General features: G+C 42.5%; 1 protein-coding gene across 1 annotated transcript; it reads left to right on the top strand.

Moving 5' to 3' along the window:
• LOC110433314 lies at positions 34,074–53,121 on the top strand. Its single transcript, XM_021455152.1, has 6 exons — positions 34,074–34,193; positions 44,756–44,917; positions 47,342–47,425; positions 47,576–47,606; positions 52,636–52,707; positions 52,796–53,121. Exons 1-6 carry the CDS (start codon positions 34,128–34,130, stop codon positions 52,915–52,917), a joined length of 537 nt encoding a protein of 178 aa, XP_021310827.1. The 5' UTR covers positions 34,074–34,127; the 3' UTR covers positions 52,918–53,121.

Here is a 72,089-nt window from a genome sequence, read left to right as displayed (position 1 = left end):
TATATTTTTACCACTGGGAGAAAGGGTGCATCTGACTAACCAAATCTATTGCTACTATCCCTTTAGGCTACAAAGTATGTTTCTCGATGTGAGTGATGTATAGAGAAGACTGCAACCGTAGTCTCGTTCTAACCTTGGTAAGGATGATCTATTGTTCTATTGGGGAAGCTTACGAAATCTAGACACCACAAAGGATGTTCAACCCGCACCTATAAACCTACCCGTCCTGCTAACAAGATATGGGATACAAAGGTAACTCGGAAATGTCACGTTCCTCGCTACTACCACAGTCCAGCTAGTCAGGGGATATCTATGAGTACCCTAGCCTAAACACCACGTTTACGCTAGCAATGATTACTCTAATATTCAACCGGAAGAGGATTAAACTCATAAACCAAAGAACAATAAAACAAGAACTTACTAGAATTAGAAGTCGAATTACTGAAGAATCTTAGGAGCAAGCCTCGGGTTAGAAGACTTGATCCCGCAGGTACAACTCGGAGTAGACACCGACAGGCCGACCTTCCTCTGATCTACACCTCCACTCTATCTCTCTCAATCTAGTAGAAACTAGAAGATCTATTTCCACTTACATTGGTTGCTAAGCCTAAAAAGAAATTTTATTTAGAGAAGAGGTTTTCCTTCGAGGGCACCCCTCAACTCTATGATAACTTCTTGTCTCCTCCAGGGGCCAGGGGGTCTCCTTATATAGTCCTCCTCCTCTATGCGTTTTTGGGTCGGTAGGCGATGTGGTACTACGTTATCCTTGATCCTCTAGGTCGGTGGAACATCGTGTGCGAAGAGAGTCCCGAACGGAGTCCAGAGGTGGGCGGGCGCCCAGGTCCTCAGGGCGGGCGCCCTGGGCCTGGCTCCTTTCGGCCTCTGCTTTCTTCCCGTGGCTTCTGGAGTCTTCTAGATGGTAGAAAATTGCACGGTGCGCTGATATCTCTATGTAATCCCGACATGTGGGCCTTTCTTCCTTATTTCCTGATAACCCCCTGCAGAAATAGACAAACATCAAAACTCGTGAAATTCTGTCACATAAAACCTTAAGTCTGGGTGTTGGTTGCATTTGGATCCTTTTCTTTATTTATTTGATAATTATATTTGGTACTTAAGGACCGTCAACAACGATGACAGGTGCTCTGTAGTGGTGACTGGGACCGTAAAAGCTGTAGGAGCCTGCAGGGGTGGAGGCGTAGGGTCACCAGTCAGAGCACTATACGAGAAACTGATATGCTGGCCTGCTGACGAGTCCAACACTAGCTGTGACGCTATCACTAGCTACGGAGTAAAACCAGAGCGTAGAGGCGTGAACTGCGGTACCTGCTCAAAGCCAAACGAGATAGCACCCTGAGAGACCTGGTGCTGAGGCGTCGAGAAAGGCTGACTCTGAGCTGGGAGCTGTAGCGGAGGCTGACTCTGACTCTGCGGTGCTGGAGTGGGAGGCCTGACAGACGATGTGCCTGGAATCTGAATCTGTGGAATCTGAATCCCTGAGGCGGCCATAAGAGCGGCCATCATCACTGTCTGCTGAGCCTGGAACGCAAGCTGCTGCTCCTAGAAGGTCAGAAGCTATCTCTGAAGCTCGTCCTACCTAGCCTGCATGGCTGGATTGATGGCAGCCTGGTCCCTGTCTCTCCTCGCCTGCTCCTCAGCTGCCCGCCGCTGGTCGGCTCTCATCCCCTCTAGTATAGCAAGTAAGGCGGGGTCTGAAGCACTCGAGGAGCCTCCTGCCTCGTGGTCGTGTGTCCTCGGAGGAAGGTCTGGCACTAGAGGACGATAGTCATCGTCCGTGCTGTCTGAAGCAAAATCAAAACCCTCCTCAGCCTCTGCATCAGCAAACGCCCCAATGGCGATATCCTGCTCCTCCTCAGTCTCTGGGACTGCCCCTGAACTGCGAGTGTCCCTGGGAGAAGGTGGGGGCACCGGACCACGTGGTGCACTAGGAGGTGGTGGAGCTCGAAGGTCGTAGTGTGCTCTCAGCATCTGCCTAGGGTCATAGTGAGGAAAAACGGTGTCTGAATCTGACAACTCTCTCTGCAGGTGAGCTGGCAGGGGTACGGGCCTAGCACGAAGAATAAGCAAGGTGATCTAGTGTGCATACGGCAACTGACGCCGTCCCCTGAAGCTCTCTGAGATAGTATCCTCGATCTCTGAGACTATCAGATCCCACAAGTCAAACGGTGTCTGCGAGATGAGGTGGGCTACCAACCACTGTATCCTGGTGAAGCCGTCTCTGTAGCCTGTCCTGGGAAGGAGTGTCTTCCTCAACACAAAGTCAAGGATCCTGGCTGGGCGTGTCAAATCTCCCACGGTCCTGCTAGAGCTCTCTCCAAATGGCTGACGGAAACAGGGAGCTACAAAGTCAACCGGTGGTATCTCACCACCGTGAGGACGTCGAGGGGGCTTGAAGTTCCTGTAGCACAGCTAGTGAATCCTGGTGGGGTAGGCTCTCAAACCAAGGACCTCTCTGGCACTCTATGCTGTGACCCTGTAGTCTGTGCCTGCCAGTGCGTAGTGGATGTAGCTATGATCTGGAGAAACCCACACTGACGCATAGAACTCTCTGACCCACTGCTCATAGTAAGTACCAGGGAGAGCGAGCAACTCTGGGAGACTGTGGAGGTATGTGAAGTGCTGCCTAATGTCTGCACCAACCACGTTCCTTAGAATCTCAAGATCGACCACTCTGTGCTCCCTGAACTGAGCCTGTGAGCGAACTAGTGCCTCGTAGATGTCCTCCTGGACCACTGTGTAGAACCTGGCACTGGCTCGCGGATCCCTGATAGCTAGAAACCAGGTAGGAAACAGAACGAACCGCAGCTGCTGGATCTCCCGAGCTGAGACCTGAGTGAGGTCTCTGTGAATCCTCACTGGTGCCTGACGAGGAGCTGGAGTGGTGCGAGCAGCGGAGGTAGACTGACCCTGCGTACCAGTCTGAGGAGTGGCTTGAGTACGAGTGCGAGTCGACCTCCTAACGGGCTGCTCCTACTGCTGTGCCTCTGCCGGACCCTCTGCGTGGGCCTCTGCCTCTGTCTCTGTGTCTAGGTCCTCCTGAGCTGGATCTCTGACCGTAATCCTGACACGCTGACCTCCTAGTATGATGGTGCCAGGAGGTGATCCATGCATAGTCTCTGCCTCAAGAACGGCACGCCTCTAACGTGGCGTGAGATCGGCCCCAATCCTCAGGGCACCTGACCGTTCACCCCTGTCAGCTGCCTCTGCTGCTGCTGCAACTGCCTCTGCTATCTCTGCCTCTCTATCGCTAGCCTTCCTCTTCTTGGTGGCTAGCTTCTTGCCCTTGCCCTTCTCTGCCGCTGATAGGCGACGGGGAGGATCACCTCCACCATCACCTCCTGGAGAACCTCCTGAGCCAGCTGCCGGACCACTCATGTTCTTGCAACGAGCCATCGCAAGAATCACTGCCTGAACAACTGCTGACAACTGACAAACTGGCACGAGAGAGCGACGCGGATCCACTGACGAGACACGTTCCGGATGAAAGATTGCGATCGGAATCCGCCGGAGAACGCGAGTCAACTCCTCAAGGTACTGAGATGAGTAAACGAAGACAAACATTGTCAAAAAACAACATCTAACTCCGTTTAGGCAAAGAATCGAACACCTTGAAGGCGAGGATCAAAGGACTCACCCACACCCTTGAATCTCCGCGAGATTGGGTCCGCGCGAGCTGAGGAGGGAGAGGGAGAAGCCTGAGGCGGATCTGTCGCGAGGGAAGGGCCGAGGTCGCCGGAGATCCGAAGGAGCCCACGGGCGACGGCGGCTCGACGACTGGTTCTAGGGCACGCGCGCAACTAGGAGAAAACACGAGGAGAAAAGAAAACCATCCGTGAAACATCCCAGGGCGCGGGTTATATGCGCCCGCCGCGGGGTCACCGGACGCTCTTTATGTGGCACCGGACGCGTCCGGTGACCACCGGACTCATGCGCAGAGAGGTTTTCAAAACGGCGAACCACCGGACGCTGGCCTTAGCGTCCGGTGCCCTAGGGCACGCCTGGTGAGCACCGGACGCACCTCACCGGACGCTGCAGGTACACTGTTCCTGCGTCCGGTGAGTGCAATCCTGCATACTCACCGCACCGGACGCACCGAGACAGCGTCCGGTGCATCATCCGGTGCCCCTCTGAGTCCTTTTCCAACTTTGAACCTCGTCCGACTTTGACCCAACCAAGTTCCAACTTCAAAGACACACAAATAAAGACCAAGTGGAACTGGTATGAGTGACCTCTCTCAAACCCTCAATTTTTCACAAATATTTAGCCTTAGGCTTAGTAGTTTTTATGAAAATAGTCGCGAGAAATCACCAAGGAGCATCTTATGGCCATAAAGCTAGGGGTTTAAATCATGATGAGCTTTGAATGCTCCCCCTATCTATGGACGAACACAGCGGATGCTCAAAGAATAACCGAAAAGAAACGGTCAACTAACACGCATGCATATGATATGAGGTGAGATGCAATACTTGAAAGTAAACTAATGCTTGTCAAGTTTGATCCAAGGTTAAGCTTTTTCACACACGCAAGGGGGTTATCTTAACCATGTTAGACAAGTCCTACACATTTTTTTTTGTATTTTAGTTTTAGTATGCATGAAATGCAAAGCAAAAGCTATTTACAAGTTTCAACACACAACTTCATTTTTTAGTGAAGTCAGAGAGATCAAGCACATTAAGTTTATTTCTCAACATACAAAACCTAGCTTCATCTAGGGTTTTGTGAAGATATCCGCCAATTGATTTTCTATTCCCACATTCTCTAGTGATATGTCACCTTTAGCAACATGATCCCTAAGGAAGTGGTGGCGAATGTCAATATGTTTTGTGCGGGTGTGTTGAACCGGGTTATTGGCAAGTTTTACAGCACTTTCGTTGTCACACAACAAAGGAACTTTGTCTAGAACTACTTCATAGTCTAGCAAAGTTTGTTTCATGTAGAGTATTTGTGCACAACAAGCACCGGCAGCAATGTATTCCGCCTCGGCCGTTGACAAGGCAACACTATTTTGTTTCTTTGACATCCAAGAAACAAGTGAACTACCTAGGAAGTGGCACCCTCCGGATGTGCTTTTTCTATCAATGCGGCACCCAGCATAATCCGAATTAGAATAGCCTACAAGTTGGAATCTTGCACCTTTGGGATACCACAAACCTAGGCAAGGTGTGTATTTTAGATACCTAAGAATTCTCTTGACGACAATCAAGTGAGATTCCATAGGCATTGCTTGATATCTAGCACACATACACACACTAAACATGATATCGGGCCTAGATGCAGTGAGGTAGAGTAGACTTCCTATCATGGAGCGATAGAGAGTCTTGTCAATTGGGTTACCTCCCTCATCCAAGTCGAGATGCCCATTTGATGCCATGGGAGTCTTGATTGGCTTGCAATCCATCATCTTGAATCTCTTGAGAAGATCTTGAGTGTACTTCTCTTGAGAGATGAAGACTCCTTCCTTCATTTGCTTGACTTGAAATCCTAGGAAGAAGGATAGCTCACCAATCATGGACATCTCAAACTCCTTGGACATCAAATCACCAAATTCCTTGCAAAAATCTTCATTAGTAGAGCCAAAAATAATATCATCAACATAAACTTGGCAAATGAAGATTTCCCCATTCATTTTCTTGGTGAAGAGTGTTGTGTCAACTTTCCCAATCTTGAAGCCCTTCTCAATGAGGAAGTCCCTAAGCCTCTCATACCAAGCCCTAGGAGCTTGCTTGAGACCATAGAGAGCCTTGGACAACCGATAGACATGCTTGGGGTACCTAGGGTCTTCAAAACCGGGGGGTTGCTCAACATAGACAAGCTCATTAATATAGCCATTCAAAAAAGCACTTTTCACATCCATTTGAAATAACTTGATATCATGACTAGATGCATATGCAAGTAGGATACAGATTGCTTCAAGTCTTGCCACTGGTGCAAAAGTTTCACCGAAGTCAAGACCTTCCACTTGTGAAAAGCCTTTTGCCACGAGCCTTGCCTTGTTGCGCACCACTTTGCCTTGATCATCCTTCTTGTTTCGGAAGACCCACTTTGTTCCAATCACTCTTGCATCTTTGGGTCGCTCTTCAAGTGTCCATACTTGGTTGCGAGAGAAGTTGTTCAACTCCTCTTGCATGGCCATGATCCAATCCGCATCACGAAGAGCTTCCTCTATAGTCTTTGGTTCATCTTCAAGAGACACAAAAGCGTGATGTTCAATAAATAAAGCATGTCTAGAGCGTGTAGTTACACCACGTGATGGACTCCCGATGATGAGATCTTGAGAGTGATCTTGAGGGAGATGTGATGTTCTTCGTGGCGCCACTTTAGGGGTTGGTTGGGGAGCATCAACATCTTGTGATTGTGCCACCGCTTGCTCATGAGTGATTTGAGTGTCTTCATGAGCATCTCTCACATCCTTGTCTTCATCTTGTGGTACATGTGAGGTGGATGGTGGATCAATGACTTGCACATCATCATCTTCTTTAGGCTTGATGTCTCCTACCGACATGTTCTTCATGGCATCCCTCAATGGTTCACCACCTACATCATCAAGATTATCACTTGCTCCTTGGGAGCCATTAGTTTCATCAAATTCAACATCAAATGTTTCTTTAACCATGTTTGTGGCATGGTTAAAGACCCTATATGCTTTGGACTTTGATGAATAGCCAACCAAGTAGCCAATGTCACATCTTCTTTGGAACTTTCCCAAGTGTTGGCGCTTCTTGTAGATGTAGCATTTGCACCCAAACACTCTAAAGAATGAGACATCAGGCTTCTTCCCATTGAGCAACTCATATGGTGTCTTCTCTAGGAACTTGTGAGGAAAGAGCCAGTTTGATGCATAGCATGCGGTGTTGATTGCCTCGGCCCACATCTTCTCCGAAGTGTTGTACTCATCTAGCATTGTTCTTGCCAAGGTGATCAATGTCCGGTTCTTTCTTTCTACAACCCCATTTTGTTGTGGTGTGTATGTTGAGGAGAACTCATGTTTGATTCCCACTTCATCACAATGCTCTTCAATGTTGGTGTTGTCAAACTCTTTGCCATTGTCACTTCTAATTTTCTTGATCTTGACATCAAATTGATTTTGGGCATTCTTTGCAAACTTCTTGAATATTGATGCAACTTCGGCCTTGTCTTGCAAAAAGAATGTCCAGGTGTACCGCGAGAAATCATCAACTATGACCAAGCAATATTTGTTGCCTCCAAGACTAGCATATGTGGTTGGTCTAAATAGATCCATGTAAAGTAGCTCAAGCACTATTGAAGTAGAGAGATAGGCCTTTGTTGGATGAGTATTTGCAACTTGCTTGCCGGCTTGACATGCACTACAAAGCTTGTCCTTCTCAAAGGTCACATCCTTCAAGCCTCTATTCAATTCTTTCTTCATCAACTTCTTGAGTGTGCCCATTCCAACATGTGCTAATCTTCTTTGCCACAACCACCCAAGTGAAGTCTTGGTGAATAAGCAAGTCTTGACATCAACTTCATTGGATGAGAAATCAACTACATATAAGTTGTTGTGTCGGAAGCCTTTGAATACAACTTCATTGTCATCCTCCTTGTTCACTATTACTTCTTTCTTCTTGAATAGGCATTCAAATCCAAGATCACAAAGTTGTCCAACCGAGAGCAAGTTGAAACTCAATGATTGCACATAGAGCACATTGGTGATGGAGTTGTCAATTGATATAGCAACCTTTCCTAGTCCCTTGACCTTGCCTTTTGAATTGTCACCAAATGTGATCTTCTCTTGGTTGTCAACATCTTCATCAAGAGAGGTGAACATCCGGGGATCTCCGGTCATATGTTGAGTGCAACCACTATCAATTACCCAACGGTATCCACCAGTCTTGTAGTTCACCTACACACAAGAGATCAAGCTTGAGATTTAGGGACCCACATTTGCTTAGGGCCCTTGACCTTCTCTACTAGTTGCTTTGGCACCCAAATCTTCTTTGGCCTTTGCTTGTTGGGCAGCCCCATGAAGCTAACCTTGACCTTGCCGCTCTTGTCTTTCCTTACAATGTAGTGAGCATTGAAGGCAAATGGTCTTGCATGCTTGGGCAAGGGTGGTGGTAGTGGTGCCTTACACTCATGAGCAAAGTGTCCTTCTTGACCACACTCAAAGCATCTCTTTGGCTTTGGCTTGCTTGGTTGATCATGAGCGGCTAGTGACTTGATGAGCTTTGTTTGATGAGCCTTGTAGCCAATCCCACTCTTGTCCATCTTCATGACGGTGTTCATGAAAAGCTCACTTTGAAGGTCCTTCCCTTTTGTGAACTTTGCTAACCCCATGGTTAGATGTTCCTTCTCTTTCTTGAGCTTGCTATTCTCTTGAGTTAGCTTCTTGATGATTGGGTCATTGTTGCTTGCTAACTCATCCAAGATGAATGTCTCATCTTCTTCTTACTTGTCATACATCAAACCAAGCTTGAGATATTGGTTTTCTTCTTTGAGCAACTTGTTCTCATATGCAAGCTTCTTGTCTTGATCAAGTGAATCAATCACAATGGTCTTGTGCTTGGCTTGCTCTTGCAACTCTTTCTTGAGCATGACAATTTCATCCTTGAGCTTGATAGTGTCCTCATAGCTCTCGGCCACTACCACTTTCTTGCCCTTGCAATCAACACATTTGCTTGTGCTCTCGACAAGTAAGTCATCACAAGATGTGGCTACATCAAGCTTAGCAACATGGTTAGTAGCAACATGTGTTTCATCAATTGCAAGTTCATATGCTATCTCAAGGTTGTCATAGTTTGCTTTTAAAGTTGTTAGTTCTTCTTTCATTGCTCTATATCTAGTGATAAGCTCATCATGAACACTCTCAAGTTTATCATGTTTTTCTTTGAGCTCTTTTAAAGAGACTTTGCGCTCCTTGAGCTTAGTGGTCATGATCTCATTTTGGTCTCTAAGCTCATCACTAGAGTTAAGCTTTGCTAGAAGTGTTTCATTTTCAAGTTCAAGCTTTTGATTTTCACTTCTAGTCTTTCTTATGACTTTTGTGTATTTGTTTAGCAATTTTACAAGTTCATCATAAGAAGGTGATTCGTATTCACTATCACTTTCACTACTCTCATCCTCACTTTTTACCTTCCGGTCACCTTTAGCCATGAGACATAGGTGTGTAGAGGATGTAGATGGTGGTGAAGATGATGGTGATGGAGCATCGATGGCAATGGCGGCAACCTTCTCATCATCACTCTCATTACCGGAAGAGTCACCACTTGAGCTCTCAATGTCGGTGAGCCAATCACCAACAATGTAGGACTTGCCATTCTTCTTCTTGTAGTGCTCCTTCTTCTTGCCACCTTTCTTCTTGTATGGCTTCTTTTCATTCTTCTCATCATCACTTGAATCATCTTGCTCTTTGTTCTTCTTCTTGTATTTGTCTTTCTTGGGCTTTGGACATTGATGAGCAAGATGGCCAAGCTCACCACAATTGTAGCAATCCATCTCGGAGATGGGCTTTCTCTTGCTACTTGTGAAGAACTTCTTCTTCTTGGAGTCAAAGTTGACTCCATTCTTGTTGAGCTTCTTCAACATCTTGGTGGTTCTTCTCACCATGAGGGCAATAGATGCATCATCATCACTTGAAGTTGATGACTCAACTTCAATCTTCTTGGCTTTGCCCTTGTGAGAAGCTTTGAGGGCCAAGTCCTTCTTCTCCTTCTTGGCCGATGAGGAGCCATCTTGGGGGTTCATGCATATACATCTCATGAGCATTGATCTTCCCCAATATGGCAGTTGGTGTAGCGGTGGAGAGATCACCTTGATGAAGCACCGTTACTATGTGCCCATATTTCTCAATGGGAAGCACACATAGTATCTTCCTTGCGACATCCGCCGCACTCATTTGAGTGAGCCCAAGTCCATTAAGCTCCTCTACAATGACATTCAAGCGAGAATACATTTCATTAGCATTTTCTTTGGGAAGCATTTCAAATGTATTAAGCTTGTTCATCACTAAGTGATAGCGTTCCTCGCGTTCACTCTTTGATCCCTCATGGAGCGCACAAAGTTCCTTCCATAGAGCATGGGCGGTTTTGTGGCTCCGAACGCGGTTGAACACCTCTTTGCAAAGACCTCTAAAGATGTGGTTTTTGGCCTTTGCATTCCACTTCTCATTTTCTTGCTCTTGTGGAGTAATAGCGGTGTCTTTTTCCGGAGGGGTAAACCCTTCGGTCGCGGCTTTTAGGCACTTTACATCGCATGCCTCAAGGTATGACTCCATCCGTATTTTCCAATACGAGAAGTCATCCCCATCGAACATGGGTGGCGGTCCATCCCCGTTAGACATCTTTCTCTAGGCGGTGAAGCCTAAATAATGAGCACTAAGCTCTGATACCAATTGAAAAGATCAAGATGCCCAAGAGGGGGGGTGAATTGGGCTTCTCTAAAAATTTAAGCAACCTATAAGCTCCAATTCAACCCCTTGTGCCTAGTGTGACTAGAGAGCTACCGGATAAAAGTTTTGCAACCTAGTTCCAATCCTATTATAGCATGGCAATTCTAAGAATGTAAAAGCACAAAGTAAATGCTAGAATGTAAAGGAGTAGTGGAAGAAAGTGCTCGGCGATGTTTTGCCGAGGTATCGGAGAGTCGTCACTCTCCACTAGTCCTCGTTGGAGCACCCGCGCAAGAGTCTTGCTCCCCCTTGGTCCGCGCAAGGACCAAGTGCTCTCTACGGGCTGATTCTTTGACACTCCGTCGCGGTGAATCGCCCAAAACCGCTCACAAGCTTGACACGAGCCACCCACAAGAACTCCGGGCGGTCTTCGTGCCTCCAATCACCACCGAACCGTGTAGGTGATGGCGATCACCAAGAGTAACAAGCAAAGAACTCTCACTTGACCCAAACAAGGCTCTAGAGAGTGGTGGATGCACACTTGACTCATGGAATTCACTAGAGAAGGATTCTCTCAAGAAATCACTCAAATCTCAATCCTCTCTAGGCTCTTGCTAGTCTCTTGCTCCACAACAAGCTTCTCTGATGTTCAAATGGGCAAGAGAGGTCTCATGGACGAGGTGGAGGAGTATAAATACTCCCCACGAAGTCCAAAGGTCAGGCAACCATTTTCCACTAAAAATGGGGTCACCGGACGCTGTTAATGTTGCACCAGACGCTCTGCACCGAGCGTCCGGTGACACACAACAGCTAACTGTACCTGCGTCTGACAGGTCACCGGATGCTACCTCTTAGCGTCCGGTGGCACCGTCCGGTGCTCCGGGGAGTTTTACAAACTCCCTGAGTATGGGACCGGACGCTACCCGGTGCGTCCGGTGCTAGCGTCCGGTGCTCACGGGAAGTTTACAACCTCCCTGGGTGTGGGACCGGACGCTGCCCGGTGAGACCGGTGCCAGCGTCTGGTGCTTAACCCTAAGCACTGAAACCCTCCAACGGCTATGGACCTCACTGGACGCACTCACAGAGCGTCCGGTGCAGCGTCCGGTGCCTCTCTAGGCACCCTAACTTCATCGAAACGCGATCGCTCCAAAACGAAGTTGGTTCCTCTCGATCTAAGGACTATCTCTGAGCTGCCTAGTGCTAGGTTTACCAAGTGTGCACCACACCTAAACCTAAAGCCTTGCCTAAGTCAAGCTACTAGATCAAAGCCCCTCTTAATAGTACGGTCAAAGGAAAACAAAGTCCTAAACTACCCTAAGTGCCCTTCTTCACCAAATGGCACTTAGACTTAGTCTAGTCTTGACGATGTCCATCCATCCTTTGAAAACCGAAACGATTTCCACTATTAAGTAGGCCTTTATGTCCCTGTCCATCGAGTACCTATTACCATGACCTCACAAATGACTTTGCCTCTGCAAAACACACGTTAGTCATAGTAATCAACATTGTCATTAATCACCGAAATCACTAGGGGCCTAGATGCTCTTTCAGTAGGGATGAACCCTGTTGATTTGGAATCAAACGGGAGAACACAAGTGTTTGGACTAGAGGTTTTAAGTGATGCAGAACAGCAATTGATAGTGATAAGAGATAATTTGAGGGTGGCACAGTCTCGACATAAGAAGTTATGTTGACACTTGAGAAGAGAATTAGTTTTGAAGTGGGAAGCTATGTGTTTTTGGAAGTGTCACATATGAGAAGTGTGTGGAGGCTTAATATGAAAGAAAAGTTAGCACCAAGGTATGTGGGACCTTTCAATATGTTAAAAATACAGAACGAAGTGGCTTACCAAATAGAGCTGCCTGAAAGTTTAGGAGGAGTGTATGATGTCTTCTATGTGTCTCAACTTAAAAAGTACTCACGTATGCTATAAGAGCAGATATCGTTAGAAGAATTGACTGTTAAATTGGATTTCGCATATGAAGAGTACCCGGTAAGAATTTTGGAAACAACAGAAAGGGTTACTAGGAGTTGGATTTTTAGGAAGTACAAAGTCCAGTGGAATCTGTGCACCGAAGAGGAGGTTATTTGTAAAAGACAAGAGGATTTAAGAAAAACATACCCGCAGTGGTTTGAGTAAGCACCAACCGAATCTCGAGGACGAGATTCATTTTAAGGGGGTAGAATTGTAACACCTCAAAATTTACAAGTTTCAAAAATAGGATAAATTGTTTAATTGTGTATTTTTGTGCCCATGAAATATAGGAAAAATAATATTTTTCTTTAAATTAAAATTTACCATAGGAGCTAGCAACTTGCTTGAGCATGCATGTCTTTGCATTTGATTATTTGTGATGAGTGGATTTGACTAAAATTTAAAAGGAATTCAAATTTGGTTTTGAAAATGTTTTGAAATATGTTTTGTTTGAAAAGAAAAGGGAAACAGAAAAAAAGAGAAGAACTCTCCCCTCTGGTTTTAGCCCAAAGGCACAGACTCCACCCTCCCCCTGTTTTCCCCTCGTCCTAGAAGCCGCGTCCCAGTCACCCCCCGCGCCAGCATCCCTTCCCTCTCTTCTTTCACTGACGAGCGGGCCCCGCGACCTTAAGTCACTGCCAGGTGGAACCCACTGGTCAGCCGCGTCCCCTACCTCGTGACGCAGCCGGACTCCACCGTGAGATCGAACCCGCCGCGCGGATTTCTTGCGCTTGGCTTGAAGCGCACGGCTGGGAGCCCTCTTAAATAGTAGCCGCGACCTCGCCGAACTCCCCAACCCCAGTTTTGGCACAGACCCGAGCCCTAGCCGAGCTGCAGCCGCCGCCAAAACGAACGAGTTTGCTGCCGAGCTCAATTCTCCGCTACGTCGCGATTTTGCCCCCGTGAGCTCTGTGCCGAGCCTCGTTTCTTTCTTGCGATGTCGTCGAGACTCTTGGTTCGTGATTTCGTGCTTTCTGTGCACGGCTAATCCTCACCGAACCCCTTGCAGGGACCGCCGTCCGCCATCTTCCGTCGCGAGCGCGCCCCAATCCCTCCCCGACATCGGTTTTGCCCTAGGTGAGTTCGCCTCGAGCTCCACTATGCCCTAGTGCAATCGGTTTGTCTTCTAGTGCCCTAAAACGGCCGATTGGCCAACCCCGACCAAGTCCGGCCATGGCGCCGCCGTGATCCCCTTCCACTCCGGTCGGCTGTCCCTTCTCTCTCTCCCCGATCTATTCTGGACCGTCCAAATCTTGATCAACGGCTCAGATTAGAACTTACCCCTTCAGGGCAGTTTTTGCTAAAGAGACCCTGTACTTTTTAAATATATAACCCGCAGTCCAAAACGCATTTTCAAAAATACGTTTTCTGATTTTGAAGACGTAAACTCAGTAACTCAGTACTCAGATTCAAAATACGTTTTCAGAAAATTACAAGTTTGGCACTGGTTTTATATTGCTCATAAAATATTCGTTTTAACTCCGTTTTGATCCATTCAAATTGCGTTAGAATCGTATTCGCAAGATCTACATGTTAGTCTCACTGTTTGAAGGATGAAAAATTGAAAGAAGTAATTTTGATTACAAAGAAAAGATTTTAGGAAGCTTCAAAACTTGAGCTAAGAAACTTGTCACACCCATATTTTAAGAACAAAATAGGATGCATAAAAGACTCATATGTGTCCTAGAAACAGTCACACACATAAGTAGACAAATCTCAAATGTACCATTGCATTATTTATTACATAGCGGAATGATAATAAATCACATAGTCTTATACAATAATGATAATAGAATTAAGCAACGCTCTCGACGGAAGCACCACACAGGGACACTGCTGACTGGTTGACTCCAAGCTTAGTACTCATAACGGTAGTCCTCATTCCAAACATCATCACTTTCATAACCTGGGGTGTTGGGAAATTGCAAGAGTGAGCACATATCGTACTCAACAAGTATAACCAGGGGTTCATGAGGCTCAAATAGCTAACTCTGGTTTGACTGCAATTAGCTTTTAATAGTGGATAACATGTTTAATCATTAGATAACAAATATCAAGGTAGCATAATTAATCCCATAACCACATGATCAATGTATACAAGAATTAAGAATAACACATATAAACAACATAATAAACCATCATTTATCATCATTAATTATGTTCATCAGTATCCATCTATTCCGTCAGTTTTCCGGGCCGCCCGTATCCGTGGGCATGGCTAGTATACTAGATTTAACACTCTGCAGAGGTTGTACATCTTTACCCATGAGTCATGATTTACCCTTTCGCCCGAGGTAGCTAATCTCTTAACCCCCTTCCTAGGGAGGTCGGTAGGGATCACTATGAAGCCTTTCAAAAGTTCGTCTAACATGTTAGGGCCGTAAGGTTTCCTTGGCGAGCAGATATAGATACCCCTTCCGAATGGCACAATGACGCGCAGCCTATACACATAGGGACAGGAGCTCGCACTATACCCATGTCGGTTCAGCCCCTCTAGCGCCCTTTTGGGTAACCTCTAACAAGCTAGAAAAGGTCTTCATACGGAGCTAAAGCCAGAGCCATATAGCCCTCATGGTTGTACGAGTTGTCCCAGCTTTTGCCAAGGGATAAGTCCTTATGGAGGGTCAAGATCAATCTAGCAATAGCTAGAGTTTTTTCCACCTTTTATGTCCAAGTTGCTAGAAAGCTTATTTTATTGTTTATTGTGTATCCAAATATTCATGTCACAAGATCATGGATTAATATTCAAGCACCAGCAAGAACTACCCAAATTCATATCCAAATAGGTAACGAGGAATTCAAGATAACAATCATCTATGATTTTGCTAAGGTCATCAAGGTGGACACATGCATATGATCAATATTGTATTAATTGTGTATAGGTAACAAAGGTAGTCACAAGTTATACTTGCCCTGATCAAAGCTCTCCTGAGCCCTGCTGGTCTTCTAAGGCTTGATCTTGCTCACCAACGTACGGCTCGCCGTCTATTCCCAAACATCAATCAACAACACGCAATCCGTAGACAATCATGCACAAAGCAAACAAGCTATAATTAGAACATTACACCAACAGTGAGAAATCAAAGATAAAAGTTTATAAAATATTCTACGCAGCGCTACGATCACACAAACGTAAAGTTCACGAAAATCGAAATTAAAACATAGGAGTTTAGATAAATAATTAATTAAATACCACTACGAAATTAAAAAGTTTCAAAATAGTGAATTAATACTTCTAACATGTAGAGCTCGTAAATACGAATCTAACGAAATTTGAATGGACAAAAACGGAGTTAAAACGAATATTTTATGAGCAAAACAAATTCAATGGCAAAACTGTAATTTCTAGAAAGCGTATTTTGAACTTAGCCGGGCTATTTACGTTTTTATAACCGAGAAAGCGTATTTTAGGCATTACGTAATGGACTGCGGGTTACATATTAAAAGAACGTAGGGGTTCTTTAGCAAAATACCCCTCGAAGGGGTATCTTCTAATCTCCGCCCTTGATCTCCAATCCAACGGCTCGGGCGCTTCAGGGGAAGAGACAGGCAGCGGCCGGCCGCCGGAGCCCAGGCCCGGCTCGGTGACGCCATGGCCGGAGCCCTTGAAGCTCACCGGCGGCACTGATCTCACGTTTCCGGTCGCTAGGGAACAAAAGAAAAATGCCAGGCAGACGAGAAGCTTACCCCGAGCTCACCTACGTGCTTGGTTCGGCCACAGAGGGAGCGAGACGCTCGGTTCGCGGTGGGACAAAAAACGCGCGTCGGCGAGATTCAACCACGCGTGGCTAGGGAGGCTAGGGCTCTCGGGGCGCAAAGAAACAGCAAAGGAGGGTCACGGTGGAGTCTTAGAAGCTTTATAGGGTCTCGGGTAAGCGATTTGGCAAGGATATCGCGATTTCCCAGGGATTGGATACGGCGTGGAAGGAAGGAATCCATCTCGGTTACGAACGAGGAAGAAAGAGGGTGCTGCGCTGTGGGGTCGGGCTGTCAGCGGAAAAAAAGGAGCGGGCCCGGCTGTCAGCCAGCAGAAGGAGGAAGAGGTGCGGCGTGCGCGGCCTGTTCGGCTTGGGCCGCAGCTTGGGCCGGCTTGCTGAGCTGCGGTGGGGAAAAGAAAGCCAGGCTGGGCCTCGGCCACTAGCCCATGCCGAGGTCAGGGCTGTGTCTTATTTTATTTTTTTTCTTTTTTGTTTTCTTTTTCAAAACATTGTCCAAAAAGAATTTTGAAAGCAATTAATTTCTAATCAAAAGTCAACAGCCCAAAATTAAATATGCTCCAGCATGAATGCATAATCAAGGTTGCTAATTTTATGATAAATTTTATTTTCCACAAAAATTATTTAAGTGCTAAATTTAAATGCTCAAAAAAATATACTTAATTAAATCAAATTAAATCCTATTAATTGGAAATCAAATTTTGGGTGTTACAAGAAACAAGGAATTTGATTATAGAAGAATATAAAAGACATGTCGGATAAGGAAGATCGACCGACTAAACACATTTTAAAGACTTTGCTCACTCTCCACATACAAAGGATTCGCAACAAACAAACATCACATATAACATATGTACCAGCATGTATGCACAACAATATTGTTATACCCTATGATAAATTTTAATTCGATGAAAAAAATATTTTCCTGTGTTTTCATGAGCACAAAAATACATAATTAAATCATTTTAGCACTATTTCAAAAGGAGCAAATTTTTGGGTGTTACGTATACCCACAACTCGGTGTCTCTCAGGGTTAGATTCACCAAAGGTCACAACATGCAAAGGTATTAGGCCGAACTCAACCAAAAACTCTAGCCTCATAGATAAGGCTATTCATCTTTATATGTTGTGTTCCCCATCATCAATTTCTGACGTGCAACTAAAACTATCAGTTTCTCCTTCTATACTAGTTAGCTAGTTCTGTACTAGTTTCTTCCATTTCGTGGGTGTGCTTCCATTCAATGATAAGGACAATATGTGGGTGTCTTGTGTGCATGAGAGGAGCTGGGCCAACATATCTTTCTTTCATATCTGAGCTTAGTCTATTAACATTTATATTCATCTATCTTTGGCATTTGCGACACCATAAATCCAACATTTGAACTTTTCTAAAAATTACTATAATACTTCAAGGGCTAGTTTATTTATTTTATTATCTGATTTATACATATAATTAAGGTCATGCTTTTAGCTATACATTTTCCATCTTCTTCTTATTGTGTTCCTCTTCTTGCTAGTCTTCTTCCTCCCCACTTCAAGTAGACTCTTACTATAAATTTCCATGCCAGTGGTGGCCACATATTGGTTATTCAATAGGTCTAGTTTTTGCGATGAACGAAGAGGTCAAATTGGGGAGGTAAGCCAATGAATTAGAACATGATATAGAATAGTTAATTTATTTGTGTGTGTGCTAGAGCCCACAACATACAAAGGCCTCAAGTCTAACTCAACTAAAACACTAGCCTAATATGTGAGGGCTCATCAGACTTATATGTGTGTTTCCCCTTTATTAATTTCGAATAGGCGTTCCCTCTTGTATAAGATAGCTATGTACTAGTTTCTTCCATCTTGTGCGTGTGCTTCCATTCAGTGATAAGAACATCATGTGGGTGTCTTCTGTGCGTGAGAGGAGCTGGGCCAACATACCTTTATTTCATATCTGAGCTCAGTTTGTGAACATTTAAATTCATCTGCATCATAGGATCAATTTGCAAAGTGTGACAGCCTTTATCTTTTCCATATATAGGTCTGGGTTCATGTGAGCTCAGTTCATGGTTAATTTCGATCTTAGGCAGGGTAAAGAGGTTAATGGTTTCTTGAAGAGCAAACGAGCTGGACACATTATCATGCAATTTGGCATCACATCGAGTGCTCCAGTATTATATACTTAACAGCTGGAGAAGGTGTATAAAAAATTGCCAGCACCGAATCTTATATATATGTATACACCAATCTAGTTCGGGTGAAGGACAAAGCAGATTCTAGCACACACTGATGCAGCTATGTTGATAACAATCACACACACCAGCCTAGGATCGAATCCCACCTTCCATTTTATATTTCTACTGGATATCTTTAGTTCTTTATTTCTCGGTATGTGCTGTAGAGCAAAACTGTTTATCCATGCATGGACATGATAATGAGAGCATGACGGTAAGCAAGAGTAGATAAATGATGGAGCCACAATGTTGTTTTCTCAACAAATAATATATCATTAGGGACTGTTCCATGTTTGTGTAGAATATTATTTTTTGGGATAAATTTTAAACCTTAGAAATTTATTTATTTTGAGATCTAACTACCAAATAATACTGGTATAGTCATTGGAGTTTTTAAGTTGCCTGAACTAAAACCACTCATATCAAAAATAAGCATGCATAAATTAAAATATGTTTAAGTGATAGGTTCTACCACTTTTATTAGGCATACTGCTTATGATTTATGAATATCTAGCTATTAGTTCTAGAAATGATTAACAAAACTACATTGTAGTTATAGATTATTGCCTTAATTTAGCTATTTGCATTTTTTCAGTTTCTTTGTGTATGATACATTTTCCTTTATGATACCTAGTTACAGCAGAGGGTATTTTTATTCATATTATATGGTGTACTATATTTACTGTCAAAAAGTTACATCCAAGTAACAAATAATAGTTCCGAAAAATTAGATTTCATAAAAACATTTTGTAGTCACAAGTTCAGGTTCCTCTCAAACTGTCAAATATGATGTCATTAAATCATAGTTGACTAAATTATTCCTTAATCACGGAAACAAAGAATAACCCCATATTTCAATTTGACACATTCAGGAAGTAATCATTTTATTTTTGTTAACTAGATAAGGAGAGATAACAGAAACATCAGAAAATATCAAAACCATGGAAAATATTTCATATAAAATGCAAATGGACAATATCATGGAAAGATATAAAGTAGGAATGAGTCAATACTACATCAGCTCTTCCATTTGGCCTGATGTGTCGGAAAACCATCGAACCACTATTATATATGTTGGGTGCATCAAAATAGGCTTTGTGTGTGCATCACTAGTTCCCCCGAATTGGCTATATAGTCCAGGGATAATAATGACTCAAGCACCATAAACACTAGCATTTTGGTGGTGGATCCTGTTTGAGTTGTTTCGTATTGAAGCCTCCAAATCCTTATTCAGCGTGGTTACCAACGGTAGCATGGATAACTCCCTTTGGCCTTTACCTTGCATGTAGGTGTGGTATTCATGTTCTGTACAACACAAATAATAGTTACTCGACAACAAAACTTTATATAAACATTTTGTAGTGACAAGTTTAGGTTCCTCGGAATATCAAATATGATGATGTTGTTAAATCAGTGTTCACTAAATTATTTCATAAATGTGGAAGCAAATTATAGTAACCCCATATTCCATTTTGAGACATTCAGAAATAAATCATTTATTTTGTAAACTAGTAGATAAGGAGAGATGACATAAAACATCAAACAAATATCAAAACATGGAAATATTTCATTTATATATAATGGAACTCAATAATATCATGAAAAAACTATGGAAGGAATGAGTCATATTACTAAATCAGCTCTTCCATCTGGCCTGTAGCGGCGGAGAACCTTCCATCCACCATTATATGTTGGATGCAACAGAATCTTCTCCGTGTGCAAACCACAAGTTCGCTCTCCGATACGCAGTAGTCAAGGGCTCAATTATGAGTCATGCATCATTTGGATTTTGAGGAGCTCCTTTTCCCTAGGCACTTGCTGTATTCATGTTCTATACAACAAGACAAATGAGGTGGATAGAATAGAAACGAAAGGATGAATGAGTGTGATATATACTACACCATATAATATGAATAAAAAATACCCTTCTCAATATCATAAGGGAAAATGTATCATACACAAAGAAATAAATTGAAAAAAATATTATCAGAAATTATCTATAATCATTAATTAGTTCTAAAATTTAGAATATACATTTATAAACTGTAAGTAGTATGCCTAGTAAAACTGGTAGAAGCTCACTTATATAACATCAGGGATAGATAGTAGATGTCATTTTTAGAAACAAAAGGCTTATTTCATTTAATCATGCTTATTTCGGAAGAGAGTTAGTTTAGACAACTTAAAAGCTCAAGTGACTCAAATAGTATTATTAGGAATTACATAGAGTTGTACATCATAAACACTTGCATTTTGATATCATGAAAAAGACTAAGGAAGGAATGAGTCATTACTACAGCTCTTCCCTCAGATAGACTAAGGAAGGAAGGAATGAGGCCTGGTGTGGTGGAGAACCTTCCATCCACCGTTATATGTTGGATGCATGAAAATGGGTTTTGGTGTGCGGACCACTCGTTCCCTCAGATAGGCTATAGTCGAGGGCTCAATGATGAGTGGTGCATTATTTGCATTTTGAGAGCTCCTTTTCCCTTGGTAGTTCTGATATTCATGTTCTACACAATACAAGATAAATGAGGAGGATAGAATAGAAACAAAAGTGTGAATGGGTGTGATGTATACTACACCATATAATATAAATAAAATTACTGTTTATTGTATACCGGTATCATAAGGGAAAGTGTATCATAAACAAATAAATAGAAAAAATAAAAGACCAAATCAAGAAATTATCTATAATTATAATATAAATTAATTAATCAGTTCTAAAAGTTAGATTAGGCATTCATAAATCATAAACAGTATGCCTAGTAAAAGTGGTAGTACTTATATGACTTAAATAATATCAGGGATAGATAGTAGATGTCCAAGATGTATAAAGCACGCACGTCAAAAGTCCAAGACACAAGATAACTGTCTGTTTGCAAAAAAAAACATTGCCTAACTAAACAAACCTATGGTTCTTTTAAAATGAAGAAAGAGGAGCTTGTTAGATACATGTATTTATGTCTAAATATAATTGTCAATGAGCTTAACTCCATAGGTTTAACAAAGCTCGAAGATGCGGACACTGTAAGGTAGATCATCTTGGCGCTACCATAGGACAAATATGCACCAATTGTCACAATCCTCCACAACATGGAGGACTTGAGAACAATGAACCTGGTGCTTGTCATTGGCAGGTTAGTGGCATTTGAGATGTCATGGAAGATGGGTCAAGAAGAAGCCACTTCATCAAGCAAAATCATAGCTCTCACATTTGATGAGCACAATAAGATGAAGCGCAAAAGGCAAGTTGAGACAAGCTAGTTGATAAGATCATGAATTTGTATCTCTACCTCATTTAAACTCCTACATTTATGTTGTGTACTTAGGTTGTGTGCTCTACAATTCTAGTTTAGCTTGCTAGGCTAGCTGATAGAATTGGAACTAAGATTGCATAACTATTTTATGGTAGAGATAGCAACACACCTAGCAAAACCATAGCTACACATCTAGATAGTTCATTTTGTTGCATAGATTTTGACTATGTGGAAAGTAGATGCCACAATTCACAATATATTTTTAGAAAGCCTAATTCAATCGCTCCCCCAACCTAGTTGTGTCATGGTCCCTTGGATTCATCCATCATGGATTAGGTTTTTACCAAGAAGAACCCAAGACGCAGAGTGGAAGCCATAGGGATGGTGCCTCCAAGAAGGAAGTTGGTGCCTAAGGGCAAAATTAATAAGACTCTTACACACCATGCTTTTAGAATCCATTTATTTTGTAACCTCTATTTGGAAACAGAGATTCTACCATATTGGTCTAACCAATTTTCACACTCTGTCTTCTTATTCTTAACTGCACATATTTATCTTGTTTTCATCCACTCTCTTGACTAATCACTGTAAACCCTCGCTACTATGGTACATTCATGAGTATCTTGCCAAGCTATTTTATTATTACCATGAACAGACCATGCATTACATGTGAATATTTTGTCCAAATTTCCATTCTGCTAGTTTTATATATAAATTTGAAAACATGTAACAAAAAAATTGAGAATACAATAAATAAGTTGCTCTTTTAAAGGATTTTGAATAAGAGAATATTTTTAAATCCTATGTCCACTGTGCCTCTAGCCACTACCCTCAACCTCTAGCAGCCCACCTCCAATGCTCCCTCTATGCTCTCTCAGCTGCCATTGGTGTGCCTATGGCTAGTGCGATGTGCCCTTCTTCTCGCTTCATCGATGCCTTGCATGGACCTCTCTCTTGGTGCTCTATTAGAGCGAGAGCATGACTTTACTTTTGCGTAGCTTGTGAGGGATTGGACACATGACCTTACTCTTGCGTAGCTTGTGAGGGATAGAACATCTCCCTGGTAATAATTCCTCGATGCACAATCCCCCCTATTTGCCGAATGAATCCTTCTTCTTGGCTGTGGCTTTCCGAAGATTCATACTCCATCTGATTTAGGATTCAGTCACCATGGCTCTTCATTGCTGCCATGGAGGCACTCCTGGTTGTTTTCATGTAACTTTTCTGAAAGATTGTCATTTTCGGTTCTCAGTTGCCTCTAAATTAAAAATGTTGGTTTGCTAGTTGGATAGATATGATGGATCTTGGCCTCGGAGTATACCAAACCTAACAGCAGATCACAAGCAAGAATGGGAGGCCAGGAATGAAGGTGCATTGCCTGGTGCTCATGAGATGGGTTCTCCATGGACTCTAGCTCGGATCGACATCCATCCAAAATGCAACCAAAGAAGAACAAGAAAAAATACATTAATCGAGAGTTTGGAAAATGGAGGGTGCGCGGACCTACGAGCGGCGGCGTCATGCAGCGTGGGCTCGTCCATCGATGGGCGGGGCACCGCTGGACATAATCGTCGGCTGTTGCGGTAGCGCTGGCCGGCCATGGGCAATATTGCATTGGCCATGCGAGTCGACGGTGAGGAGAGGGAGAGGGAGAGGGAGAGGTGACCGAATCGAGGCCGGTGGCGTTGAAACGTATGATGTCTAAGCCTATAGTAACAATATGATGTCTAAGTCTATAGTAACAATATGATGTCTAAGCATGTAGGGTTTCGTCGGCGGTGGGGAGGAACGCAAGGAGGTGGGGAGAGGATAGAGGAGCAGTGAGAGCTATGCGATGGTAGCGGTGGAGAGCGACGTGCATGCAATTGGGGAACCAGGCGAGTTTGCCGTGGGGTCCTTGATGAACCCTAAAAATAAAATGTTAATCTAACTATATTACTTTAATTATTCATCCCAACTATACAACTCCTTGTGCAGTTTTGCATTTACCCTTTTACCCTTCATTCAAATGAAAAAAAACTACGACAAAGGAATTACCACACCTCGATTTGGGGTATAATCCCCTTAATTTCGGAGGCGATGGAAGGCGACGTGACATATATGGGCCCACTGACTATAGACACACCTATTGTCTCTCATCGTCTTACTCTCATTCGCCTCTCATGTTCTAGATCCAATGACCATAGACGCACCTATCGCCTCTCCAACCGTTGTAAAAATTTTCGTATCTGATTGCATAATAAATAATATGTACTTGAAAATATCAAAACATCTTATAATTTAGAATAGAGGGAGTATAAATGTATAAGACGTGAAGGGTCTAGTGATAAATAAAAAACATTAAAACAATGAAGTGTACAGAACATCTAGTCAACAATGCATGGAAGATAATATATGCTTGATAGTTTACAGTCCACACATTGATACACAGTTGGGTGCATACATACATGCAAAGTTTAAGTGAACATGCCACGTTATAATAATTACATAGACATCCTTGTATATACGGAGTATGTCACTCTTTGGTCCCTGCATATGAATTCGGAGAATAATAACAATAGTAATATATGTACGGTGGACTATATGGCACTTTACTATCTCTCTAATTTCAGCTTCATTTGCATGCAGCTTCCACCGAGCCTACAGCAACGTCTGGACCACCTCGACATCTTCAAGGTAATCTCTTGCTTCTTGGTTTCTCTTTTTTAAAAAATTTGGTATATAAATATAAATGGACACGAGCTTGGTTGTTGCTGTTGCCTCAAACGCTACTCTTTGTTTAATAATTATTTTATCATTATTTGCCACAATATGTGATGACAAATAAATAAAAACTTAAAATGATAAAGTGTACTGAACATACTAAACCATGCGTGGAACACATATGCTTCAGTTAGTACAGTGCGCCATTGTTACCTCGCTCTACTTGTGGACTTGTGCCACATAAAATCTTCATTTTTTTATTTTTTTGTGACGAAAGAAGAATTATATTAAATAATAGCTGGATACATAAGCATGTTACAAGCACTCTGGATTACATAAATATCTAGAAAATGATTTTTATCTAAATTGTACTCAGCTGTGTATAGCTCTAGATCTCAAAACCAATCAATTTTTGGAATTGCACTTTGGTAAATTCTTCAACATACATGCAAAGTTTAGAATCAACGCGCCATTTTACCTTTTTTTTAAGATCCGGTTACCCGGCATTATATATTGAGAATAGGCTCTAGCTTCCTCTGTATTTTTTGTTTTGGGCCTTGAAGGCCTTTGTATTCTTTATTCTTTGTACATATATCAATAAAATGAAAAAAAAATAGGTAGGGGACTTCCCTGCCGAATGCGTCAAAAAAAGTTTGCAACCTTACATGCGCGAGATGCGCTAACTCACTTGACAGACGGCCATGCGAGGGAATAATATAAGGAAAAAAACTAATTACTCATAATATTTGAGGCCATCCTCCGCTGTCTATAGATTCCTCTTCTCGCCGAGGACTAGTCTTCAAGCTCATCCTTTATTCTTGTCACCACCATGAGCTCTGTGCTCCTCCTGGAATTGAAGACTCTTGCATTTCGTTCCTTCCAAATATGCCAGGCAGTTAGGATTGCCAGCGAGTGTGCCTCCTTGTTGCCTCGTGCCGTTAGAAACAGAAACCAGTCCTCTAGATCAGTACTCCCTGACCATTGATCTGGCTCCAGGTTTACATGCAAGCTCCACAGAGCAACCATGCTCCATACCTTCCTCGCGTAAGAACATTCTGTAAATAGATGTGCAGCCGTCTCTAGATTTCTTTCGCAGAGTGCGCAAAAGTAGTTATTTTCCCATCCTCTTAACTGTAGCATGGCTGCCGTCCAGAGCCGGTCTTGCAACAGCAACCATATGAAGAATTTGCTGCGAGGAGTGGCCCAAACATTCCAAATTAGTTTTGGAAAATTTGAAGCTACATGACCGCTGAATTGAATTTCATACGCCGAGCGTGCTGAATATTGCCCTGAACTTTCCAGCGTCCAAATAATTTGGTCTCCCTGCTCACTGGTCAGGTCCAGATTAAGCAAATTTATGAGTTGGCTTAGCATGAAAATATATCTCAAAAGCTCTGCGTTCAGATCATGTGCCACATCGTTGATCCATTGCCCATCAGTCATCGCTTCCCGTACAGATCGGTTCTTTCTTCGGCTATGTTGGAACAGCAGTGGAAAGAGTGACGCCGGTGATCGGCCGTCAATCCAACTTGATGACCAAAAGGATGCTTTTCTCCCGTCGTGTACAGTCACTCTTGTCGCTGCCGTAAACAAGGCGATATCCGTTGCGTCCACAGGGATTTTCAGTCCAAGCCACGGTTTTGGTGTCTCGCACCAGGCCAGCCATACCGTAGCCGTAAGGCCCTACTGAATCTCTCCAGGTCCAATATACCCAGCCCACCCACTTGAATTGGTCTAGCCACATAAGGCCAACCAACCTTGCACTTTCCCCCTGTAATCTCTCCATCACCAGCCCATAGAAACCTTCGTCTAATTTTGTCCATCTCTTTAAGCAGTTTCTTTGGAGGCTTGATCGCCGTCAACATGTAAATGGGGATGCCAGTGAGGACTGATCGCACAAGCTCCCTTCTGCGTGCAGGATTTAACAATCGACCTTGCCATCCAGCTAGCCGTTTTCTCGCATTGTCTGATGTCCCCTGAAGATGTACAATCTATATACAGTCATCCTTGCATGCAGGTTCCTAGTCCATCCATATATATGAATTTAGGAGAATAGACTATGCCATCTGTTGGAGACTTGGTCACGCCTTCACCCCCAGCTGCGTCAAAAAGAGAGTTTGGCACCATCGCAGGAGCTAGAACCCCTGCGCCCCGGACCTTCGACGGAGAGGGACGAAGGTCCCGAGCAGACTTGACACTAATTCAGATTGTGTAGCAATTTGTGCATGCAGGGACCGGCCCGACGCGGAGGATCACAAAAGAAGAAGGGCGCATCCTTTGTCCTCTACACGACGAAGGATGTAACGAGTGCGACTAGGGGCGCATCCTTTGTCCTCTACACGACGAAGGATGTAACGAGTGCGACCAGGGGCGAGCCGAGGACCTTCGGCGCTCGCGTGGTGGAGGATCCGCGGCCCCTGGCGCAGGTCGGCCGAAGGTTTCAACTTCGGCAGGGTCAGGGCTCCGACAGGGAGATGTGTGAAGAGCTTGCGGTTCGAAATTACTCAAGTAGCCCTATGAACTGTAGACCGTAGTGATAGAATATGCCGGATTATTCTGCCACTGTCATGGGGCATTCTTGTAACAGACCTAGGTCGGGATCCACACCCTATATAAAGGGATGTAAATGCTCATGCAGGAGTTAGTTGAGATCATTTATTACTATACCATCTGTTCTAGGGCATCGAGCCCATTTGTCATCGCACTCAAGCCGCTCGCCGCAGCGAGCGGGCAGGCCAGTTCTACCGTTCTGTTTGGAGGTGCCCAAGCACATCCAACATTGGCGCCCACCGGGGTGCCGAAGGATCACCCGTGATGGCTGGCAAGAGAAGCAGCACCACGAGAAGTCTGGCAGAAGCGGCTAAAAGGGGAAGGCCAAGATGTGCGACTCGTAGTGCGTATGCGACAGCAGGGAATAAAGATGCGATGGATGAACAACAGGTGGTGAACTAGGTTCGACCGGCAGAGGAACAGTCAGAACCTACGGCAGTCTAGGAACTTCAACAATTGCAAGCTCAGCTGCAGAGCCTTCAGCATTAAAGGGACAGAGTCGCGGCGGCATACGCTGCGAGACAATAGGCGACGCTGGCCACCGTGCAGGCAGCAAAAATCAGACAATAGCTCTCCATCTTGCAGGCCAAAATCTAGAGCATGCAGCCTCCGCCACAGCCCGCGGTGCAGCCCGGCATCCCACTTCGGTGAACATGCAGCCCATGAGCTACGACGGCACAGTTCGAGGGTCCGTGGATCTAAAATCTCCATTCTCCAAAGGATTGCAAGCTTCGCCATGCCGGCATCTTACAAACTGATCACACTCCCCAAGTTCAGTAGTAAAACGGACCCGCGCCAGTTCTTGATGCGTTTCGAAGCAGCGATGGCTTCAATAGGGGGAAACGAGACTGTCCTGGCCAAGTCCTTCGTGATTGCGGCCGAAGGAGACGCCCTAGCTTGGTATTCAATGCTCAGACCGAGCTCCATCTACTCATTGGAGAACCTCTGAGACAAGATTCTGGCGAATTTCCAGGGATTCGCTACCGAATCGCTGACTTCCACGGATCTGTTCCAGTGCCAGCAAGGTGAGGGGGAAGCTTTGCGACACTACTTTAAGAGATTTGTCCAAACCAAGGCGAAGGCACCAGGCATGCCGGAGGAGGTCGCTATTGAGGCGGCAATCAAGGGCCTTTGCATAGGACCCTTTGCAGCCCATCTAGCTAGAGAGAAACGCACATCTATGCAGGAGCTGTATCATGAGTTTGAGAAATAGTGCAAATCCAACAATGACTTCCGCAAGAGGTTGGAGGAGCAGAATTCACAGAAAAAGCAGAGGAGTGATAGAAATCCACAGAAAAAATAATGCGGGCTGGGATGGTCGACAACCACGGCAAGAATAGAGCGGCCAGATGTTAAACATCGAGCAGCCAAAGAATGACCAGTTAGGCAGAATGCCCCCTACGCCGGAAGTGTCAAATGCGACACGAAGGTTCATCAGGCAGAAGGAAGCAGCCAAAACAGAGCTTGGGGGAAAATCATAAGCAGAGGCAACAAAAACAATACCGTTTCTTTCATGGGGAATAAAAAGGACACTCAACCAGAGATTGCCCAGATACAAAAGAAACCCAGGAAAGAATCAAGAATAGAGCCACCCCGCAACCTCCGCAGCCACCCAACCAGCCAAGGGAAGTAAACCATACCTTCCAACAACCTTGCTATCCTTCGTACGTGGGGGGAGCAACCTAGCAATTCCAATCTCAAATCCATCAGCAATTCCAACCTCAAATCCACCCATCCGCCATAGCCTCCGCCTACTATCCAAACTTCGTGCCAGCCTGGCACATGGCGCAGCCACAAGTGAAACTCAGCTCCCATCGCCAAGAGGCAACCCCCACCTACATGAACCCTAGCCCCCTCAGATTACATACATAGAAATTAACCAACCTCACCAATCGATGCGCAGACCTGAAGCGCTACCTCCACCACCAAACCCGCTCCAATTGCTTCGAACGCCACAGCAGCCTAAACCTGAACCCCACCCAAAAAACCAAATCGAACCCCACACCCCCTTGCCCACAATTAAATCGGCATGATCCTGCCAATAGCCGGAGGATCGTCAATGGAGTTTCAGACCAAGAAACAGAAGAAGGATCACCTTCGACTAGTCAATAACATCGTAGTCTACGGATCAGTCCGCTGCACTGATTGGGCCAGAACACCCATTACCTTCATAGAGGAGGATCTGTGACTGGAAAGTCACCCGCACACGGATGCTATGGTCAAGTGCTATTGACAGGATATAGATATAGATATAGATATAGATATAGATATAGATATAGATATAGATATAGATATAGATATAGATATAGATATAGATATAGATACCAAGTGTCCGCTAATCTCCTATATATACTCAAGTGGTGGAGCCAGGGAAGTTAGGAAGAAGGTGCTAAAAAAGAGAAGAGGTGCTGCACATTGATCTACCAAGGTTAGTGCTATTTTTTCTCTTACAAATAAGTTCTATTCTATAGGCAGACTGGTGTTGGAGCCACCGTTCAGTAGTCTGTACTAAGGCACTTGTGTTGGTCACTGGCCTTTGTATCAATTAGTTCGTGAATTCAAGCATATCAAGTTCACATGCATATTGCTTCTAAGATATTGGAAGGGATGGAGGTTGTGTGATAAAAGAATGGTTGGATGTGATAAGTCATAACTCACATAAATTTCTGCACAAATTATGTGCATATTCTATGATTCAAACCCAGGACTACTACCTCTATGCATAGCACCTATACCGTCCATGTCTGGTAAGAAGAGTGCGATGCTATTCTTTTTACTTTATATCTCCAAACTTTGTAGTATTTGGCACTTAAGAGATTATATTTTAAAGGATTAAGTTCACTTTTAGCCCCTCAACTATTGGCCGAGTTTAATTTTAGCTCTCAACTACAAAACCGTCTGTTTTTCATCCTCAACTATCAAAACCGGTCACTTTTAGCACCGGAGAGAGGACAAAGCGGTTTTGAGCCACTTTGAGCGGTTTTTCCTTTTTCTTTTCTATGGTTAAACCTGTGAATTTCATAGTGAATTGTTTTATCATGGTAATTTCATCAAATGTTTTGGGTAGCCTTGTCATGATGTTTTCTATTAAGGAAAAATATGAAACTATAAAAATAAGTAATGTTTTTTTGCTAAAAAATTAGCTCTTTTAATTAATAAATGTATGTTCTGATTTTTGTAGGATAATATATATATCCTATGATCATGAAACTTTTTGCATAACTTTTTTATACTAAGATAGACATTCACAAAAAGTTTGAGATTAATTTGATGATGTTTGCTTATATCCCTAATTTATATGCTTTATTAATTACATATAAATTAGGGACATAAGCAAACATCATTAAATTAATCTTAAACTTTTTTTGAAGGTCTATCTTAGTATAAAACAGTTACACAAAAAGTTTCCTGATCATAGGATATATATATTATCCTACAAAAATCATAGAACATGTATTTATTAATTAAAAGAGCTAATTTTTTAGCATCCAAAAAATACTTACTTTCATAGTTTCACATTTTTTCTGCATAGAGAACATCATGACAAGGCTACCCAAAAAATTTGATAAATTTACCATGCTCAAACAATTCACTATAAAATTCACAGGTTTAATCATAGAAAAGAAAAAGGAAAAATCACTCAAAGTGCTCAAAACCACCATGTCCTCTCTCCGGGTGCTAAAAGTGGCCAGTTTTGATAGTTGAGGGTGAAAAACATATGGTTTTGTAGTTGAGGGCTAAAATTAAACTCGGCCAATAGTTGAGGGGCTAAAAGTGGACTTAATCCTATTTTAAATAAAATTTGTCAAGTAAAAAGTTACAGATCTCTATACGTAACCTTAATACCGAAAATATTTTTAGAAACAATAAAAATATGAGAGATTCTAGAAATATTTTTTTTGCGAGAACACCCTTGATATTCTAAGTTTATTTTTAAAAGAAATGGAGTATTTACATGTGTACAGAAGCATAAAGACCCCCATCCCCCCAAAACACAGAAGTATACATAATTTTTAACAAATATTTGGACTTCGTATCGAAATCATAAATGAAGAAAATCAAGTACAAATATTTTGTGGTGCTCTACAATTTCAAAATATGTTTTCTTCTTCGGATTTCGTATGGGAAATCATAATAGTTTCGAAGGTTGGGTGGGCTTTGCCTTATATGAACTTGTGTCATTGTTTGGATGGGAGGAAATTGTGCAAATGCAAGCAGAACGTTCAAAAGGAAAGCTTAAATGTTTGGATTTATGAGAGCTTGTTTGATCACACACAACTAATAACAGTGAGTTGCCAAAAGTTACTTGAATATTTGATTGGATCTTGCTAACAGACCAGCTAACTAGTGTCTTACCAACTATACCAATCAAACGGCTCTTTGTTTACATAGCGAGAAGAAACGGTGGTAGACAATCTCACCTAGTCACACCGAACTCCATGAACCAAACTGGGGAGGGTCCAGAGAATTTATTTTGGTTGATTGATGCCCTACATGGGCCTATGACACGGTGCTAGATGCATTATTTCTAAACCTACTGTCAAAGTGCAAACCAATGCATGACATATATAGACAACAAATTGTATCTAGCTAGCTCTCAATATTTGATGGCTGAAAATGTATTTGATGAAGGTCTATAGGATGTGTATGTACATTGCTCTGTTGTATTGTAGCACTAGAAACATAATTTGCGCACACTATACTAAGCTAGTTTCATCATATGAATAAATGATAACAAGAACAATTATCCCATTGACACATCCATGTGGACAAGCAAGGAGCATTCATGGGTGCAGGTAATTTAGTGGTCTTGGGAGTTCCCAAGATTAGCATGGATGATGAGGGGTTTGCAACATGAAATTGTGGAGGAGGATGAATTCTGGATAGTTATGTACATACTACAAACTAGATTATCTACAAATTAAAACTACATGAAACTGGGGTGTTAATTGACGCCATATGTAGTGTGGCTATCAGCATCCACTCCCTTCAATCATCTGAACTACTCCACACCTCACTTGTATCATGTGAAGCTATAAAAACAAAATGCTTATTGACATATGACATCGGTGGTTCTTTTTCTAAGTGGATTGTAGAAGCAATCAAATAAAATATATTATGTGCAATGACTCATATAAATAATGTTGTAAGTAGGGGAGTGATCTGGCACTTGGCAACACACTCATCCTCCTACAAATTGCAAATGCCCTCCTAGAAAAATAAAAGAAATTGTTAGTGTATGTGTGTTCATTCGTTGCTAGTCATTATATATTAATCAACGTTACTGTAAACCGGTGGTCATTAGACTTTATTGACTTGTTAACAATTTTTCTTTGTTTTCCATTACTAATCATATGGTCTCAGGTCTTCGCAGTTCAAACATCAGTAATATTAACCATTCATAATGTAAAGAAATGGCATAACAAATAAAGTTGGTGAAGTATATTACCTTTCCTTTTAGCCCGCCAAGAAATAAAAAAAGTACTCCCTCTGTCCCTAAAAGCTCCAACTCCTAGATTTCGTGCCAGTCAAACTTTAAGTTTGACCAACTTTATAGAAAAGAGCATCAATATCTAAGACATAAAATGAGTATCTTATGAAAATATAGTCTATGATAAATCTAATGGTATTAATTTGGTACTATAAATCTTAGTGTTCTTTTTAGAAATTCGATCAAAGTTTTAAAAGTTTGACTTAGAAAAACTCTAGAAGTTGAAGCTTTCAGGGACAAAGAGGGGGTATCGCACCACTTGCAAGAAAATCATAATAGTTTGGATGATTGGGTGGGGGCTTGCAAGCTTGTGTCATTGTTTGGATAGGAGGAACTTGTGTGAATGCAAGTAGAACGTTCAAAGGCTGAGAAGTCGGCCAAGTACCCTTGAAATGCTTGTGTCCCTACTGAGATAGAATCGTATAACATTTTATTTGTTGGATGGTTAGGTGGATAATTAATTCAATCTGAATACTGTTAGCTGGATCGTTTGGATCTGCTGGAGTTCTTTTAGCAACATTCTATTAGCTCTACCCGATTTAAACATGGCATTATAGTAGTACAAAAATAAAAGGAAAGCTTATAAATGGGTTGGATTTATGAGAGCCTGTTTGACCACACACAGCTAACAGTGAGCTAGCTGCCAAAATTTACTTGAATTTTTTATTGGATCTAGCTAATGGACCAGCTACCAGTGTCTTACCAACTATACCTATCAAAGGTGGCAAGCTAACAGTTAACTCTAGTGATTTGAAACGGCACCAAAGACTCCATTCATTCTTTGACTCAACAGGAAACAGTTTCCAGGTGGCACCTGGTCACCTCCGAACTCCATGAACCTAACTTGGGAGCTTGGTATTCATGAGCGCAGATGATATAGTGATTTTGGGGTTTGTGACATGAAATGGTGGAGGATTAATCAAGGATAGTTATTACATACTACAAACTAGATTATCCACAAATTCAAACTACATGAAACTGGTGTGTTACAATAGCATCATGCCAATATGTACGGCCCCCGGCATCCATTCCCTTCAACCATCTGAACTACTCCACGCCTCACTTGTAGCAAGTTAAACTTATTGAAAACAAAATGCTTATTGACATCGGTTCTTTTTCTAAGTGAATTGTAGAATGCAATCAAATAAAATATATTAGGTGCAAGGACTTGTATAATGTTGTAAGGAAGGGAGTGATCTGGCACTTTGGCAACACACTCATCCTCCTACAAATTGTAAATGCTCTCATAATCCTTGAAAAATGAAAGAAGTTGTTGGCGTTTGTGTGTTCATTCGTTGCTAGTCATCATATACTAATCAATGTTATCTTAAACCGGTGGTCACTAGTTTTTATTGAATTGTTAACAAACTTTCTTTGTTTTCCATTGCTATAATCATATGGTCTCAGGTGTTCGCAGTTCAAATTAACATCAGTAATATTAACCATTCATAAGTAAAGAAATGACATAGAACAAATAAAGTTGGTGACATTATAAATTACCTTTTCATTAGCCTGCCAAGAAACAGATTATCTCACCACTTGCATGTGACATGTGTGTACCAGTGCCATGTTTGTCCATATACTGTATAGCAGAAGAAGACAGCTGTTTTGACAGCTTTTTATGGGTTGCTTGAAGACTAGTCATTATGCGTTACTAAATACACAAAAATCTTTCGAAATGCTATAATAAATTATATATTAACTTATAGATATATTTAAGGGTGTGCCTTTTAGCTGTATGGTTCCCTTCTTCTTCATATATATTTTGTTCCTTCTCGCTAGGTTTCTTCCTTCTCGCTCCATTCGAAGTAGACTCTTATATTACTACAAATTTCCCTGCTAGAAGGATGTCTCGCATAACAGTGATGCAACAGATCTCAATTTTGCGGCAATCAGGAGGTGAAATTATGCAGGTACGTTAATGAAATCAAGAAGTTACTTATTTTTGCTAGATCTGTGAATGAATTACTTTTCCATAGCTATATCGATTATTTGTTAATGATGCTTGGGACTAGCTTTTCCCCCGGCATCACTCTCTCTGCCCTAGCGAGAGTGTAAGGGATAGCAGTAGGGATTTGGGGAAACTAGGAAGGAGAATGCAGACGTGGGAGGAAGAAGAACAGGAGGTGAGCTCGGAGGAGTTCTTCGTTTCACAAAAGTGAAATTCAGTCTTTACAATGATGTGTTCCCAATTCTCTTCCCTTCTCCTCTTAACGATACAGAGGCCAAGCCTCTTTCACGCGTGCAAGCGTTCTTCAGCGAGCCCAAATGTCTCCTGAGTACTTCGGGTTCGTCTTCCTAGGCCTTGGGCCAATGGGCTGCTCCTTGACTCGTGCCGAGGCTGGGCTCTCTTCATCAACACCAGGCGAAGTACTGACATTCCCTCCTCCTTGGGTCACTGCTTGCCCCCAAGCAGTGGCACGGGGGTTCTCCTGGCGTAAGAGCTTCATAATCCTCCCATGTCGCCAGGTCAGCAGACAAGTTGTTCCACTTGACGAGTACTTGTTGCACCGGGGAGGAACCACGCACCACTGAGCGACTCTTAAGGATTTTCTTTGGAGCCAGGTGCAAAGCAAAGTCAGTTGGAAGAGTTGGAATTACCTGATGAGCAGCCCCAACAGCTTTCTTGAGCTGAGAAACATGAAACACCGGGTGTATAGATGAATGCGTTGGTAACTCCAGTTTGTATGCCACCAGACCCACATGAGCAGATATACGGAAGGGGCCGAAGAAACGAAAAGCCAGCTTTTGATGAGACCTCGGAGCAAGAGATGTCTGCACATAGGGCTGCAATTTGAGGAAAACCAAATCATCCACTTGAAAGGTGCCTTCAGAGCAGAGTTGATCAGCCTGCTTTTTCATCCGTTGTTTGGCCCGGTTTAGATGGAGTTTCAACAATTCATCCATAGCTTGACGACCAGAAGCCCAAGTGATCACCTCAGAATTTTCAGCAGAGAGTGGATCGACCGCCAAAAGACGAGGAGAGTAACCATATAAAGCTTGAAAAGGTGCACGGCCAATAGCAGAGTGAGAGCAGGTATTGTACCAGAATTCAGCAGAAGTCAACCAGTCACACCATTTGTTCGGGCACGCATGAACGAAGCAGCGTAAATAAGTTTCCAAGCACTGATTCAGTCTCTCAGTTTGCCCATCAGATTGCGGATCATAAGCCGTGCTGTGGCAAAGCTTCACGTCGGCCAACTGAAACAGCTCCGACCAAAAATGACTCGTGAAAATTCGGTCACGATCAGATATAATAGAGCTGGGAAGACCATGGAGACGATACACTGTGTTGAAGAATGCTTTGGCAACACTCGCAGCAGTAAATGGGTGACGGAGCGGAATGAAGTGGCCATACTTGGTCAGGAGATCGACAATCACCAGTATACAATTAGAGTTGGACAGAGGTAAACCTTTGATGAAGTCCATAGAAACGACCTGCCAAGCAGACTCTGGCACCGGCAAAGGCTTAAGTAATCTCGGAGCTTTGGTACGTTCATATTTGGACTGCTGGCAAACCGAGCAAGCCTGAATATAATTGTGCACTTCTGTTTTCATACCACGCCAGGCAAAGCACTGCTTGAGTCGCCGAAGTGTGACAGGGATACATGACCGCCCCAGGCACTTGGATGGAATTCAATGATCAAACGGCGCTGCAACGCCGGATCATTGCCAACGGTAACGCAGAATACCAGACTGCAAAGTATAATAGGGCACAACAGTAGCATCCAAAGCCAACTTGGTCAGAATATCCTTAGCATGATTGTCGTCTGTGTAACTAGCCAACACAGCAGAAACTCACGATGGCACCGGATTGCTGATAATAACAGCACAAGTTGCTGGAGGAGCTGGGTGTCGGGACAACACATCGGCAGCTCTGTTGGCAAATCCTGGTTGGTACACTATACGGTATTGAAGACCCAAGAGTTTGGAAAATACCCGTTGTTGCCAGTGCGTGTCCTGGCGTTGATCGGCCAGCTGAGTCAGACTTTTTTGATCTGTGAGTATGACAAATTCCTGGAATTGCAAATATGGACGCCAATGCTGCACAACTAACAAAATTGCCATGAATTCCTTCTCGTAAGTAGACAATCCACGGGACTTCGGACCCAGCGCCTTGCTGAAGAAAGCAAGGGGGTGACCCTCTTGCATGAGAACTGCTCCCACGCCAGCGTCAGAAGCATCCGTTTCAATAGTGAAGGGCTTCTCAAAGTTGGGGAGGCTCCGGTGTCCATATAAATAATGTATGTTTCTTCAGCAAGTTAGTTAGTGGCTTGGACAGAATGCTGAAATGACGCACAAAACGTCTATAATAGCCAGCAAGACCCAGAAAGGAACGGAGCTCTTTGACAGAGACAGGAGTCGGCCATTGAGCGATAGCATCTAACTTTGATGGATCAGTACCCACACCAGCTGCACTGATGACATGCCCGAGATATGAGATGGAGGTCTGAGCAAAGGAACATTTAGATATTTTGAGGTGCCACTGATCTTTGGCTAGTAGTTCAAAAACACACCGCAGATGGTGAAGGTGCTGCTCCAGAGTCTTGCTATATATTAAAACGTCATCGAAGAAGACTATAACAAACTTTCCAAGACATGGACTCAAGGTTGTGTTCATCGCACCTTGAAAAGTACCCGGTGCCCCAGTCAAACCAAAAGACATCACACGGAACTCAAACTGACCGAAGTGAGTTTGGAATGCTGTTTTAAATTCTTCTCCAGGCTTCATCCGGATTTGGTGAAACCCAGCTTGTAAATCCAAGGTGGTGAAATATGCTGCTCCAGACAATTCATCAAGAAATTCTTCAATTGTAGGGACCGGGTATTTTCCTTTGGCAGTAATGGCATTGAGCTGTCGATAATCTACACAGAAACACCAACTAAGATCCTTCTCTTAACCAATAGAACTGGAGAGGCGAAAGCACTCGAGCTTGGTTGAATAATGCCTTGCTGTAGCATATCTGAAACTTGACGCTCAATTTCCGTTTTCAGAATTGGTGCATAACGATATGGACGTATAAAGACGGGTTGAGCTCCAGGAATGAGCGGAATAGAGTGATCACAGTCACGACTGGGAGGAAGCCCGACGGGTGGCTCAAACAAAGCAGCAAATTCTGTCAGAATTTCCTGAATTGCTGGGAGAAGTGGAGCAGGCACTGCAGATTGTTGGACCTGAATCACTGTAAGCTGAATTATAGACCCCACCGGCAAGACAGAATCATCACCATAAATCATCGCTGTGGTACCTTGATATGGTATAGAAATCCACTTCTGTGCCCAGTGAACTTGCATCGGACTAAAACTTGAGAGCCAATCAAAGCCCAAGATCATATATAAGATGATAATGGCAACAGCTTTACATCGGAGGTGAAAGAATAGCCCTGTACTGACCAAACAGCAGCTGGAATGTGAGAATCACACTGCAGCACAGCACCATTCGCCACTTGTACTGAGATGGCTGGAGACAACTGATGCACACCCGACAAGGAATGAGCCACTGCCATACTGGAAAAGTGTGGAAACTGCCTGTGTCAACCAAAATAGACAACGGCACACCCTGAATATCACCAGTGAGAGTCAGAGTCTTTGGGGTGGTACTGGTAACACCCGCAACGACAGCTACAGATAGATGCATCATAATCTGAGAACTTGTCGGAGAAGATGGACCGGCAGCCTCATCCTCATTGTCAGGAAACAGGTCCAAACTCTCTTGCATCAGATGTAATTGGACACAGTCTCTGAACATTTATGTTCACGGCTCCATTTTGCGCCACACCGGATACACAGACCTTGGGCACGGCAGGCGGCTCGTAAGGCTCTAAACTTGTCTTCAGCTGAGGTTTGAGGAGCGTCGGACAACCGCTTAATCTTGCCATCAGCAAGTTTGGGTGGCGGTGGAGGGAAAGCCATGGCACCGGACCATGCCAGCTTGTAAGCAGTTGATGTATCAAAACGCCGCGTAGGCCGCTTGTTGAGTCCCAGCGCCTCCTCCTGTAATTGAGCAAGAACACAAGCAGTATCCAAAGTAGATGGGCGTTGAACAAGAAGAACAGCTTTGATGTCATCACGTAATCCATCAATGAAACACTGAGTATAATAAAGTGGATCAGGGTGTTTGGCATAGGATTTTAGGTCATCCACTAGAGCAACAAATTGATCTATATATTCATTGACAGGGCCGGTTTGCCGGATTTGGAACAAGCGACGCAGCAGCAGCTCGTGCTCATCCCTGGCAAAGCGCAACAGCAGCTGGGAACCAAAGTCAGACCAAGAGATAGCCTCTAGTGGATCTTCTACCGAAGACAGCCAGCGTTTAGCGGAGCCATGCAAATGCATAGTGGCTGCCTGCACCCAAACTGCGGATTCGACACGATAAAGCTCGAAATAATGAACGGCTTGCTTAATCCACAGCTTAGGATGATCCCCCTCAAACCTAGGAAAGTCAAACTTAGGAAGCTTGCCGATATGGCCGCCCCCAGAACCCCCTTGGTCACCCGACTCATAATAATCTCTAGGATGTGGCTGTGGCGGGTATGGTGGTGGTGGACATGGAGGAGGACATGGCAAAGGATGAGGGGAGGAAGGATGGCAACGAAACGTACCCCTTGCCGGGAGGTGGAATCAGAGTGGTGACCACTCCGAATGCACCTTCCCGGTTCCCGATTTCGATGCGGTGCCCATGGGGCCGAGTTGCTGCAGATCCTGCAGGTGGGCGCGGGGCAGCGAGGAAGTCACCGAAGCCGGCAGACTTGAAGTTGGGAGTGACGACTGGCTTGGCATCGTGGATCGACCTGATAGGCTATACGGGGGCCGACGCGGACTTGGTGGCGGGCGCGGTCGCGAACACCCTAGGAGACGCTGACGGGCCATCCACCATCGAGCGTTCCATATAGTTGGAGATCTTGCCAACTTCAAGCTTCAGGGTGGCGAGCTTGTTGACCTCAATACGAAGTTCGTCAATGACGCCGTCGACACCAGGGCGCCATTCGTCGAACACGACGGGAGGAAGATGATGCCGCAGTGGAGTCCAGCTTCTGCTCCAAACCATCGAAATGCTTCTCCTGGGCGGCAAAACACTTGTCAAGCTCAGCTAGCAGCGCCTTCTGGTCGGGACCCATGGCACCACGGCTACGTTGAAGACGGGTATACTGATCGTGGGTGGAAAGGGAGGCAGGATCCAGATCGACGGTGCATGCCACAAACTGCGACTCCGGGATTGGAATTACGGAATCCCCTAATTGAACTGCAGCTCACAGATCAGATTCGGGGTTAGACCAAATAAATCCAGTGGAGTTCTAGCAATCGATGGATTAAGGTGCTCCAGACGATCGATCGAGGCCAAGGACTGGTGCCTCTGATACCACTTGTAAGGGATAGCAGTAGGGATTTGGGGAAACTAGGAAGTAGAATGCAGACGTGGGGAGGAAGAAGAACAGGAGGTGAGCTCGGAGGAGTTCTTCGTTTCAGAAAAGTGAAATTCAGTCTTTACAATGACATGTTCCCAACTCCATTCCCTTCTCCTCTTAACGATACAGAGGCCAAGCCTCTTTCACGTGTGCAAGCGTTCTTCAGCGAGCCCAAATGTTCCCTAAGTACTTCAGGTTCGTCTTCCTGGGCCTTGGACCAGTGGGCTGCTCCTTGACTCGTGCCAAGGCTGGGCTCTCTTCATCAACACCAGGCGAAGTACTGACAGATACCTCAGACCACATGTTCCACATTTGGTGTCTATTTTGACCCAACTCGCTAAGTCACACGAATTCCAGTTCGAGAATTGTTGGCTGCTTCATAACGATTTCAAGAGCCACCCGCACACCTGGTCTGGTTCGCTTTGGTTCCAGCAACAATTTCTCTAGGCGCATGAAGAAGGTGCTGTCTCGTGTGTAAACGCTGGTCCAAAACATGGTGTTCCCCTGACCAGCATGAGTCCGATCTTTGGATCCTCATAAATATAATGCCCTTGATCAATGCCGCCCCCCTCATTAGCCACATTGAAAATGTTCTCCGATCCGTGAGGCTGCTGTGAATCAGTGAATGGGCTTTAGAAAAGCTCCATGACCTCCTCTTTATGGAAGAAATTTTGAATGCTCTCTTATGTGATACAGACACAAATGCTAGCCCTAACCCAGATGAGTTCGGTCTCTCCTTTAATGGGGCAATCTGGCCTTCTGTAAAAAATGATATCACACACCTCATTGAAACCTTCTTCCATGGCAACTTGAATATGGATGGGCTGAATCGCACGTTCCTGGTCCTTCTCCCTAAAAAAGAGGGTGCGGACACTGCAAATGCCTTCAGATCCCTTCAAAATTGCCCCATGAAACTATTCAACAAAGTCCTCACTAACCGCCTTCCGCTGCTCATCCCTACCTTGATAGATGCTAACCAAACTGGGTTTGTTCATGGGCGAAATATCGTTGAGAACTTCGTTTATGTTGCAAACCTCCTGAACTACTGTCATAGACGACGTGCTCCCACTGTGCCACTGTGGCCCTTAAGCTCGATTTCAAGAAGGCCTTCAATTATGTGGACTAGAGTAGCATTGGTGCCATCCTCCCAGGCACGTGGCTTTGATTCCTGATGGAGCTCCGGCATCGACACTAGCAGAACGGGCAGTTCTACTTAACGTGTTCCCTAGTTGTTAGTTCAATTGCCGTCGATGGCTTCAACAAGAGGATCCTATCTCTCCCTATCTATTTATTGTCATGGTGAACGTTTTGCAATGCATGATCATGCGCACACCGGCTCTATGCCACCCAATTGACCTGTCTCCCATGTCCTGTTCTCCAGTATATACAGATGACACCATCATTCTTATGGACGAAGGTATCTATGCCATTAGTACTCTGAGTGACACTCTTAGGTCTTTGTCTTGGGCCATGGATCTTACCATCAACTTCCATAAATCGATGTTCATCCCTATGAACATCGAAGATTCAGGGCCACATCGATGGCAAACATCCTGGGTTGCTGATCTGTTGTCACCTCAGTTCCCACATACCTCGCCTTCCTTTATCCCCATATATATATATAAACCTAGGTTTGTTGACTGCCAACCTTTAATCGCGTCTGATCCCTTGATAGATACCTTGCCGGGTGGCAGTCCAGGCTTCTCAGCTCTGGCTGGAGAGTGGGGCATAAACTTTCCATGCAATGCTTTACATGCTTGCTATGCTACTCCCTAAGGGCTAAGACTGTTAGAGATCTGATTCCTCAAAAAAAGGGCTGTTAGAGATGCCATTGATAGTAGACATTGGGCATTCCTCTAGACTAGGGATGACAATTCGATAAATGCGTGGATCGAATTGCCTCATCACATGGGATCCAGGTTCTGGAAGATCAAAATCATTGTCTTCTGATGAAATTTGTCCACAAACTTCTTGGCTCTGACATTCTCCCATGCAAGTTATGGTTGCTTACACAGGGTGGACATTGATCTAGTTGAGCAGTCATCTGGTTCCTTCCATGCTTAGATCATTTGGGAGGAGCTGCCTCGCTTCAAGTTGCTCACCAAGGTTCATGTTAGCGATGGGCTAACCACCTATTTTTGGCTTGATAATTGGCTTGGACCTAGCTTCATTGCTGATATATACCCCGCCTTGTTCTCAAACTCCAACAAGCCCAACAAAAATGTCTATGAGACTCTCGCTAATGGTCTCACATCCCTCTCGCCGACTTGCAAGACCTGAATCTAGCCCTTGCGGCCTCTCTGACGCTCAGAAATTCTTCTGGACTCACGGTGATGGATGTCTTTCCATCTTTTCTCTAGGCAATGTGCTACTGTCTAATCCAGGCCAACATCCCCAAACTTCCTGTGATTCAATAGATTTAGGGCTACAAGCTTCCTTGCAAGCTCATGGGGGAGACCAGTCCAGCTCTTGGTTGCTTAGTTCGTCTCTAAACCTCCCCGAAGAGGTGGGACTGGACATGATGCCTCTGGTGTTGTGGCAGAACTAGATCACTATGAACCATATGGTCTTTGATGATCTAGATCACCATGAAACTAAGTTGAGAAAGACCTGTCACTTCAAGAGCAAGAAGTGGTTTTGGTTTAGCTGTGGAAGGACTTCTTCCAATCACGAGTAAGGCCCTGTTTAGTTTCCTACCTAAAATGTTTTTCAACCATCCCATCGAATCTTTGGACACATGTATGGAACATTAAATGTACATAAAAAAATAAACTAATTACACAGTTTGGTTAAAAATCACGAGACGAACCTTTTAAGCCTAGTTACTCTATGATTAGCCTTAAGTGCTACAGTAACCCACATGTGCTAATGATAGATTAATTATACTTAATAGATTTGTCTTGCAGTTTCCTGACTAGCTATGTAATTTATTTTTTTATTAGTTTCTAAAAACCCCTCCCGACATCCTTCCGACATATCCGATGTGACACCTAAAAAATTTTCATCTCCAATCTAAACAGGGCCTAACTCTTTATTTTCTTGATCAGAGTGACTCTTTATTTTCTTGATCTTTTTTCTTCTGCCTCTCTTTATTTTTTATTCCCATGCCCTCTCACTCTCCCCGGCATGCCACAAATGATTGTTGTATTCAAGGCCGAAGCCATGATAAATGGTTGCTAAGCTCGGTGCTCAAAGTTACCTCTTATATGGTCCCTCTAATATAATACCATGCATAACATCGAATATAACAATAATAACTACAAATTATGAAATAATTTTTACAAATCACAACAGTAGTTACCTCTTATAGTGCCCTCGATTGCTACCACCCGCCATCCTGTGAAAGCAAACTATCATCCTTCTTCCATGAAGCATATGATACAATTATTCAAAAATCCATCTCATATAGTTTCTCAGTATTACAAATTCATCATTCTTCTCACCTTGGCCCTTGTTGCACTACCAGATTCAGATGCTTTGCCTAGTGCCAAAGACACACGGCAAAGGCACTAAAACACTCGGCAAAGGCTTTATCGAGTGTTGCACTCGGCAAAGCCTAGACGGCAAAAAAATATCGGCAGAGAAAACTTTGCCAAGTGTTTTTCGTTGAGCGCTCGGCAAAATATTTTCCAAGTGGCGTTGTGACCCTTGGCAAAAAAAGTGACACAAACGTAGACCAAACAGTTAATGGAGACTTTGCCGAGTGCTAACACGGCGAGACACTCGGCAATCAGAAATTCTTTGCCGAGTGTCCCGCTTGCAGGAACTAGGCAAAGAAATTTATTTTTTTTCCTGAAATTCTTTGCCGAGTGCCTTAGATGGGGCACTAGGCAAAGATTTTTTTTAGAAATTCTTTGCCGAGTGTATTTGCTCTTGCACTAGGCAAAGCCGATATCTATGCCGAGTGTCTTTGCTCTTGCACTAGGCAAAGCCTATGTCTTTGTCGAGTGTCTTTGCTCTTGCACTAGGCAAAGCCTACATCTTTGCCAAGTGCCTTGGTTGCTGCAAAGGCCGGGATTCCGGTAGTGTTGCAATCTCTGAACAAGTAACAATATAAACAAAACCACCTATCGCCCTTTTCAGCATACTCTAGTCTATCATATTTAGAGAACCATTCATGTTGACACCATCGTGGAAAGCCTACTAACATCATCCTTGGAAACATAAAACTAGGTGGTGGTTTACAAGGACCTCTAATCAAATATTTTCGTCTTATGTCATTTTGCAGCTTTTCACCTATTTAATTAGATATAAAACCAGGTGAGCTTACAAGGAAGCTCAACAAACTTACCTCCTCTCATTATATCTGCAAGTGCGCTGAATAGTACTACAATAATGATTTTAGGAGATAAACTTTTCTATTAGCAGAGGAGGTCAAAATATGTTGCTGCCTCTCAAAATAAATGCTAAATTTCAGAGGCAGACATTTCATTTAAGGATACAGCCAAGAAATGACCACCCAAAAATGCACAACTGCCCCCAACAATGCTGACTTACTAGATGGAGTGTCGTCCTCTGAGCACCAAAATTATATAAATAGCCTAACATCTTTGGCACCTGCAACACCGTAAATCCAACATTTGGAACTTTTCTAGAAATTACCATACACTTCATGGTCATTTTTATCTATACACAACCAAAACTCCAGTTGTAGCATCCATGAGTTTATTAAATGGATGATACTCTATGAAATATGTGATGGAACACTTGTAAACAGATGCACGTAATTTCTGATAATACTATATGAGGCACAGGAGTTTTCAAGTTGTCTAAAAAAACCTCATATGGTGTAGTCAATGTTTTCCTAAACGCTAAACGGTAAACAGTCGGTCACCTGCCGTTTAGCCATTATTCGGGCTAAACAGTCCATTAAACGGGCTAAACGGTCAATTAAACGGACTAAACAGATGATTAAACGGAAACGGTGTATCATTGTGTAGCGTTTACACGGCGTTTAAACGGTCTAAACGGCCGTTTAGGCGAACAGTGGGTGTAGTAGTATATGTCGCACTTGTTCAGCTTTTTTATCTCTGTTGTATCCTTCTCATTTGACATGTATTGTACAGAACATGAATACAAGTGATACACCACTCGATATTGAGCCCTTGACTACAGCGGATCCGGGGGAACATGTTGTCTGCACGCCAAGACAAATTCTGTTGCATCCAGCATATCATGGTGGATGGAAGGTGCTTCGCAGCTGCAGGGAAGATGGAAGGATTGATTTAGTAATGACTCATTCCTTCCTTAGTTTTTTCGTTATACTATCAATTTCTGTTTTATATGAAATATTTTCCATGTTTTGATATCTGTTTGATGTTTTATGTCATCTCTCCTTACCTACTAGTGTAAAAAAGAAATGATTTATTTATGAATGTCTCCAAATGGAATGTGGGGTTATTATAATTTGTTTTTGCAATTATGGAATTATTTACTCAACATTGATTTAGTAACATCATCATATTTGACACTTCAAAAAGTTTATATGAAATTTATTGTCTAGTAACTGTATATTATTTCTTACCGGGATGTAACTTTCTTCACTGTAAAATCTAGTAATATACACTCAAAAGCTGTGCCCCAGGTCATTGCTGATTCAAGTTTGCTAGATTCTATAAACAAAAATATATCTTTTCGTGTTAACATGAGGTCCGCCAACAAATCAACTTGACAATGGAAAAAAAACCAAAGGTAGGATTATACTAATCTAATGTCATTGGTCTTTCTGATATCTTGTTTGCTTAGTCAGATTTATATTATCACTATATTCTAACAATCAGCAAAGCATGATTATGATGGTATCAACTAAATATGTTCATACTTCATCAAATGCTTTAAAAACTAATATGTTTCTCCTGCAAAGAGGCACATATAATTAATTCCTGACACTTAAGAGTGGTCAACCAATTTATCTTGTTCATATGGAGAGAAAAGAAAGGCTCTCAGTCTCTTTTTTCAGCATTGAGAAAGTGTTGTTCCTGCCTATATAACATCAAATCAGTTCTCGACATACAATAATCCAACCTTATGTATACATTTTCATCACTGCCAATCAACCAATGCAACTCCAGTGCACTTATTATCCCAAAAACTGAGACCTCTAAGGAACTCCACCCATGCATCACCTACTACACATATATCCCTTTGTAGTTAACTCTGAATGTCAGTGGTGCAGCTTCGACTTTGCCCTGACGGGTCACCTTCCACATGCCAGCTATGATAGCACAGGCACCCTAGCCTCCATGCCATCAACTTTATCTAAAAAATTACCTCCACAAAACTAGCATCATCCCTGGCCTATTCACTTATGTAGGTATTTGATTTTATCAGAGCTTAGAGAGATTTGTGTTCATGTTTAACGAGTTTATATTGCAACGACCACCATTGCTAAAAAGTCACCATCTCATCTAGCCTATGATTAGTAGTTACCATCCTGTTCCAATGCTTGAAATGATTTTGGGCATATATGTTGGAATTTGTCAGGCTATATAACCTTTTCTTTGGATCTATCAAAATACAATTTGCTGATTGATCTATCCATATTCAGATTGGTGTGTGCACAACCTGAACCCTTTTTTAGACAATGGATGAAATTTTGGTTTGTCCTCTTCCTAGGATGCATTAGATGAAACTGATTACAACTACCTGCATATGTCCAAAGTTACATGTGAACTAAAACATTACAATCACTAGAAAAATAATAAAAAGAGTAGAATCAAAGCTAAAGCCATCCTCACTCCATCAGCCAGTTGATTGAAACTATGACCATGAAACCAACATGCCACCACTTGATAGACAAAAGACCATTGCCCACAGCTATACCAGAACTGAGATATCCTGCCAATTTCTAAGGTGATGCCTCCAAGGAGGAGTGTTACACCACTATGCTGACATCACCTATTCTAGCATGGACTAGGTGCTTACCAAGAACCCAAGATGCAAGATGGAAGACATGATATGTGCCTCCAAGGAAGAAGTTGGTGCCTAAGGACAAAAGAACTGGACTTTAAATCCTTGCTTTCAGTATCCATTTATTTTGTAACATCTATTTGGAACAGAGATGCTACCATATTGGTCTAACCAATTTTCACAATTCCTTTGTGTCTTCTTGTTCCTGAGCTACACATATTTTTATTGTTTTCATCCATTGTCTTGACTAATTACTGTGAAAACCCTCTACTATGGTGCATTCATGGTGAATCTTACTAACATTTGTTCCCTGTGATTGTGGTCCTATTACTGAGATCTCTGGTATAATTATTGATGTTATGTTTTAGCCATGCTATTTTACTAGGTAGTCTGATTATGAAAAGGGCACCGACAAGTTTAAATTTTGACATTGTCTCACCAAGCTATTTTATTATTACCACAAACAGACATTACATGTGAATATATTTTGTCCAATCTTTCTATTCTGCTTATATATATACATATACAAATTTGAAAATGACTACAAAACATGAGAATACAATAATTAAGTTGCTCCTTTAAAGGATGTCCAGTAATGGAATATTATTAATCATGTGTGGAGGGATTAAAACATTATGTAAGAACAATGCCCACTATTCTATGGTCATATTAACCACAGTGTTGTCAGACTATTTTTAGACAACTCCATCTTCTTAACTATTGTATATGTTTCTATTTTGTAGACATACAAGCATAACACGCATGGCAGATTTCGCTCCAAAAAACAAGTTCTTAATTATCTCGATTGTCTGTTGGAAAAACAAAAGGTATAAGTTCTCTGAACAAACTAAACCATCCATATATAGTTTACTCCTTAGAACTATATATGTTGGCATTACCATGTGTCTATCTTTGGAGCTTTTCCTTTTGTTAAATTAATTGACACTACATATGTTCAAATTTATTTGTCCTTGCAGGAGTCAGCTGATCCGGCTAAACAGTGTTCTGGTATGCAATTAAACTATTTTGAAATTTCATTCATTCTTCGCTCCATGTATATATAGAATAATATATTGTCTGCAATATCTTACACCATTGGTGTAAGTAATATATTATCATCTCAGATAAAATATGATGGGCTTTCATAAATTATTTCTATGATGATTATATATGTGTGTACGTGTGAAAGAACATTTTTAACTACCAGATAACCCTACAGAAGATTAACTATGGCCAACATAGAATGTATGTGGATATGTGATTCCCTGTGGTCATAATTTCTGAATAATGCAGTACTAATGGGATACAAGCTCTTAGGTATCATCCTAGTGATGGCCAACATAGAATTTTAAATTTCAATTATATTCTAGTACATACTTTTTTTTGAATTTAACTAGGTGGTTTCAGAAATGGGTGATTGGATACAAGCTCTTAGATACCATCATGTCGGTGTTTCGTCCACCGACTAGTGAATTTGTATGAATGTCGTGCTGCTCCAGGAAAACAATGCTCGTGGGTGCAGACAGACTGCAACGTCTTGACATGAATCTACGGCACCGTCTCCAATGACCTGTAGGAGTCGCTGATGCTACAACAGATCTCTGCTCGTGGTGCCTGGTGCAATCTCAAAGATGAGTTCCTTGGCCAAAGAGAGTCCCACGTGCTCCTCCTCAAGACACAATTTTGCAACTTCCGTCAAGGCTCCATGAACATCACCAACTACTGCTGCCGCCTCGAATGCTTGGCCACCTCCCTAACCGAGTTTGGTGACCGATTGGTGATCAGTAGATGGTCATCATGCTCCTCTGTGGCCTGAATGGTCAATTCCACCACAAGGTGTCCATCCTCAAGATGCATCGCCCATTTCTGATGTTTGTGGAGGCTCAAACTCATCTCCTCCTAGAGGAGATCGAGCACAAGGCACGGCCATCATCACCACCCTCGGCCCTTGTCACCCCGGTGCCTCGCTCGCTAATGACCTCTGCGATTGTGATGAAGAGGTAGGATTAGGATCCCCTTGGTGAAGCTTTGTTCCCCTACACATGATCCAATCACCGAGAAGATTGTTGATTATCAGAGGTGAGAAGATTGAGCACCCAAGCACACCAGGAGTCAGAGAAACCATGGTTGAATTGACATGATCAACACTAGATTGATACTATTAGCATAATGTAATTATAGTAGGTTCTCCCTTAATTATGGCTATAATCTCGTGCCTATGCAGTTGGCTTGCATGCTACTCTGGCTCCTTTATGTACCTCTGTACAAGATATGGAATCCAATCAATTGTTCCAATCACTCTTACATGGTATCATTCATGGTTACGATCTACTACACTTCTGCACCAAAGCTTGCCACCGATCCAATCGCCCCGCCTCATCCCTGAATCTGATGCCATCACCAATCCAATTGCTAGTCTCCTACAATGCAACCACCAGTTCGATGTGTTGCCCTTTCTTTCCTGATGCCAGATGATGATGCTGCCATGGCCATGTAATTAGACTACAAGGGATTGATAGCATAATGTAATTATATTAGGTTCTCTCTTAATTGTAGTTGTAATCTTGTGCCTGTGTGGTTGGCTTGCATGCCACCCTGGCTGCCTATATTTTCCTCTATACAAGACATGGAATACAATCAATCATTCCAATGTCTCTTACAAATCCTCGCCTATGAGCAAGCGAATGAGTGGCTATAAGAAGATGGTTAGGATGTTGGATATGGCTTTGATGATGTAGTTCTGAAGAGAGATGGGACCAAAATCAGAAGGGGTACGAACATGGTCTTTCTTTGGAATGAGAATAATGAATGAGTGATTGATATGTTCTAGCTCAGCACTATGGGAGTGGAAAGCCTGCTTTAAGATAGAAAAAATGGTGGGAGAGACATGCCCAACAAACTTGTAGAAAGATGACTGATAAACATTGAGTCCTAGGCTAGTGAGGTGCATTTGCGAAATGTCAAAGGAGATATCAGAAAAAGGGTGAATAGGGCATGTTGGTGTAAATGAAATTCAAATTGAAGTGCCAAACAGGTGTGCGTGCGGTGCCAAGGAGGTATGTGAAGAAGTTGAGAATATTTTGCACTTTTTGTACATGCATAATGACCGCACATCCATCATGCTCAAGGTCCAGAATATTATTCCTCCATAGGCACTGAGTGGCACAAGCATGGAAATATTTGGTGTTTTAATCACACTCAAGCTTGGCACACACTTTTGTCCTTTTCTTCCAATGGAGGAGCTTTCTTAAAAAGTACAAGCTAAGACTTCACTACAACAGATCAAGGAAAGAGTTCAGAGGTGGTGAGTAGGCAGATTTCTTCCATGGCATCAAGTAAGCGGAGGTCAAGTTTGCAATCATTATCCCACTAGGAGCAAGAACAATAGTGTTTTAGCCAACCGTTGGTAGCCGCCCTTGTGCGCTTAAGTCAACAGATAATAGTAGCATGGGGTGGGTAGGAGGTGAGGAAAGTGCCAGGCCTTCGTGATGGAATCAATGAAGAAAGGGTGTTGCATCAAATAATTTCCGAAATAGTAAAAGATGGATTTTGGGGTAGTAGTGGAGATTTCTATTTTGAGAAGGACATGATCAGATGTGGTACGAGTGCACAAGGGCATTGTCTACAACTTATGAACTAAACATTAACAACCACATAAGGACAGATAAAATGGAGTGTGTGGCTTTCAAGGTTGGGTATCTTCAAAGTTGGGGCTTTCTTCTCTATAATCCTCTTAATGCGTGCCTCAGCTTATGAGCGCTATCAAATGCAAGCTTGCAACAAGCACAACATTTACAAAGGTGCATGTTCTCTTGGTCATCCTTAGACCCAACACCGAATGAGAAGTCTGACACTACCATTTCTAGCAAAGTGTGGCTCGTTGTGGCTGTGATGCTAGGCTTGCCACCTACGCTGGTGTAGAGACACGGCTCCTCTAGGGGCAGTGGAGATGGTGCCTATAGCGGCTCTTGCACAGTTCTATCAGAGATAAGCACTTGACTCAGTTTTGGGCATGATTAACCACAAATAACATCAAAAGGCACAATCAACTTATTGAAAGGACACTTTCTTCATGAAACTTAGAGTCAACCTTTTCATACTAGATGTCTAGGTGAAGGTAGCACCCATCACCAGCGTCATAAAGGAGGCATCATCCGTAAACACATTAGCTCTAGAACCTACCCCAGATGCACCACCAGTCCATTGGATGTTAATGAACTATGTTGTCCTGGCATTAGCATCCTACATGGCAGCTACCATTAAAAACTCGACAGTAGCATAGTCACATAAGCTTTGGGCAAATACACTTACTATTTTGCTGAGATGGTTTTCTTCCTCTCTTGGAGCTTTTTAGATGCCCCATGACCTGCAATAAACAAGACATTGAACAAGATCAAGCGCTGACCAACAACTTATGCAGTTACTCGAAAATTTGTCTTACCCATTCTTGAAGTCCTACTATAGCAGGCCATCTTTGGAGTCACCTTGCCTTGCCTCATGGATAGGTCTAGACTTAAGGGGTGCTTTTTACTTGCATCTTCATCTCTACTTACCTCACCTATTGGTCTAGGGTAGCTGACTAAGTTGACAACAACAACGCTTCCTCCTAGCATCTGTCTACCCAAGTCGGATGACTAGGCTCACTCAAGCCAAGTAGTTGATCGACAATGGACAGACATTGAACTACACATGCATGGGACTACTAGATACGGTACCATCCATATGTCACAAGCATTCTTCTAGCTACAACCACATGCCATTCTATTCTCCATGGGACTAACCTCCTCCTAGTCCCTATCACAAGAATCCTTCTAGTTGCAAGCAAGATTACAAGCATAGCTAGCTACTTTTGGAGGCTCCAACATCTTAGCCACTATCATATTTGAAGAACTATTACCTAAGTCTTACAACACTACAACTGCTGGTGCAGTGGATACATCTCATCAAGGGATATTTATAGAATGATATACACATACCCGGAACCGGGTCCACGAGTCCATTGTGGGTTGAGATAAGGATTCACATGTGGACTGCATGTGTCATGTTATTAACAAAGGACAAGATTCTCTACACCCATGTGACTCTATAGTACACTATGGGTCAGTCAAGGACATAGTCAGTCCTATTTTGCATGTGATTCTAGCACTTGGCTCGGGGGCTTGCTTTTAGTACACACTTCAAATTATTTCTCTAGGTTTACAGTCACTGATATCAACAACTACGGATAGACTGCATCCTCGAGGATGTCTACAAAGGCCCTACAATCAACTATTGAGTAGTTAGATCTCGACTCTAGGGCTATAGAATACATATTCTTAGAGAATGCATCCAAATTTCTTCAAAAGGAATTGCAAACAAGACCCTCCAACTCTTTATGCTAAATAGTAAGAGGCTAAGGGGCTACACTTCCAAGATTATTAGAAGGGCACCTCATAACTACTCTTAGAAGAAACTCAAATACTACTTGTTCCTACTTGGCAAGACCTGGTGATTCAAGAAGTCTTCCAAGATCAACGATAAAATGCTCGAGCGCTTGATGGACTAGGATCCTAAGGGTTCCCTACATGGTCAACTACCTGATATGGGCCTGGGCCGGCCCATGGTCTTCGTGAGGACATGAGACAAGGTGTCATGTACTCCATGACATGAAGGACTGACCTACTCGGATTACTAGGAAAGTTAATTTCTGCAATAGAACTAGGACTCTTCTGTCATAAACGACTAGGACTTGATCAATGCACGACTTTATAAAGAGAGGCAGGGCGCACCCCCTTGTACATATCAATCAAATCATACCAACCCAACGCAAAGGCACCACACTTAACTAGACTAGGGTATTACACTACTCAACAACTTGAACAAGTATAAATCATTGTATCTTGCATTTACCATTGAGTTTAGCATACACCGAAGCCCACTAGCCACTGTCCCGGATAATCCCATGACGTGTCTCCGGTCATCAAACATTGACACTTTTCTTCCTTTGCTGACTTTTAAATTTTAATAACTATTGACTGACTTGAATTGTGCCTTGCAGGTGTTTCCCAGGCTCTGTCTTTCCAACCATACCAGCAGGGACACCCATCTACTTCAAGCTCGTACTCCTTTGGTATATATCTCATTTTCTTTTTACCTTTAGACGTCGAGAATCAAGACAATCAAAACCATATTATACTCATGGTAAACTTATTTTGCAGGCGTGCCTTCCCTGAAGCCTAGTTCAACAATCTACCCACCATCATACTACTACAAGGCACCCCCGCCACCGCACTTTCAGCAGCAGCTGCTGCCCCAGCAGTCTCCATCTCGCGAGCAGTAGGTGTCGCCTTCTAGCCGTTGTTGTTGTCCCAGCTTATCAGTTGTGGTCCTGATCATCTCATGAGAAAGAGATACACTTTGGTTGGTCTTTTGCCTCGTGGGATGTACGGGGGCTTAATACTTTGTTGTGATGCACTTGATACTTCAGTCTACTTGTGGGTCATCCATTGAGATGATGGTCTGGTACTATGGTTTAAAACTTTTAGTTGACTCATTATGGGTTAATAAGTTGGACCTCTATATCATGATTTGGTGCTTAGCTACTTGGCTGGACGAAGGCTTTCAGTTTCTGTCCACAGGGCATTTGTTTTTACCTCGCTTCTACAATTTGGTGAGCTGGGGTTGCCGTTTGATTTGCCGTGGCGGCTTGTGTGAGCTTGTCCTTCTCCTGATGTGCCCTTTGCAGCTCCATTTGGATTTGTTGTAACTGTTGCTCAGTCATCGTGGGTGTCTCTGAAAGTTTGCTAGTGGTGGGATATCAATCTACGTCCAGTCAAAAGTATAACATTTGAGTAGTGTTGCCTCTTTAATCTGTCGAATCTTACCCAGTTACCATCAATCCGTACAATAATATTGCTAGACCTGTTGAGTATAGTTATACTGCATCGTCTAGTAGCTGTTTTTCTTACACAGGTTATGGATCTGAGAATCATATGCGAAAGCCTATACCATCACCCAAGAAACTTCTATACCCCTCTTCTCTCTTTTTGTTTTGTTTTATTTTGATTGCCTAGCAACAGCAAATTAAAGGCGCAGGCAAGCACTCGTTGCAGGCTCGCGTCGCGTGGCCCAGTTTCGCCCATGTATCAGCCGCCCAAGGGCTTCCTGCCTCCTTTCGCTCTGTCTACCAGTGACAGTGCCAGATTTCCCTAGTAATCCCCATGTCGTGCTGGTGGCTGGTGGCTGGCATGGCAACTGGCATTGGCTCCTTCATACAGCCGGACGGGTAAAGCAGGCAAAGCAAGCATTGCAGTGATTAGGCTTGGTACATACTCCAGCCCCTGAGTCTTTATTTTGCCAAATCACCATTGAAGGCAAGGTTATTATTGCTCCACAGATCATTGGAAGATGATCCCTTTTTTAATGTACCTATTTTATATTCATTGATATATAATATGTCTATGCCCATGTACGCCTGTATAAGACGGCACTAAAATACAGTGTCTGAAAATAAGTTTATCTTTATGTTTGCCAGAACAGGATATATATTATGTTTGCAATTTGCTAAAGTTTGATCTGGCATGATGGATTTTATGCCCGAATGCTAATTTGATTGATCCGACACTGTGTATATATTGATGGAAAGTGGGAGTATTGGATCTTATCTATCTACCCCTAAAGAGGCAAAATTTCTGCCAAATTTTTGGTTTGATCTGGCCTCCTCTTTCCCACGAGTGAGTCTTAGCTGTTTCAACTGGCTCATGTCTCCTGTCCCAAATAGAATACAAGTCGAGAGTCCAATGTACGATACAACTCCAAATTAGACTATCTCAATAAGGTAACAACTCCTCAAATCAAACCAATAAATCCACACACACCAACGGCCCTGCTGAGCCAGGTTGTCGACGATGTGGAGGTAGGGGCGCAACGAGGTCGTCGATGGTGCGATTTGGTGCGTCAGGTTGATGAGAGAATTAGAGCGGCTGAGCTTAGTCTGGCATGGTCGCAGTCTGGGTGGCGCAGCTAGAGCTGGAGTACGACGGCGAGGAGGTAGCACGGATACCGATGTAGCCTTCACCCGGGAGTATTCCAGAGTATCGATTTTCCACAGGGAACGTGAGTGTACTAATTAAGATCCAAGATCGCCCAAGGATAACTATATGATTATTTTTGGTGGGAAGAGAGGAAGTTTCCTGAGAGTTCTCTAGTTGATCTAAGAATCAAGAATTACTTCAAGATTATCTATATCGGGACATCAGAGCACTAACCACAGAAAGAGATGAGAAGGGGGCTAGGAAGGTCTGACTACGGTCCTACAAACACCGATCCGAACGTGGTGGAATACGTCGACCATTAGGGCTGTCACTACCCTAGGGCTACCACAACAATCCGTAGGATTGGGTGCAATTCCAGGTAATCGCAAGACTAAACACCACGTCTAATCTATTAATTACTACTCTAGCGTTATAAAGACTAGAGCACTTGATGCAAGCGGGAATCCAATAAATAACTTGAATGTAAATAAAAGTAATTAGAGAACTCAGGAGCTATGAATTGAAGAACCTGGAGAACGATGAAGAACGAACCAGTTGCTGCAAAAGTACAATGTTGAGGAAGATTCGACAGATCCGGCTCCTCCTCCGCTCTCCTCTTCTCTCTCCCTATTTTCTAGATTACAACTAGAACTAACTAGAACTAGAACTAGAGGAACTAGAACTAGAACTAGATGAACTAGAACTAGATCTAGATGAACTAGAGGTAGAACTAGAAGAACTAGAGGGATCCTCTCTACTTGGATGAAGAATTGAAACCCTAGCTTTGATTCTGTAGAAGAGGTATGCTCTCCAGGGGCCAAGGGGTCTGGTTTTATAGTCCCTTCAAGTGAATCTGGGCCGTCGGATCAAACCGACATTGATTGAACGGTTATTGTTGATCCTTTAGGTCGGTGGAGCAATATCCCAAAAGAGAGTCCTGATTGGACTCTGGCTGAGGGCGGGCGCCCAAGAAAGGAGGGCGGGCGCCCTGTCCCTGTGTCCTCTCGGCCTCTGCTTCGGTCCCGTGGCTTCTGGAGTCTTCTAGATGATAGAAAATTGCGCGGCACGTTAATATCTCTATGTAAACCCGACATGTGGGCCTTTCTTCCGTATTTCCTGATAACCCCCTGCAGAAATAGACAAACACCAAAACTCGTGGAATTCTGTCAGATAAAACCCTAAGTCTAGGTGTTGGTTGCATTTGGATCCTTTTCTATGATTAGTTGATGGTTAAATGTGAGCATTAAGGACCGTCAACAAGCTCCCCCAAGCTTAACCTTTGCTCGTCCCTGAGCAAAGATGAACTCAAGAGTTTCTGCAGTGGTTTCATAACTTAAAGATACACATGCGTTTAAACAAGATCTCATCTCTGGTTAGAGTAAACTGTTAAGACTTAAAACTTACTCATTTACCTTTCACCATGGGACTTGTAACCGTCACTTCTGTCTTGAGTAGTTAAAAGATAGAACAGTCTAGTCAAGTGCCATGTCTCTTATTCTTGATCAGCTATAGCTCTGGGGTTTTTGCAGATTTTCAAATAAAACTCAGAGATTCCTTGTATGACTCTCTCTAGTCTCTCATTTGTGGTATTTCTGGATCCTTACCAAGGCAGTAATGGTATATGCCTTCTCTCAAAGTATGTAGTATTTGTGGTATAAGGCATAGTGACATTGCCTTCTCTCTCACCCTACTCTAATAAGGCTTTTGATATCTGGAGCTCATAGGTGGGAGACAGCTAATACATACTTACAAGACATTTATTGCATAGTCAAACCATGGATCCAAAAGAACAAGTCAATAAGTCCAATCAAGATGTGCATGTGTGGCGAATGAATGGTGTATGGTGATGATGGTGATAACAATGGTGAAAGTCTAATTCTACTTATGCTCTTTTGAGGGGATACATACCTTTCTTGCACTTTTGAAACTTTTTGAGGAGAATGAGATGCTCTATGTTTTCTTTTTCTTTTCTCTCAGGTGGGTATCTTGTACCCCTAATTCTACTATCGGACACTTGTCCATTTTTACCTCTCGTCTCACTTTTTCTTTTCTTCGAGGTTCCGGGCACTTGCCCCTTTTTATTTCCTCGTATATATTTTTTTTCTTTTTTTTTCTTTTTTTTAGAGCACTCATCTCATGAGATAATATAGCAAGTGGTAGTAACAAGATAACTTGAGCATTTATTTCACAGGGGAAAAACAGGAATATTTTTGGCTATTCTCTCCCGGATTAGGAGTAGAATATTTTTGGGTGGTTCTGGAGATGGAAATGGATATATATGGATGGTACTTCCGGAGTAGAAGTAGCATGTATGAGTGAACGTGCAAGTGAATCTTGACTTAACCACATGACAAGCTCCTAAGGGTCTACACAGCTTGACCACACTCAATGCTCATAAGCAGTAAAAAATAAATGTGTGGCTCAAACTCTAGCAAGCATGTATATATGGCTGTGGTAGGAATTTAAACTCTCATCATACAGGAACTCATCATGCAACATTTTAAAGATTTTCAAAGATAAAATTCTCCAGAATTCTAGCATCTCTAGGAACAGATAAACAACAGCTCAACCTTCCCATATCGTATCCGTTAACGACTTAGACTTTAGATCAAGTACTCTCCCCACAAGTTCAGGTTTAGAGCAAATCTTAATTAATAACAGTCATGCCTAAACTTGAGAGAGATTTCAATTTTAAGAAATAGTCATGGCAGAGCAACTATTCATCATTTCCATATGAGAGCTTATCATGAGGGTTTATTGCAAACTTTGTTTATTTATTTATTTAGCAAACTAAGCAAATATATATAAGCACAAAATCTTTATTTGGGTTTATATGATTATGCATCTTTTTACTATTAGAGTAAAGTATAAACGTGAGTAGAATACATAGCTGGATAAATGGGGGTGCTCTCCCCCAAGCTGGATTTTTGACGTAATTTCTTCTGATGTAGCTAGCAAGTGGTGGAGGTGTATTTGAATGTCGGCAGCACCCTGACAGCGATTAGGATGTCCTCCGTCTGCTAGTCTTCTTTGATCCTTGAATTCTGTGGAGCTCAAATAGACAACAAAGCTTTGTGGAACTAGTTAAGTGTTAGCATAAATATCTAGCCTTTATCATGTTGAGCCTCCTCAATAAATGTTACACTCTTTTAGTAGGATCACAATCTTATTTTTATATTTTCATTTTTATAGGACAAGAATATATTTATTTTGTTTTCACGCCACCACAGTGAATGTACTTATGGGTTTTATGCCATGAGCATACTCACATGGGGCTTACTATTTTTAACATTTTTATTTTCATTTCAAGATGATATAAACCTGATTAACTAAGCAAACTATTTTAAAATAGTTGAAAGGAAAAGATAACTACCAAGTTTACCTCTTGGCAAGGCGTTCGGTGTTTTTAAGTCCTCCGAACGGGACTCTCCGTTTTCTCAGTTCTCCTGGGATTCGCTGGATGGCGTAGTCGGTGGTTCCGGCGGTGCCTCCTTTTCATGTATAACTATCTTCTCTCTCCACACCTGACTCGGTGCTACGGTCTCCTCAGGACAGTTCTATTCAAGTTGTATGTCTTCAGACTTTACCACTTCTCCTTCATAGTCTGCCCATCCGTCCTTGATGATTTTGCCTTCTCTGGTTGCAGTTGCATCGTCTTCTTCTTGTCCTGACCTGCTTAGAGTCTTCAACTATATAGTTAGGGTCAGTAAAATAGCGGCGTACCTTCTCAGAGGGGAAGTGCATGTGGACTGCTCCGGTTCCAATGTAAATGATTGCTTTAACGGTGCTGAGGAACGGTCTCCCAAGGATGATGGGTGGATCGTACTTGTCTTCGACCTTTCGGAATGTCTGATCTGCTATCTGGAGCTGAATGTATGTCGGTTTCAGGGGCATGGTTCCGAATAGGAGCTGATAGGTGACTGGGTCGTCCTTTTTGGTCAGGAACGGTGACTTAAATCGACGATCTTGACCTCCTTGAACTGCAGTGACCATCTTAGCTGACTCAGTCCACATTTGCTTGTTTCTATTCCTCCTGTTGGTCCCCTTCCTTGGTTCGTGTCGGGATTGCTCTAAGACTTGTGTAGTCTTGTTCTTAAAGGAAAACATCTCCTTCCTTCCCTTGATGTAGAAATTGATCTTGGCAGCACTAGCGTAGATGACAGCTCCTGAGGTGTTCAGGAATGGCCTCCCTAGGATGGGTGCCCTCTCATCAATACCAGTCTCTATCACCACAAAGTCTGCTGGGGCGTACAAGGTACCAACTCGGACATAGAGGTTCTTCAATATTCCCCTGGGCATAATGTTGACATTGGAGCCAAAGTCGCAGAGTGCTTCTAGGAAGTCCACCATGCCGATGAAGATCGAGATGACGGGGCGTCCTGGATTGTCTCTCTTGACCGGCAGAAGGTCAGTAATTACTTCCACAATGGGGTTACTCCAGTAGTTACATCCTCAAGCATCTCAGGGCAGTGATTGCCTGAGTGTCCAGTATCTCCAGTGTGTTTGTGCTCGTAAATCTAGGTTCTCCACTTGGTGGAGTCTGGGAGTTGTAAAAGTCCTTCATATTTTGCTCGAAGTGTACCTGCTCATAGAGACAAGGCAGAGATCAAGTGCATGGGCCCTGTTGGTGGAAAACACCAACAGAACCAAAAGTGTATTTGTTCTTCTCTAACCTTAAGCATAGTGAGCAAGACAAAGTTGATGGATAATAAGATCATGAGTGTAGCATTTAAAACATTCGTCAGATCAGATCACTCAACCTAATGGAAAGATAATCTATCTATACTTATCTCTTTTTTTTATATATATCTTCCAAAGATTGTGTGTGCAACATTTAGTGTGGGATCACAAAGGTGAAAGGACTAAACATATTGAATCGATTGGCTTGGTTAATCTAGAATTGTAAATCATACATGTTTGTCTCTTTTATTCATGTGAATGCTAGAACCAAGGAGAAGCTTATAGAAGTGATAGTCAAGTACCTTAAGATGTTACCTTACTTGAAGAGTGATGGTACAGTATCACCTTGTGGAAGCTTTCCTTTCTTAGCGGTTGTGCATCGTGTTTGTAGCACCCTCCATGGATCATCTCTTGTGAGCTATGCCTTCCTTGTGTAAATTGTTAACCTTCATGTGCTTCTCTCTTTGTCTCCAATGTGAGTTTATGTCAGGACTTCCCAGGTTGATATTGAAAGTTTTCCTGCAGGGGTTAGTCCAACAAAATATCCAATATCTACTATAGCATACTATCGGCTCAAAAATCAACCTAGACACCATGTCTAATTTGATTTAGGAGGGCATTTTAACCTAAGCATCATGCTTAATTTAAACTCCCTTGGAAGTAAGATCATCAGCCCTAAACTAAGCACCATGCTTAATTAAGAGATAAATGAAACTACTCCAAACCTAGACATATACTAAAGCAAATAAAGGTAGCATGAGAGCATTTATAGAGATCTACTCAAGTGGAGATGAAGTAGTGTGATTAGTATTTAATAAATTGAGCATGTCTCAAAGGTAGGGACAACCAACATAGCAACATGGCAAAGGATGTTTTTATGTAAAGTACTCCCCCAAGCTTGAATTTTGCAAAATTCAAGATTGGATGAATTTAATTCAATGTTGCATGATGATTGGTTGGACATACCTTGTGCTTGTCATTCATCCGATCTTCTTGCTCCAATCCTGGAAAGGTTAGTGACAAGAATACCCGAAGGAATATTTTTACAATTATTCTTATATGCTCAACACACAAGGTAATGTTGCAAATAATTCAAAGCTCATGTTACGATCTGATCAGTGCTTGTTTTAGGACACTAAGCTTGTCCTTGGGAAACCATCAATTTATGTCAGTGAAGTGGTTTCCCCTCCAACGCTGACCTATATCAAGATCAACTCAACGAGATCTGCAATATTTCATATAGACATATGCATCGACAACCGCCCTTTTAAAGTTTTTATGAATAGAAAGGAAGAGGGGGTTGGAGATCTCGAATGTGGTGATGTTGGAGAGACCAATGGATTGTGAAGATGTTGCATATGAGCATGGAGTAAATGAAGTGGCTATGAAATAAATTCCATGCTCATTAATGCTTAGAGTGAAATCCATGTGGTATGGTGAAAGTGATAAGGTGAGTGTGGTAAAAAAGGAAAAGAAAAAGGATACACGGATGACTTGGTTCGAAACTGGCACAGCTACCGTTCCCCGGCAACGGCGCCAGAAAGCTTGTTGGGTATTTTAAACGCAAACAGAAAAATCCGCAAGCGCACGGATACCGATGTAGCCTTCACCCGGGAGTATTCCAGAGTATCGATTTTCCACAGGGAACGTGAGTGTACTAATTAAGATCCAAGATCGCCCAAGGATAACTATATGATTATTTTTGGTGGGAAGAGAGGAAGTTTCCTGAGAGTTCTCTAGTTGATCTAAGAATCAAGAATTACTTCAAGATTATCTATATCGGGACATCAGAGCACTAACCACAGAAAGAGATGAGAAGGGGGCTAGGAAGGTCTGACTACGGTCCTACAAACACCGATCCGAACGTGGTGGAATACGTCGACCATTAGGGCTGTCACTACCCTAGGGCTACCACAACAATCCGTAGGATTGGGTGCAATTCCAGGTAATCGCAAGACTAAACACCACGTCTAATCTATTAATTACTACTCTAGCGTTATAAAGACTAGAGCACTTGATGCAAGCGGGAATCCAATAAATAACTTGAATGTAAATAAAAGTAATTAGAGAACTCAGGAGCTATGAATTGAAGAACCTGGAGAACGATGAAGAACGAACCAGTTGCTGCAAAAGTACAATGTTGAGGAAGATTCGACAGATCCGGCTCCTCCTCCGCTCTCCTCTTCTCTCTCCCTATTTTCTAGATTACAACTAGAACTAACTAGAACTAGAACTAGAGGAACTAGAACTAGAACTAGATGAACTAGAACTAGATCTAGATGAACTAGAGGTAGAACTAGAAGAACTAGAGGGATCCTCTCTACTTGGATGAAGAATTGAAACCCTAGCTTTGATTCTGTAGAAGAGGTATGCTCTCCAGGGGCCAAGGGGTCTGGTTTTATAGTCCCTTCAAGTGAATCTGGGCCGTCGGATCAAACCGACATTGATTGAACGGTTATTGTTGATCCTTTAGGTCGGTGGAGCAATATCCCAAAAGAGAGTCCTGATTGGACTCTGGCTGAGGGCGGGCGCCCAAGAAAGGAGGGCGGGCGCCCTGTCCCTGTGTCCTCTCGGCCTCTGCTTCGGTCCCGTGGCTTCTGGAGTCTTCTAGATGATAGAAAATTGCGCGGCACGTTAATATCTCTATGTAAACCCGACATGTGGGCCTTTCTTCCGTATTTCCTGATAACCCCCTGCAGAAATAGACAAACACCAAAACTCGTGGAATTCTGTCAGATAAAACCCTAAGTCTAGGTGTTGGTTGCATTTGGATCCTTTTCTATGATTAGTTGATGGTTAAATGTGAGCATTAAGGACCGTCAACAATGGTCTTCTTGAGGACATGAGAAGGTGTCATGTACTCCATGACATGAAGGACCGACCTACTCGGATTACTAGGAAAGTTAGCTTCTGCAATAGAACTAGAACTCTTCTGTCTTAAACAACCAGGACTAGATCAATGCACGACTTATAAATAGAGGCAGGGCGCACCCCCTTGTACGTATCAATCAAATCAAACCAACCCAACGCAAAGGCACCACACCTAACTGGACTAGGGTATTACACTACTCAACAACTTGAACAAGTATAAATCATTGTCTCTTGCATTTTCCATTGAGTTTAGCATACACCGAAGCCCACTAGTCACCGTCCTGGGTAATCCCATGACGTGTCTCCGGTCATCAAACATTGACATTTTTCTTCCTTTGCTTACTTTTCAATTTGAATAACTATTAACTGACTTGAATTGCTCTTTGCAGGTGTTTCCCAGGCTTCGTCTTTCCAGCCATACCAGTTGTAACACCCTAAATCTTTGTTCTTTTAGAAATAGATGAAAAATAATTTAATTTTGAATTTTTGTGCTCATGAAACATAAGAAAAGTAATATTTTTCATTAAAATAAAAATTTAATATAAGGCTTAGCAACTATTGTGTGTAAATCATGCTGGTGCATTTTATTTTTGAGATGAGTGATTTTGACCAAAGTTTGAAATATTTCAAACAGATTTCTAAATGGATTTGAAATAGGCTTTGAATTGAAGAAAGAGAAAAGAAAAGGAAACCCACACCTCTCCCTCTCTCAGATTTTGGCCTGAAAGGCCCAGCCAGCGCCCCCAGCTCCCCTCGCGCGGCCCAACTCCCCCTCCTGGCCCAACAGCAGGCGCGTCCTCCCCTCCCCTTTCCAGTCACTGACACCCATGCCCCACCCGTCAGCGGCTCATATCCCCTCTTTCCTTCTTCTTCACGTGACCAAGACGGTCTCTTTCCCCCCTCCGATCACGAGTGATCCCGAAATTCGGGGATTTGATGCCCCTCTGCGACAACTTACACCTTATAAGGCTTTGGCAACCTCCCCTCCGCCCTTTTTTCCGCATAACCACGCCGAGTTGAGCCCTAGAAGCCGTCATCTTCGAGTTTTGGATCTCGCGGTGCTCGAACTCAAGTCATCACCACCGCGAGCCTTCTTCGCTCTCTCTCGGCCCGAACCAAGCACATAGACGAGATCGCGGTGAGCTCCTCCCCCGCTCGGTGTTTTTATTTTGTTCTCTAGCATACGGAAACGCGAGATCCGACATCTCCGGCGAGCTCAGAGCTCCCAGCCATGGCGTCCGCCGTCGGAGGTCGCCGCCGGCCACCGCTGGCTCCCTGGATCCATCTCCACCGTCGGATAGCAAATCAACGGATGAGAACAGATCTTACCCCTTCACTTGAAATTTTTCTAAAGACCCCCTGCCCTTTTTAAGTATAAACCTGCAGTCCCTCAGCGTACTCAGCATAATACGTTTTCCATTATATGAAAGCGTAAACCGGCTCAGTGTATTTTGAAATACGTTTTCTGTATTTACAAAACTGCCATTGATTTTGTTTTAGTCATAGAATGCTCATTTTACATCCGATTTGGTCCATTCAAATTGCGTTGGATCCGTAATAATGAACTCTACATGTTAATAATATTGTTTACTCAGTTTGAAACTTTCTAATTTCGTGATCCTATTTAATTAATTATTTATCTATAGGAAATCTTAGAAAATTCATATCTTTTCCGTTTCAACTCCGATTTTCGTGATCTTTACGTCTATGAAATCGTAGCGATGCGTAGAATCATTTTATAAACTTTTCATACTGTTTTCATATGATTGGTGTACTGTTCTAATTATAGCCTTGTTTGCTTCGTGTATGTTATTCCCGATTGTTTGTGTGATCGATGATCGAGTTTAGACGGTGAACAATACTTCAGTGATCAAGATCAGAGCCTTGGCAACTAGTAAGACCAGCAGGATCAACAAGAGCATTTGGATTAAGGCAAGTATAGCATTTGGATTATATTTCTGTGACCCGTGATCCTGTGACTAGATTAATGTTAAGTAATAAACGATAAAAATGACTTTTTAGCAACTTGATGATTTGTCTGTACGTGATCACCCGGGACAACAGTGCAACCATGAGGGCTATAATGGCTCTGGCTTTAGTTAAGTATGAGTAACTTTTCTAGCTCGTTAGCGGTTACCCGTTGTGGCGCAATTGGGGAATAGCAGACCGTGGATTCCTGCGGGTGAATCACACGGACTGACTAATGAAACCAAGCGGCCCTAACTTGTTAGACGAACCTTTGAAAGACTTCATAGTGATCCCTGCCGACCTCCCTAGGAAGGGGGTTAAGAGACTAGGTACCTCGGGCGAAAGGGTAAATCATGACTCATGGGTAAAGATGTGCAACCTCTGCAGAGGGTTAAAAACTAGTATACTAGCCGAGCTCACGGTCAGGAGCGGCCTTGGGGACATCTACATTAAGGATGATGATTCTTGTGTTAATATGTTCATTATTACTGTTTAATGCTTTACATTATTTAGGTCACATTGATCATGAGATTGTGGGAGCTATACAATCTAGTTGCTATACTTGTGGAGTTCGACATGGACTCACTCTTGCCATTTTCCCCCAAACCTCAGGAGAAGTTTAGGCTTGTGATCAACCAGTCAGTTGGATCCTGTAGAGTGGAGTTAATACCCGAAGTTGGAGTTATCTATCCGCTGTTTGCTTTTAAAGGTTATCTCTTTTATACTAAGTACGTTATATATTTATGCATTGTCTTTTGATATTACCCCTTATTTGTAGCTATATGTGAGATTTGACTTCTAAGACTCACATATGGTGCATATCTGGTTTTGTCCTTAAAATCGGGTATTACACCAGTAGGGACACCCATCTACTTCAAGCTCGTACTCCTCAGGTTATATATATCCTTTTCTTTTTACCTTCAAACCTCGAGAATCAAGACAATCAAAACCATATTATACTCATGGTAAACTTATTTTGCAGGCGTGTGTTGGGTATTCTTAACATCATTACCAAAAGTAGACTAAGTTCTAAATCTAGCAACGGTGCCAAAAATGCCAAACCTATCCCTCACACCACTTAAGCCAAGTTGTCATCCCCAGCATGATATGAGAGACGCGGTATTGAAATATGCAATTGCTCTTCTAAATAAATAATGAATGGGATCTGCAAGCGCACAGATTAATACCGATGCAGCATTTTAACCGGGAAGTATTCCAGGTATCGTTATTTATATTTTTACCACTGGGAAGGGATTAGAAATCATCACTATTGATTACAGAATAGAATATGAGATTGAGCATCTATCATTGCATGTATAATTGAGAACATTATATCTAACTCTTCATACAGGGATAAGTGTCACATAAAAGATATATGAAATAATAATAGTGACAAGGATAACTAATCTGATCTAGCCACATAATAAATATGATAAGCACCTCAATTAGATACTCTAGAAAGTCATTAGCATGGTATTAGAACGAACTACAAGAATATTCCCTAAGTTATTCTTAACTATATAGTCTAGCATATCATAGTTAGTGCAAGCATACTTAGCAATCATTGTGAGACAAGACTACGCCCACGCATAGTGATATTAGCAAGGAATATGAGAAACATAGCAATCACTCCCCTGTAATAATGTTGCTCTGCCAGCCCAATACACGAGAGGGGGACTATATAAGAATCAATGAAGCTGTCACTATCACGAACCACCCCACGATCTGGCATATTGGGTACAATCGCAGATAAATACGGTATAAGCACCACGCCTACACAATATCTATCATTTACCCATGGATCCGATGGATAAACGCTATACGATCCTAAGCATGTATATAGATCCAATCTAACTAAGCCAAATACATAACTATGATAAACTAAGAACAATATAATCTTGAATATAAGCAAGTAGAGCAAAGTCATAAGCAATATATTGAAGTAGAACAAAGTCATATTCATAATATTGAAGAACAAAGATAATTAGAAAGCAATTAGAAGCACAATTAGAGAATTACCAAGAATCCTCTTGACAGATCCGGAAACCAATCGAAGATTGACTCCTTCTAGTTCTAATCCTATGTAGCTATGCTAATCTAGATGTCTAATTGATGTGGTGGCTCTAATCTTGATCAGAGGCTTCTTCTCCCTTGATGGAACAATGAATTAGGGTTGAGAGGCTCTCTCCTCCAGGGGCCAGGGGGTCTGGTTTTATAGTCCCTTCAAGTGAATATGGGCCCTTGGATCAAACCGACATAGATTGTATGGTTTAGATTCATCCTTTAGGTCGGTGGAGATCTCCCGCAAAGCAGAGTCCTGATTGGACTTGGGGGCAGGGCGGGCGCCCTGTCTCTGGCCCCGTTTCGCCTCCGCTTCGGTCTCGTGGCTTCTGGAGTCTTCTAGATGTAAGATAATTGCGCAGTACGTTAATATCTTTACGTAATCCTGACATGTGGGCCTTTCTTTCATATTTCCTGATAACCCCCCTGCAGAAATAGACAAACACCAAAACTCGTGGAATTCTGTCAGATAAAACCCTAAGTCTAGATCTTGATTTCATTTGGATCTTTTTCTTTATTTATTTGATAATTAAATTTGATACTTAAGGACCGTCAACAAACTCCCCCAAGCTTACCTCTTGCTCGTCCCTGAGCAAGGATAGACTCAGCTATGGATCATAAGTAGTTGCAATATCTTTAAAAAATTTGACGGTTCACATGCTTTTAAATAAGATCTCATCTCTGAGTTAGAGTAAACTGTCAAGACTTAAAACTTACTTACTTTACCTTCACCATGGGACTTGTAACTGTCACTTCTGTCTTGAGTGGTTAAAAGATAGAACAGTCTAGCCAAGTGCCATGTCTCTTATTCTTGATCAGCTATAGCTCTGGGGTTTTTGCAGATTTTCAAATAAAACTCAGAGATTCCTTGTATGATTCTCTCAGGTCTCTCTTTTGTGGTATTTCTGGATCCTTACCAAGGCAGTGATGGTATATGCCTTCTCTCAATATATGTGGTATTTGTGGTATGAGGCATAGTGACATTGCCTTCTCTCTCATCCTACTCTAATAAGGCTTTAATATCTGGAGCTCATAGGTGGGAGATAAAGTATACATACTTATAAGACATTTATTGCATAGTCAAACCATGGATCCAAAGTAACAAGTCAATAAGCCAAATCAAGATGTGCATGTGTGGCGAATGAATGGTGTATGGTGATGATGGTGATAACAATGGTGAAAACAATGGTGGTGGAAGTCTAATTCTACTTTGCTCTTTGAGGGGATACATACCTTTCTTGCTTTTGAAATTTTATGAGGAGAATGAGATGCTCTTCTTTTTCTTTTCTCTCAGGTGGGCATCTTGTACCCCTAATTCTACTGTCGGACACTTGTCCATTTTTACCTCTCGTCTCACTTTTTCTTTTCTTTCGAGGTTCCGAGCACTTGCTCCTTTTTATTTCCTCGTATTTCTTTTTTTTTTAGAGCAGTCATCTCTTGAGATAATATAGCAAGTGGTAGTAACAAGATAACTTGAGCATTTATTTTACAAGGGGAAAACAGAAATATTTGTGGTTATTCTCTCCCGGATTAGGAGTAGAATATTTTTCGGTGATTCTGGAGATGGAATGGGTGGATATATGTGGATGGTACTTCCGGAGTAGAAGTAGCATATATGAGTGAACGTGCAAGTGAAATCTTGATTTAACCACATGACAAGCTCCTAAGGGTCTACACAGCTTGACCACACTCAATGCTCATAAGCAGTAAATAATAAATGTATGGCTCAAAGTCTAGCAAGCATGTATATATGGCTGTGGTAGGAATTTAAACTCTCATCATACAGGAACTCATCATGCAACATTTTAAAGATTTTCAAAAATAAAATTCTCCAGAATTCTAGCATCTCTAGGAACAGATAAACAGCAGGTCAACCTTCCCATATCATATCCGTTAACAACTTAGACTTCAGATCAAATTTTCATCCCACAAGTTTAGGTCTAGGGTAAGCTTTAAATTATAACAGTTATATCTAAACTTGAGAGAGAACTTAAAATTTGCAAATTAGGCAGAGCAACTATTTATCATAACCATGCTTAAGTTTTATTTAGATACAGATTAGCATAGCCACTTTATTTATTTATTAAACACACTAAGCAAAAGACATATATATATATAAGCATAAAATCTTTATTTGGTTTTTTCATAGTTATGTATATTTAATATTCTAAAATAATATAAGTATAAAGATAGATAGAAATACTTATCGAGATAAATGGGGGTGCTCTCCCCCAAGCTGAATTTTGACGTAATTTCTCTTGATGTAGCTAGCAGGTGGCAGAGGTGTATTTGAAAGTCAGCAGCATTCTGACAGCGATTAGAATGTCCTCCGTCTGCTAGTCTTCTTGATTCTTAAATTCTGTGAAGCTCAAATAGACAACAAAGCTTGTGGAACTGATTAAGTGTTAGCACAAATATCTAGCCTTTATTATCTTGAGACTCCTTAATAAATATTACTCCCTGTTTTTATATTTTTATTTTATAAAGCAGAAAAATAATTATTTTATTTTTATGCCACCACAGTGAATGTACTTATGGGTTTTATGCCACTCGTCTACTCACATGGGGCTTACAGTTTTTTTCACATTTTTATTTTCTTTTTAGGACAGTATGAACATAATTAACTAAGTAAACTATTTGAAATAATTGAAAGGGAAAGGATAACTACCAAGTTTACCTCTTGGCAAGGCGTTCGATGTTTTTAAGTCCTCCGAACGGGACTCTCCATTTTTTTAATCGTCCTGAGGTTCGTTGGGTGGCGTAGTCGGTACTTCCGGCAGCGCCTCCTCTTCTTATATAGTTATCTTCATTTTCCATACCTGACTCGGTGCTTCAATCTCCTCTGGATAATTCTGTTTAAACTCAACGTCTTCTGATCTTATAACTTCTCCTTCATAGTCTGCCCATCCGTCCTTGATGATCTGCCTCCTCTGGTTGCGTCTTTTCCTTACCTGCTTAGATTCTTCAACGATATAGTTAGGGTCAGTAAAATAACGGCGTACCTTCTCTGAGGGGAAGTGCATATGGACTTCTCCGGTTCTAATGTAGATAATTGTTTTAACGGTGCTGAGGAACGGTCTTCCAAGGATGATGGGTGGATCATACTCGTCTTCTCCCATGTCAACAACTTGAAAGTCTGTGTAAACAAAGTGATCGTCTATTTTGACTGGGACATCAGTTATTATTCCTTGAACTTCTCGAAATGTCTGATCCACCATCTGGAGCTGAATGTATGTTGGTCTTAGTGGCATGGTCCCGAACAAGAGCCGATAGGTGACTGCGGCCATTATGTTGACGCCCGATCCGGTGTTGCAAATTGTCTTGTAGAAGTTGTATCCATTTATGGAGCAGTAGATGCTTGGCATTCCTGGGTCCTCCTTCTTAGTCAAAAGCGGTGACTTAAGTTGGTGATCTTGGCCTCCATGGACTACAGTGACCATCCTAGCTGACTCGGTCCACACTTGCTTGTTCCTGTTCCTCCTGTTGGTCCTCTTCCTTGATTCACGTCTGGACTGATCTTGAATTTGTGTAGTCTTGTTCTTGAAGAAAAATGTCTCCTTCTTCCCTTTGACGTAGAAACTGATCTTGGCAGCACTGGCGTAGATGATAGCTCCGTGGTGTTCAAAAATGGCCTCCCTAGGATGATAGGTGCTCTCTCATCATTTCCGGTCTCTACCACTACGAAGTCTGCTGGGGCATATAAGGTACCAACTCGGACACAAAGGTTCTTCACTATTCCTTTTGGGAAAGTTATCGTCTGATATGCAAACTGCAAACACATGGTTGTTTCTAATAAAGGATATGTAAAGAATTTTTCATAGAGTACCCTGGGTATAATGTTGACACTAGAGCCAAAGTCGCAGAGTGCTTCTGGAACGTCCACCATGCCGATGGAGATCGGGATGACGGGGCGTCCTGGATCGCCTCTCTTGACCGGCAGACGGTCAGTAGAAAATTCAGTGACGGGGTTACTCCAATTACCTGTATCAAACATGTCTACAAGATTTGCAAATTCTAATCCTTCCGGTTGTGATGGTATACCGGAGTTAGTAGAAGGAACAGCAGCAGCTATTTGATTTAACTGGGATTCAATCATTTTATTAAAGCTAATTTGATTCTTGATGGCAGTAGAAAAATTATCCATTCTATTATTTATATTTTCTAGCATTTTATCATTAGATGCCAATTTCTTAGATAGGTTATCCATTAGCTTTCCTTGATTAGACACTAACTCTCTCAAAGGTGGAAAATTATTATTATTGTTGTAAGAATTGTTAACTTGATAATTACCTGAGTAGTTAGGCCTCTGTTGATTCCAACCTTGATTTTGTTGAGGACGGTTGTAGTAGTAGTAGTTGTTGTTGTTGATGTAGTTCACATCCTCAAGTATCTCAGGGCAGTGGTTGCCTGAGTGTCCAGTGTCTCCACACTCCTCACAAGTCATGTGAGAGTCGTAGATGTGCATAACTTCTTTCTTGTCTCCAGCTCTATCGTCGAGCTTCTTCATGAGCAGGTCTAGCTTTGCAGACAGCATGTCTACCTCCTTTAGCTGATGTATACCTCCACTTCTCTTGCGTGTCTGGTTCCTCTCTTCATTCCAGCTTTGGTTGGACGCCATCTTCTCCACAAGAGCAGTGGCTTGTGGTATAGTAAGTGATAAGAATGCTCCTCCAGCTGCAGCATCCATGGTTTCTCGAGCACTGTTGCTGAGCCCATTATAGAATGTCTGCATCAGTAGCCAACTCTCCATTCCATGATGGGGACATTCTAGGATGTAGTCTTGAAAGCGCTCCCATGCTTCTGGAACAGATTCATCATTTTGTTGCTGAAAACTTGTAATCTTCCCACGGAGAGCGTTGGTCTTGCCCATGGAAAAGAACTTTGCCAGGAAGTTTGTTGAGCAGAGTGCCCACGTAGTATTCTTCTCCTTTGTAGCGTAGAACCACTGCTTCGCTCTTCCTAACAGTGAGAATGGGAAGAGGCGAAGTAGTATAGCGTCTTTGGAAACTCCTGCTATGGTGAATGTGTTGCAAATCTCCAGGAAGTGTTGTAAATGAACACTAGCATCTTCGTGTGCCTTCCCACAGAACTGGTTGGATTGCACCATGTTGATAAGTCCAGGCTTGAGCTCAAAGTTGCCATCGATCTCTGCAGCAGGTCCAGTGCGGATGTTGTCCGTAGTGGGAGCTGAGAACTCGCGGATTGATTTGTTCGCCATGGCTTCGAACTCTGAAGACAAGTTCCGGTGATCTTCTTGATTGGATGAAGCTTCTTGCTGAAGTGTTGATGATCTCTTCTTGAGCTTTGCTCTCGTCTTCTTGAATAATGCTTCGGGATTGTCAACAAAATTCTCTGGAAGATGTCTTCTATTCATACATTCCCCTGCATAAGATAAAATAGAAAAATATCGGGGTAAAACTGTATGAGAGAATAGATAAGCTCAATCATATTAGTGATGCGAATGATAACTCAAAATCTTTTATTCCATTCCTGATTAGTAATCAACCTTCCCCGGCAACGGCGCCAAAAATGCTTGTTGGGTATTCTTAACATCATTACCAAAAGTAGACTAAGTTCTAAATCTAGCAACGGTGCCAAAAATGCCAAACCTATCCCTCACACCACTTAAGCCAAGTTGTCATCCCTAGCATGATATGAGAGACACGGTATTGAAATATGCAATTGCTCTTCTAAATAAATAATGAATGGGATCTGCAATCGCACAGATTAATACCGATGCAGCATTTTAACCGGGAAGTATTCCAGGTATCGTTATTTATATTTTTACCACTGGGAAGGGATTAGAAATCATCACTATTGATTACAGAATAGAATATGAGATTGAGCATCTATCATTGCATGTATAATTGAGAACATTATATCTAACTCTTCATACAGG

This window comes from Sorghum bicolor, chromosome 3 (genome assembly GCF_000003195.3).
Source record: "Sorghum bicolor cultivar BTx623 chromosome 3, Sorghum_bicolor_NCBIv3, whole genome shotgun sequence".
NCBI classification, from domain to species: Eukaryota; Viridiplantae; Streptophyta; class Magnoliopsida; order Poales; family Poaceae; genus Sorghum; species Sorghum bicolor.
Note: the sequence above shows the minus strand (reverse complement) of the source record. Positions and strands in the feature narration are given on the sequence as shown.

Excerpts from the sequence above, each read along its gene's own strand:
- LOC110433314 (XM_021455152.1), top strand. The coding sequence starts at position 34,128 with ATGTCTCGCATAACAGTGATGCAACAGATCTCAATTTTGCGGCAATCA. Across the intron at positions 47,426-47,575 it reads GTCTGTTGGAAAAACAAAAG|GAGTCAGCTGATCCGGCTAA; the intron begins GTATAAGTTCTC and ends TTGTCCTTGCAG. Across the intron at positions 52,708-52,795 it reads TTCAAGCTCGTACTCCTTTG|GCGTGCCTTCCCTGAAGCCT; the intron begins GTATATATCTCA and ends CTTATTTTGCAG.